Here is a 72,089-nt window from a genome sequence, read left to right on the forward strand (position 1 = left end):
AATCTCAAATCAAGAAATTTTTAGCCCTAAATAATGATGTGCCCAATTACCTGCTCTCTGCTTAGCATACCGCAGTAATAATAATAATAATAATAATAATAATAATAAAGAGAATTCTTCAATGAATCTCCTGGATTTCTTAGTCCAGGCACCCTCAGAGACATATGCTTAGATCCTATGTCTGCTTCTACAGAAACTACAAAGGAACGTGGCTCTGGAAAGGAGGGAGTGTGAGATTCTAGGCCAGAAACGTTCCTGATAGACTTTGAAAATGATTTGGAAGTTCTTGCTGACTATCCCCCTCCTATGCAGCTGCCCCGAGTTAGACGTGAAGACTAAAGTGGAATCCTGTAGCAGCCTGTCCTCCACCAGCCTGCTCCTCTGTCTTCCACTCTACCCTGGGCTGCAACCCCAAGCAGAGCAGCCAGCGGCAGCATCACTCCATTGGTGGAGGGCTCCTCTGTGAACCCACAGGACGGTCCCTGCCTCCCAGTGGGTGAAGGTGCACCCTCCACCTGCTGAGTGGTGTGACCTCCACACCCGCTGGGATGCATGGTGGCTTGGGCCTCACTGTCTCCACTTTGCCCAGCAACAATCTTGCCTTTCTGCCCCCAACTCAGACACCCACTACCTACCTCTGTGGCTTCACAGAGGAGATGTCCTGTTAGGTTGTGGTGTCTTGTCCCCAGCACATGTTTTGGGTTTTTTTCACGGTTTTTGTTTTGTTTTGTTTTGAGACAGAGTCTCCCTCGGTGGCCCAGGCTGAAGTGCAGTGGCGCCATCTCGGCTCACTACAACATCTGCCTCCTGGGTTCAAGCGATTCACCTCCCTCAGCCTCCCAAGTAGCTGGGATGACAGGCGTCTACCACCATGCCCAGCTAACTTTTGTATTCTTAGCAGAGAAGGGGTTTCAGCATGTTGGCCAGGCTGGTCTCGAACTCCTGGCTTCAAGTGATCCGCCCACCTCGGCCTCCCAAAGTGCTGAGATTACAGGCATGAGCCACTGTGCCCAGCACACATGGTATTAAAGCCATGGACCCTACCAGGTCCTCAGCTTCAGAACAGAACATGACTGTGACTTGTTAGACCCAGGAATGGGAAGGAGGAAAAAGATTCTTCAGGGCCACCAAGTTCTTTTGCTGAACTTCTTGAAAGACTATCAGAGGCATAAAATTGATTATCTTCACCCACACCCAGCAACCACACACACGCACTCCTGACTTAGGGAAAATTATATGCTGTCAAAGAACCAGTGATAGCAAATGCTTTTCCTCACCAGTGAGTTCAGAAAATCCTGCATTTATTTGGCCCAAAGACCGCATCTCAGATAAAGTCTGAACATGATAACTGCAGACCAACAGCAGCCCTATCCCAAGGCTCAATCAATGCCACTCTCAAGCCAGCAGAACAGACAGGACTCAGACAGGGTCAGAACACAACAGTGTAACATCACTGAGGAAGTAAACAAGTCACCAAAGAAACACCAGAGAAATTCATGGACAATATTCCAGGCATTACCATGTGAGGGCTAGCGTGTTAAAAGACAGCATTTTGTCTTGGTGTGTTTTTTAAAATTCTTATTGAAAAATTCGAAAATGAGGAAACAAAATGTGGTATTTTATATATATAAAATATATATAATGTGGTATTATATATAATATATAATATATATTACATTTATATATTTATATATGATATATCATATATATTTATATATATATGATGATTCATGGCCACTATAATTCATGCCAATTTTTATGCAAAATATACTCATACCCTTCTCCCAAGACCCCCAAGTCTCATCCTACTACAACATTGGGTACAGCCACTTGAGTGTCATTCCGAAGACCTATGACTAAAGAGTCAAGTTGTCTGCTCCTCTCATACCCAACATATAATGGGGAACTTCATACAATATAGCATATATATATAAATCATCATATATATATGATATATCATATATATTTTATATATGATATATGATATATATATGATATATCATATATATTTATATATGATATATGATATATATATTGATTATCCTATATATTTATACTATGATATATGATATATATATGATATAGAATATATCTTTATATATGATATATGATATATATATGATATATCATATATATTATATATGATATATGATATATATGATATATCATATATATTTATATATGATATATGATATATATATGATATATCATATATATTTATATATGATATATGATATATATATGATATATCATATATATTTATATATGATATATCATATATGATATCATATATATTATATATGATATATCATATATAATGTGGTATTATATATTATATATATCTTTAATGGAATATTATTTAGTCATAAAAAACGAATGAAGTGCTAGCACACACTACAACATGGATGAACCTTTAAACATTATGTTAAGGGAAAGAAGCCAGACACAACATACAACGTATGATTCCATTTATCCACAGTACCCAAGTCAGTCATGACAGGAACTGTATTAGAAGTTGTAAGGGACTAGAAGTCCAGGGAAATGGGTATCATGACTTTGGGGCTTCTCTTTGGGATGATGAAACATTCTGAAATTAGATGGTGAAGATGGTTGCCAACTTTGTGAATATGCTAACAACTACTGAACTATACACCTTTTAAAAGTTGATATTATGATATGTAAATTATATCTCTATGGTAATAAAATAAATGAGGGGCAGTGGCAGACAGAAACAGAAATGACTTCCCTTATCCAATATGCCTTCACACCAGCCTTCGTGTCGAGCCACTTTTATGCAGCAATCTCTTTTGAGACAAAGGCCACTAGGATTTGGATGGTTACCCAATGTTACAATGAAACCTTCTAGAGGAACTGGTTTACTCAGTTTCCTGGCTAGCTGACATGTCTCTCTTTGAGTTTTAGTTTTAATGAACCTGCTAATTCCAGTGGAACTAAGAGGCCTCTAGAAAGAACTGCCAACTTGGTCAAGACCTTAGTAGTTTGAATAACGTTGGCCTGGAAACCGTGCACATTTATCTATTTTGTAACAAAACCCTAACTCAATGAAATGTGTTTGTCCTTAACTAGTCTCAGGGGATTTACATTTTGCCATCTATACGGCGGGGTTTCCTTGCCAACTTGAGCTGGATTTGCAGGCAAGCAGATTTCCCAACTTAGGTACTCTAGCTTTGTGTTCCCTTATACACTTTTCCAATGACCTGATGACGGCAAGCCCCCTGGCTCAGATCCCCAAATTTCCACATTAGTAAATGTTGAGAAAGAAATTATATTTCTTAATTGCTTAGAAACCAAAGACATACAGGGGAAATGGCATCATGTCCTACACTCGTGGATCTTGAAGACATAAAGTAGACCTAATAAAATAAGAATATGAACAGACAACAGAGATTTCATTTCCCCTAATCGTCAGGCATTTCAGTGGCCCGGTGCTCCTTGTGAGCCACTCTGTGGTGGTAAGTCAAAGAAAAAAACACACTTCCCAAGGCGACAACGGACTCTCTATCAGAATGCACCTAGTTTCCTCGTTTTCCCTCGTTTATTCCTAGTTTTCCGTTATTATTTACAAAGATGTTTGCCAGTTCTGGTCTTTAATGATCTATGCATACATTCCTTTCTGGGTTCTGACCTCTCTCCCTTCGGTCTCACCTCTGCATCCTGCCTAATTGCGGCTTATCCTTCAGCTTTGCCCTGTTGATTCTCGATGTGAATTCCTGGAGAGGCTAATCCTCAACTCTCTCATCCCTCAAAGGAAATAAACAAATGAATTCCTTCCACATTCTGCTGACCATAATCACTGAAGGATGTGCACAGTGAGGGCTAATTGCTTGCTGGCTGACTGGTTGGTTGGTTGGTTGGTCTCTATCTCAGCAATCTCTGATTAATTCATTGTTCCCTATTCTAAATTCTAGGACCTGGAAAAAATGCCTGCCACATAGGAGAAATTTAACAACTATATGCTAAATAAATGAATGAGGGTTAACAGAACTTTGTGGCTTAAATTTGAGACACAAAACTATGTTGTAGGCTCTAGGGATCCTTAAATGTAAGAACTGGGTTTTTTGTTTGGTTGGTTTGGTTTTTGTCCCATCTCTACCATTATGGTGTGCCTGAGCACAGAGCTAGGAGACAGGACACTTGGGCTTGAATCCTGGCTACCACGGGTGTTTTGATGACCTCAGATAGGGGATGCATCCTCTCAGATGGACAGTCAGCTACATAGAGGAAGAAACTGACAAGGGACTCAAGGATTCCAACTTGAATTTCAGCCTAAATGACAGTGCAGTGAGTATCTCCTGGATTCCCAGTTTCTGGGACCATGTGTGCTCCCCATGCTTCTTAGAAATCGTCTGCTGATGAATTTGGCTTCTCCACTGGAGTATGAGCCCCTGATGATGAAGGCTGAGTCTTGTTTACCTCCATGTCTACATATAGTAGGCACACAATGAAGAGCTGCAGACAAGCTCAACTTCAAATATCATTTGAAGGAGAGTAAAGTCTGAGTCAGATCTTTAGTATCAGTTGTTTCCTGTTAAAAATAACATATTTTATTTGACAAAACTGTTTCAAGATTGTCTGCCAGGATAAAAGTGAAGTCAAGTTCCTTGCTGCTCCCAGTGTAAGAATAACATGAGTAAAATTCACAGTATAACCTGCTAGGACTCTCAGAAATCTCCTGGTTCTTTCCTGAAGGTTCATGATGCCATAGTAAAGACTATGAGCAACCAATTCTACGGAATTCTGTTACAAAACTAAAAGTAAACAGGGAAATGCTGTGTAATTTTTTAAAGGCACTAAAAGTACACCAGATAAATAGTCTTTGTTGGCAGTAGGAATAAAAACTTCCAATACTCCTGTAAAATTATAAGCAAAATTAGTTAGCTTCATATTTTTTTTTTCTTTTGCAGAGCAATTTTATTGGTATTATTGAATAACATGTGATATGGTTTGGCTCTGTGTCTCCACCTAAATCTCATCTCTAATTGTAATTCCCATGTGTCAAGGGAGGGACATACCTAGTAAGAGGTGCTTGGATCATGGGGGAGGTTTCCCACGTGCTGTTCTCATGTTATTGAGTGAGTTTTCACAGTTTAAAAGTGGCAGTTTTCCCTGCACGCTCTCTCTCTCCTGCCACCGTGTAAGACTTGCCTTGCTTCCTCTTCATCTTCCGCCATGATTGTAAGTTTCCTGAGGCTTCCCCAGTCATGCAGAACTGTGAGTCAATTAAGCCTCCTTTCTTTATGAATTGCCCAGTCTCAGGTAGTATATTTATAGCAGTGTGAACATGGATGAATACATCATGCCATGATGATAATTACCATTTTTAAGTGCTTATGCCTGTTCAGAGCTTTTTTACTCATATTACCTCAGTGGAACTCTCCCATTCCTCAATAAGGTAGCCACTGGTATCACCTCTATTTGACAGGCGATGACATCTGTACACGGAGCTGCTAAGTGTGAGGATTGAAATTTAACTCAGGCTGTCTTATTCTAGCACCCCCACCTCCACATGAACCTCTCACCATTGCCACAATAATCAAAGCACAGCTGTCAGAGATGGCAACCCAGGGCAAGATGACTTTTTTATTATACATTTTGTATATTGAACCTTTAGAGCATTAAACAGAGTAAATGCCAGAGCCCAACTTACAAGGTCTATGAAAAGGTCAAAGTCTCCTTTTACTTCATCACCACTGGAGAAAAACCTGAACAAGAAAGGTAACCAAAGTCCAATGATGTCTTCTTTCAGAAGACCAAAGTTTGAATTCCTCTGTCGTGAGGCTTTGATGGAGATCTGCTTAATTTTTTTCTGGGGATTTACAACAAATATATTTTTTATAATTCTTCATTCTCTGTTTTTGTCATGGTTTTAAGGGATAATTACTATTTTTTATAAACTTAACGAGTTACACAACAGTGATCTCTACTTCAAATTTTTGTACACTGCTTTCATTGGTAACAGTATGGGTTCATGCTCCAACCCCAGCTCTGCCACTTACAGAACTGGAGGACCTGGGCCAATCTATTTAACTTCTCCTTGCCTCAGTGTTCTCTGTAAAATGGGAATAACAATAGAACTTCTGGTATTAGGGTCTTGTAAGGATTAAAGAAATCCATATTTGCAAATTGCTTAGAAGAGTGCCTGGCATACAATAAGTGGCTCTGAAGGTGTTTGTTGGATAAAAACAACTTTTGAGGTGATTTGGGGCTGGAGGAAGCACAAGCAAGCAAAAGTGCTGAGCTGAGAAGACTCAGGCCACACACTTCCCCTTGGTGGTGCACATTACAGACGCTGCCAGAAAGAAGCTCAGACAATAGGGTGAAAAGACTGGGCTTGAAGTAAGGTTTTGCCGGGGAGAATCAGATTAGCGCTGCATTTCAGAAAATCTGATCTGGCAGGGACGGATTGGAGAAACAAAAAAACTGGAGGTAGAAAAGAATAGCCAGGAGTTAGAGGCACAACCCATCTGTGAATCAAAGAAACCCAAAAGCAGATGGGGTTGGAATGAGGGTGAAAGAGAGAGAAGGGAATGGGAGGGTCGGGGAAGGCACTGGAGTTACTCTCAGACTGAGAACTGGGCAGCAAGGGCTCAAGGCTTCTGCGAGAAACAGGTAAAAGGGGAGCTCATTTGAAAGCAAGGTTGAGTTCAAATGCTTTGAATAGTTTATGTCAAAGGCAAGGGTGGGGGTTCAGGTGGAGATGGATACTGTACAGTTGAAAACATGGACTAGGGATCAGCAGTCAGAGGGATTAAACTGGGGATTTGGAAGTCGTTTGCCTAGAAATGAAAGTTGACATCTTAGAATGGATGCTGTTGGCTTAGATTTAGGAGAGACTAGATGAGAGAAGAGGGTTAAGGGAAGAGCCTGAGAGAACAACAACATTTAGGGGTTGGGAAGGAGAAAAAGAGCCAGTGGAAGCAAGAAAGATGAAGCGAAAGAGCCTCAGGGTGGAGCTTTCTGGAAATAGAGAGTTGCCACTGAGTCAGACTGTGCAGAAACTGCAGAGGCTAATAGATTAAGAAATCCATCAGACTGGGCAGTAATGTGGTTCCTAGTAACACTCAGTAAGCAACGTCAAGTCATTCAAGGAGAGGGGGTGAGTAGATGATAAGAAAGTAGAGAAATCCATGGTTCCCAAACTGCAGTGGTTCCTGAATGACAGAGCATAGTTCTCATAGCTTTTTACAGGCAGGCACACTCCCACAGCCATCTCATTGGCCATGATTTAATCATAGACCACAAATAAGTGTAAGCAGGACTAGAAGATGCAGCCTTTATCCCAGATAATGATGCACTCAGCTAAGCACTGAGAATTCTGCACCTAGGAAGGAAAATGGACATCTGGTAGACCTCAGTTTCCTCTGCCTCATGTTGGACAGATTATTTATGAAGAAATCCAAAAGCCAGGCATGGTGGTTCACACCTGTAATCCCAACACTTTGGAAGGCTGAGGCGGGCGGATCATTTGAAGTCAGGAGTTCAAGACCAGCCTGGCCAACAAGGTGAAACCCCATCTCTACTAAAAACACACACAAAAAATTAGCTGGGCGTGGTGGCACATGGCTGTAATCCCAGCTACTCAGGAGGCTGAGGCAGGAGAATCACTTGAGCCCGGAAGGCAGAGGTTACAGTGAGCTGAGATCTCACCACTGTACTCCAGCTCTGGTGACAGAACAAGACTCAATCTCAAAAAAAGAAAGAAAGAAAGAAAAGAAAAGAAAAAGAAATCTAACCCTGAATGGGCAGGAAGGCTATAAATTGCAGGATGCAAAATCAAAAGTCAGTCTTCTGTTTTCTTTTTGCCTTTTTATTGTTTTGTCTTTTCCTCATAATTTGGGATCTGTCTAAATATATAGATAGGTGAGACCACAGAGAAACACAGCAGGGGTGCTATTGAGAAAGATTCCTAAAGAGATGGGAAGGAGAAACTCCAATCCCAATTCCATACATGCAAGGGTTTTTTAAGTCTTGAGAACAGATAAAGTAAAAGTATTGCTTTGATAGATGAGTCAGAAATTTAAAGTTTTTTTGCATGCAGAATAATATATCATATCATATTTGTTTCCTGACCCTTCTATCATAAAGTACCACAAACTAGAGGCTTAAACAACAGAAATGTATTGTCTCACAGTTCTAGAGGCTAGAAGTCTGAGATTCAGGTGTTGGATCTGCCGGATAGTGTGGCTCACACCTGTAACTCCAGCACTTTGGGAGGCCAAGGCAAACAGAAGGCTTGAGCTTAGGAGTTCAAGACCAACCTGGGTAACATAGAGAGACCCCGTCTCTACAAAAAATACAAAAATTAGCCAGGAATGTTGGGGAGCACCACTACTCAGGAGGCTGAGGTGGAAGGATCCCTTGAGCCTGGGAGCCGGAGGTTGCAGTGAGACATGATGGCACCACTGCACTCCAGCTTGGGTGACAGAGCGAGATGTCATCTCAAAAAAAAAAAAAAAAGGCGTTGGATCCTTCCAAGGGAAAATCTGTTTCCCGTGCTCTCCCGATATCTTCTGTCCTTGGCCTCCCTAGACTTGTAGGTGGCTGTCCTCTCTCAGTGTCTTCACATCATCTCCTTCTACAGGTGTCTCTGTGTCCATATTTTCCCGTTCTATAAAAACGCCCGTAATATTCAACTAGAGGCACTCTAATGGCCTCATCTTAACCATCTGCAAAGATTCAGCTTTTAAGTAAGGTCACATTGGTGAGCATGGAGAGTTAGGACTTCAGCATTTTGGGGGACACAATTCAACCCCTTAATTTAAGAACGGTTATCACGACAATGTTTCTATTTAAAAACAAATTCCATTGTTATATAATTTCCTACCTAATGCTATAAAATGCCCAAGCAATTTCATTCACTGGGGTTCTCTACAAAAATTTAAAATGTAATTAATACTTCTATACTTCTGTCAAACATTTTATATATTTACTTTGGAAAGTTTATTTATCCATATACATCTGAACACAAATTGGCAACCAATTTTACTAAAGCCAATTTTACATAAGGACACAGAAATTATGTTAAAATTCAAGGTCAACATTCAAATTCTGAATCTTCATTAAGAGTAATTATGAAAACAAATGTTATGTATCACATGGAAAGCTGCATAGGACTGTATGGAGCAGTTTTATTCCTCATCACCCAATGGCCCAACGGTGGAATCAGCCCAGGCATCCTTAACCATGGTACCTCCCTACTGGGGACTGCTGTTCAGAAATGAAAAGGAACCAAGAACTAATACAACTAGTTGAATGAATCTTCAGAAAATTATGCTGGGTGAAAAAATCTAATTCCCAAAGATGACATATAATATGATTCTTTTTTTTAACGTTTCTGAAATGACAAAGTTTTAGAAATGGAAGACAGATTACAGTACCCAGAAGTTAGGGATGGGGGAGGTGGGGTGAGAGGGAAGAGGCTGTGGAATTGTTCAGTGTCTTGACTCTGGTAGTGAATATAAGAACCTACACAGGAGAAAAGTGGATAGAACTTACACATGCACAGACACACATATGCACACACATACACACCTGAACACATATGCACGCACATGTGTGCACACACACGTACACGCATGCACACACACACATGCAAATACATATGCATACATGCACACACACTACTTGCACTACTGAGGAAATCTGAATAAAATCGGTGGACTGTGTCAATGCCTGTATCCTGGCTGTAATAGTTCTACCATACTTTTGCAAAATATCACCGGGGGGGGAAATTTGGCAAGGGGGTACATGAAGTCTCTCTGTATTACTTCTTGCAACTGCACGTGAATCTACAATTATCTACATGAAAAAAATTATCTAAATGAAAAATCAATTATCTGAATAACTATTTTTGTAATGAAAAATAGTCATCTCGAGCCTTGGCTTTACGTATTGTTAAACCTATTTATTTTGAAAATAATTTTTATACTTTTTAACTACAGAGCTGTGGTGAAATGCAATACAAATATTATAAATATTGTTTTTTAACACATCAATTAGTCACCATAAAGACAAAAAGCAGAGTTAAAAGGAAAAGTCAAAGAGGAAATGCTATTCTAGGAAACTAAAATAGCAAAACAACATCCAGATAGATTAGAAAGATGACTAAAGAGAATCCACTCAGATAGGTAGAAAGATAGATAGATAGATAGATAGATAGATAGATAGATAGATAGACAGACACATAGATTAGATAAATATTAGGTACTCCGGTCCTTGGTTGAAAACTAAGATAGATTCAAAGCCATTTATTGTGGGTTCATAAATCTCCCCTTTATAATAAAAACTCTACCCCATTATTCAATTGATTTCTTCATTATTTCTAGAAGAGTTTTAAAGTAAGGCTAAAGAAAAAAATAGTTAAATTATGTTGAAAACCCACAGAAACCTTATTTATAAATTACATTCCAAATAGAAATTCCTTTCCATTTATGCCTCTGAACAATTATCATATTAAATGCAAACTTTGCTCACCTCTCTCTGTATCTAAATTGTCAGATTGTCTCAATCAGGTTCAACCTGACCACCCCTGCTTAAGACTGCCCTTAGCACATCACCCATATCTGGCTTTGTTGTTTTGTTTTCTTGTTTTCTACAATATTTATGACATTCTACCATACTGTATTAGGTACTTATTATGTCTATAGTCTATTATCTGTCTTCCTCTTCCAGAATATAAGTTTAATAAGGCAGAGGTTTTTATGAAGGGGTGGGGAAGGCATATATTAACGTACCTGGAACATAGTGGGTACATAATCAATATGTATTTGTTGAATGAATGAATTTTAGGCATTCTATGGTCTAATTTTCAGTGCAAACTTTTTAGGTAGGGACTAAAAAAGAAAATAAAACTGTGTATAACTTCTTGTTGTTGTTACCATTGTTGCATAGACATTGTTTTTATGGCATAAACACTCAGACTGAGGCAAGAACAAAGGAGTCGACCTTGCCATCCCTGTAATAAAGTTCCTAAGCACCTATAATGGGAAAAATATTGTGATAAATGTTGAAAAGTATTTTAAAAAACAATCAAGACATGGTCATGTTCTTGGTAGTCTACAGTCCAGAAAGATTGCCAAAACACATCCACGAATACCAACCCCCCAGCTATAAAATGATCGATACCATAAGAGAGATATAGGCAAATTCTACCAAAAAAAAAAAAAAAAAAAAAAGAGCTGACTCCTGAGTGGACGGCATCTGGGACTGGAATTTGAGGATGGAATAGCACTTCAGTGTATGGAGATAAAGCATTTTCTGGGTGGGAACCTTGTGGAGAAGCTGCAGCCTCAGAGCCCATATGGGCAGCTTTGATTGACTTAGGAAGCAGACGTATGACGCAAAAAGGGGAGAGGTAATACTGGGTCCAGATGAGAGGGTCTGGGGGCTAAGTCAGGAATAGCGTACGTGGTGAAGAGCCAGCCAAGACGGTATGCAGTTAACTAGAAAACATGGAATTACACAATAGTGCTCATTGTAACCTATGAACCACAGTGCCAAGGTTCAGCAATGGAGGGCATGTGCCATTAGGGCCCAGAGCAGTGGTGCTGGTTGTCATGCTCAGAAGCAAGGCAAGGTCTCCAAGCTATCTTCTCCAAGCAGAACTGTCTCCAGGTGTTTTATCAGCTCTTCACCTGCCCTCATCAGACAAGGATATCCATGATGGTCTGTGTCCTGGAGACCCTACATACTTCCTGGATGTATTGGGGTTAGAGGTGATGGGTATTGAGGGTGGGAAACAGAGTTACGTATTCACAACGGAGTTACATATTCACCTGAGATGTGTATTCACCTGAGACGTGTTTGCTGTAACTAACTGCACTTGGGTCTCATCACAGTTCACCACCTCTGTTTATTTCCCGATAGGGTTCAAGGCTTAGGCTCGGTCTGCAAAGTAGAATCTACCTGACTGTTCAGATGATGAGTAGCTGGGGCAAAACCTTGTCTTCTGGATACTTTACCAAGTTTCCATCCAGCTTCTCTACGAATCCCAACATAGCACACAAGCGAATATGTGTTTCCAACCACAGGGATGGGTTGTGTTGACTGCCCACCCTTTCCAGCCACCTGTCCCTCATCCCGTGTCCCTCATCCTACACCAGGGCAAGCTCTTGTGAAACAGCACACCAAGGTCAGGGGGCATGGCAGAGCCGTGCGCAGGACTGGTGGGAGCACCCCCTTCCAGGCACAGGGCCTAAACAATGACGTCAGCCACTTCGCCCCCATCCTCCTTTTGACTGTGTGCGATGCGAAAACTTAACAATTTTCTGCTTTGAATTGTAAATGCAACAAATAAAACATTTATATTAGGTTTGTATTCCAGAGTATTAGTTTATTGTGTCATCTTTTTGTCAACATTTTAAGTAAATTTCAGTAACACATTTTTCCTTTTTTATAAATAATCATGGCTGATTGCTTTTTTTTTTTTTTTTCTGACACAGTTTTGACTCTTGTCACCCAGGGTGGAGTGCAATGGCACAGCCTTGGCTCACTGCAACCTCTGCCTCCTGGGTTCAAGCGATTCTCCTGGCTCAGCCTCCCTAGTAGCTGGGATTACAAGCACGCACCACCACACCCAGTTAATTTTATAATTTTAGTAGAGACAGGGTTTCACCACATTGGCCAGGCTGGTCTTGAACTCCTGACCTCAGGTGATCCACCTGCCTCGGCCTCCCAAAGTGCTGAGATTACAGGTGTGAACCACCGCACCTGGCCCTGATTGCTTTTTATACATAAAAACAGAAAATTTTAAAAATTAGATCAACATAGAGAAAGAGCTTTAATTTGGAAAGAATTTCAAAATTGTTCCAATAACTCCATGTATAACATGGAAACCCGATTTATACCATAACAATGTATTTATTTGTTTGTTTTGGGGATTTTGGAAGGAAAGAGGCTTTTTCCATAACCATATGTCATATCATTGTCATCATCCACTGAACTAAACACTTACCATACGATAGTTATTTCAAGTATTCCTCATAGATGTCCAGGACTGATGGTTTATTCATCGCATTTTCCAGCTGATGGAAATGAAGTTTAGACGGGTCAAAGAATGACTACGATTACATAGCTGACAAACCTCAGGTTCATGATTCAAATTCTATGCGTTTTCCCAAACACTGCATTCTTTGCACATAGCCAGTGCTGGTGTGTACACGCATGCACACACACGTGTAGAGCTTGGGAAACTCTGAACACCAAGTGGTTCACTTTGGCGCCTCCCTTTTTCTTCTACAAGTTCCCCCTAACCAGTTATTTCAATCAGAGGGTGCTTCAGGACTCAAACAGGATCTGTCTGACCATGCCTGGCTCAAACACTTCCAATTGCTTCCTAGAATAAGTAGGAAAGCACAGAAAAGGATAAAAAGACAAACACACAGACGGGTGGACCTGTCGATCCACAAACCCCCTGCCAGACTCTGGGAGATGCCGGTGACAGGAAAGGATGACAGACCTGGACTGGGAAACACGATCCACAGCCTTGTGCAGAGGCTGGAATGAAGTGCACAGGCGAAAAGAAAAAACACAGAGTGATAAATAACACAGGTTCTATTGTTTTGAAAGTGAAACTCGTTCCAAAACACAGCAGAGGCATGTGTCCCCCATGTCTCGCCTTCCCCACCGGGTGAGCCCTTCATTTCTCCAAGGTCAGTCTGTTTTTACCCCAATGTTGCCTGAACCTGTCATCTTCCCTCCAATTGCACCATCACTGCCAGTGCTCCCACCGTCACAGTGCTCCCACCATCACAGTGCTCCCACCATCATTGTCCCTCTCTTGGCTTCCTAGAAAGGTTGCCCTGCTTTAATCTTGCACTATTTTAATGAGTTCTGCACTGATATCAAGAATGTCTTCACAAATGCCAATGTGAGTCTCCTCTCCCTGTGCTCCCACACTGATGAGGGACCATCTTGTCCTCCCCCAACTCTGTTCAACTAAATAGACCCTGAATGTATCAGGTTTGTTCTTGGCCCCTCACTCATGAGCTTTCTGCTCCCTTTCTCTGCCTACAATGTTCCCATTCCCTCTGTCCTCCTTCACTGAACTTACTCCTTTTCATCCCTTCAGATGTAGCTCCAGGAAAACCTCCCACCGCCCACAGGCAGTCAGAGTGCTTTCTCCACTGCGGTTCTAAAGACATTCCCCACACCCCATCACAAACACAGTTGAGCTGTGATCAGGTGCTTGTGTCTCCTCTACAGTAAACTCCTGGTGATAGCTTCAGTCATTCCTTCAAAAGACTTTTATGAGCCCCTATCCCACAGCCAGCACTCCCAACATACAGCAGTGAAAGCACAGGCTCTGTGACTTTGATGCTTGCAAATAGGCAATTGTATAAATAAACAAGATAATTGCTGAGAATGATGGACGCTTTACAACTGTAGCTTTTACTTTTCTATCCCCCGAGATCCAACCCCATTGTTGACATTTAAAAAAAAATGCTCAATAAATGTGTTAGATGAATATAAAATGGCAAGTACCATCGTGATGACAGTAATAAAGTTTTGAGTGTAGAAAATGAGTGATAAACAGAAATACAGAGAGGAGCAGAAGAAGGAGATGAAGGATTAAGGAGAAATGTAACAGTGAAGTTTAGAGAAGGTTTCTTCTTGGCTGTTTAAGACAGTGGCAAAAGGATGGAAAAGAGAGGGAAGATGACAGATTCATTAATATACAGATAGGAAAAAAAGCAGTGTTGAGTGCTTTCTTGAAAAGCAAAAGGAATAACTTCTCTGATATGAGCTTAAAACAGGTATGTGAACAGGTAGAAATGAGTTGGTAGAAAAGTAACCTGAAAGTTGAGGGGGGTTGTCTTGATGGTATCTGTTTCTTTTAAAAAGTCAAAATCATGATTGGGTGTTTAGTTTGGAGGGTGGGGAAGGGATAAGTTAGGAGTTGAGGGAAAATGAAAATGGTAAAAGTGTGCAATGACCATTGTAGGGAATGGGAAAGACAGCTTTCTAGAAGCTGAAATAGGACACCCCTCCCCCCACAGCTGCTGCCAGCAGCATCAGTGCAGCCACAACCCAGGGTATAAGCTGTGTGACTTTCCATGGAAGAGCTCTACAAGCTGAGGCGCAGAGAGGAGAACACAGAAGGGTAGAGAGGGGATCACTCAATACCATGAAAAGCTCAAAGTCTGGCAGGTCTTTGGGTCCTGAAAGCAAATAAACCACAACAGGAGTTCATGTCTTCAGAAAATGAACTGTGCTGGTGTCTAATGATGCCTGGGGCTGTGGGGTGTCAGGTGCAAGGTCAGAGCCAAAACTATAATGCAGTTTGGAAGTTTTGCTTCATAAAGTGAAGAAGAGACATTAGTTTCAACTTCACCAAGTCGGGGAAATACAGTATATAAGATCATTTGACCCTGTTTCCAGAACGATTTGGCCTAACCCAGCAGCTTGCAGTTCTCCGATTTATCTCCACTGTATAAAATATTTCCTAATGTTTTATGACATAACTAATCTGCTAGCACTGGGCTTTGCTCACACACCCAGGACCAGGTCATCCACCTGCGTAACAGGGCCCATTCCAGGACACACCCACCATTGCCCCAAATGGTAACCCTCCTATGCACCCACCATCGCCCCAAATGGTAACCCTCCTAACACACCCACCATCGCCCCAAATGGTAACCCTCCTAACACACCCATCATCGCCCCAAATGGTAACCCTCCTAACACACCCATCATCGCCCCAAATGGTAACCCTCCTACGCACCCCAAGAGGAAGTGAGGGATGGGACGCATCTAGGCCAGACCTCAGAAGACATGATTAGAAAGGGAGGCATAACTGGACAGCCAGCACCCTTTTGAAAATGGCACGCAGGAGAAACGACCTTCCCCTTGCCTTCCTTGTATTAGGTTTCACTGGATCAGAATAAATGTTAAGTAGCTCTCTGTGGCCCAGCAAATACAAAGCCTGGAGCATTGTCTGTGTTGGCTTCAGTCACCGCCTCCCTTGGAAAACCGAGTGCGAGGCAGAGACATTGCTCCTGTGTGAAAAGCAACTTGGCCCACAGTCAAGTCTAAGTTTGTAATTGGAGCAGGAAGGGGTGGGTGTGTTTTCAGCAGAGGCAGGTCAACTAGGGAAAAGGTGATGTTTACTCTGGGGCTGGGGAAAGCAGATTTGCTGCATTGAAAGAGCTGAAATAGCAGCAAATGCCACAGAGCCCGTGCAAGCGACTCCGGCAAAGAAAGAAAGCTCTACTGGGTTTAGGCGAAAGGGGAAACTTAGGCAACCGTTTGGAATAAAAAAAGAATAAAATCCAGAGCCCACTAAGCCTGTGTCAACAGGCGAAAATCAGGTGAAGGGCTGAGAAAATGAACTGGGTATTGGCAGCCCCAAGCCCACCATGGGATGGCCACCTAAGGCTGGACCCGGCCTCTGTGCAGGTTAGAAATGAGAAAACTCCAATGCAGCTTGGAACAAGGCTCATATGCCCAGCAGGGGAGAGGGTGCCAGAAGGAGGGGGAGAGAGGGAGAAAGGAAGGAAGAGGCTATGTGGATTTCTACAAATCCAGATGCTAGTGTAGAAGGGATCATTGTGCTTTCTCCGTTGATTTGCTTATGCTTCTGGAATTTGCATTCACTGCATAATTGCAACCGGAATGCTATGGCGCTCTTCATTAAAAATCTCTTGGAGCAAGTTGAGCCTTTATTGGAGGCCAAATATAAATGTCCTTGGACCAAAGGTACAGGGGTAAATCTGGACTTTTGTATGTGCAGTGTAATGTTGTGGCTGACATTTTGGGGTGTGACCACATGGTCAAAATGAACCAAAGCATTGAAACATTATTTGGGACAATCGGATCAATGGAAAGAGCTGCTCTTCATCCCACAGGAGAAAACAAAGTCAGTCTAAGTAAAACCTACTCCTCCTTATTTTCTGTAGCACATTTCTGTTCATAAGTTGTCCTGGAATAAAGACCTCAAATCATATTTTTGATTGTCCCACAGAGCCAGATGTCTAAGCAAGGGTTCTTAAAATTACTTAGGGAATGAAACATCAGAAAGTTATGAAACGTGATAAAATATCAATGTTTATCTCTATTTTTAGAACTAGGGTTATTTCAGCAATTAAAAGTATGTCAACATTAAAACCATGCAATTCAAATTCACAACTATGAGCACAGCTGTCCATGAAAATCCAGCTGTCAAGCCACCTCAGGTATCTATTTCCAAGGTATTTGGTTGAGAGTTTGGTACTTGTTCACTCTGTTTCTTATCAATTTAAGTGCTTTCCAGCAGATAAGCAGTAGAATTTCCAAAGATTTAAGAAAAAGATATTGGGGAACTTTTTAAATTGAACAAAGCCTATCCCTTTTCTCAGCCTTATATGTGTACCTGGAAAAGATCATTATCTCACTTTAATGGTAAAACCCCAGGTTCAGTCTCCAGAGTACACGTTTTCCACAGGAATCGAGTTGGAGAACCATTGTCCTGTGATGTTTTTCACTTCCCATGTTCTGTCTTAGACTATATTAGAAATGTATTTTTAGAATACAGATTTTCTGCTACAAGAATGAAGCCACTCGTATTTTTCTCTTTGCTCTGATTTCATGATCTATTTTTATATTATTCTATGTACATTTTGTAAGACACCAAAGATACCCTTTTGAAGAGGTATAAATAAGTTACTTAAATATAACACAAACAAAAACAAACACTGACTCACTCTAAACTAAATTCTGGAGTCTAGAAATTTAGCATTTAAAACTTCTATTTAGTCATTTATGTAATCATTCATTCAGCGAATAATTAAAGCAAGCTAATTCTACTCCAGACATTGGTTCAGTCCTGGTTATAAGCACATACCAAGGATGCTGGACATAGTAACTCACACCTATACTTTCAGCATTTTGGGGGGCTCAGGTGGGAGGATCACTTAAGCCCAGGAGTTCAAGATCAACCTGAGCAACACAGTGAGACCCAACACAAAATTTAAAAATTGGAGCAAGGCACAGTGGCTCACGCCTGTAATCCCAGCACTTTGGGAAGCTGGGGCGGACAGATCACCTGAGGTCAGAACTTTGAGACCAGCCTGGACAATGTGATGAAACCCTGTCTCTACTAAAAATACAAAAATCAGCTGGGTATGGTGGCATGCACCTGTAATCCCAGCTACTTGGGAGGCTGAGGCAGGAGAATCGCTTAATGGAGGTGCAGTGAGCTGAGATTGCACCATTGCACTCCAGCCTGGGCAACGAGAGCAAAACTCTGTCTCAAAAAAAGAAAAAATTAAAAAATCAACCAAGCATTGTGGTGTATGCCTGCCATCCCAGCTACTCGGGAGGCTGAGGTGGGAGGACCACTTAAGCCCAAGAGGTGGAGTCTGCAGCAAGCCGTAATGGCACCACTACACTCCAGCCTGAACAACCAGGGTGAGACCCTGATTCAAAAAACAAGAACAAAAATAAAACAGGTGCCTGGTCACACAGAACTTACATTCTGGAAGGGATAAACAGAAGATAAACAATTCAATATGCATTTAGTAAAATAAAATGTCAGATGCTAGTGTTATTGAAAACTGGGAGGGTCAAGGGGATAGAGAGAAAAATCCTTCTTAGAGTGGTGAGGGATGGCCTTGCAGATAAAGTGACATTTAAACGGGAAACTGAAAGAAAAATTCAGGGCAAGCCACACAGCTATCTGGGACAAGAGCATTCCAGGAAGAGGGACCAGCAGGTCCACCGGCTCTGGGCAGGGTTTACTCTTTAACCCTCCTAGAACTGATTGGTCCACAAAGCCTGTGTACCCTTTACACATTTAAATAGCCTCCAAATGACTTCTTTTATGAGATAAGCACAAAGTCAAAGTCCTTTGGATTGAACGTTTCTGTCTTTTCAGAATTCCAGTATCACCTCTACCAGAAACTCCTGTTGGCTTGATTTCAGATGCAAGTTTCAAAGCATTCTCTTTATGGTTTCCACTAATTGGGCTCTTATTTACTTTCCCTGCACCAGGGACAAAGAAAGATGAGCTTCTGTGATGAAAATTCACTGTGACTTCGGGCAGAAGGCCTGCTTTGAGAATGTACCTAATTCCTGCCAAAGCTCATCTCTGTATTTCCTGAAAATTGTTGGAGGGTTTCTCATTTGACCGAGAATTCTTTGAAGTCAACAGCCAGGAAAAACAAGTAAGCAAACAAGGGCAGCCTCCCAGGGTCACCCACACTTGGTGAACAGTAGCCAGGAGGGGAGCACGCAGGCCGCGTTCTCCTCCTCAAAGGCCTGGGTTTCCATGGTGCTAGGTCTGCAGAGGGCAGTGTTCAAAATCAGGCCACTGCATGGTGAAACTAGCACTGCAAAACCCCAAATGCTATGGGTGTTGGCTTTACAAAGGATTTATACTATGTCGTGGGCATAGTGGTTCTACCTGATCACTTTTCGGAATAACTAAAGGATGCTTTCCATCTCTCACTATAAATTGCTGAGGGAGATCTCACATCACCTCTCTCCAGGCCTCAGCTGCTGTTTCTCCTAAAAATATGGCAGTGGGAGGGGAGGGCTGAGCACTCTGAAGTTTTACTTATATCAGGACACAAACATTTGCCTCAAAATGATGACTTTCTCCTCCTGTAAAATAACAAAATTAATAAAAGCTCAGTGGCCATTACCAGATAGTGACTTTTTCATAGAAATGCAGAGAACATGATCATAATCCTTGTCCAGTTGTGATAACTCCAACATTTATATTAAATTAAGTGGTTGAGGTCTGCAGAGGCTTTGCTTGCCATATTCAACTGTATAACAATATATTTTATTTCATAGTCATGCCCCCAGAAACCCCTGTCTGGAAAATGCTATTGGACAGAGGACATAATACGCAAATATATCTTATCCGTCATAAAACCAAAGCTAAGGCTGGAAGCAAAAGGGACATTTGTTTGCAGTTCAGCTCTTCCCTTCAGACTCCGCGTTTCCCAGCTCATGTTCCTCTGAGTGCAGCGTCTGCATCTCACCATCGAGGGAAAACCTCCAAGCAACAGTGTCGTTAACTGTTTAACTTCATTGCTTTTCGAAAAGTTTAAAAATCATTGAAAATATCTTAGAAGTCACAGGTAAGAAGTAGAATGAGCTTCCATAGCATCTAATGTTTTAATTCTTTAAAAACTATCTGAGGTGAGTGTGGCAAAATGCTAAGATTAGCGAAGCTGAGAGGTGAGGACTTGAGTGTTCCTTATATTAGTCTGTCTTCTCGTGTGCATATATTTCACAATAAATACCCAATAGTAATAGGTATTTAATAATGAAATGCGTTAGTGAAGACATCCCTGGATGTCGTGACTTCATTTAATTGATAGAGCTGAATATATCTGCATATTTTTTCATGTACAGTATTTGCAATTAATGTTTAGACTTCCTCCCGCCTCTCTCCGGAAGTTTCCAAAAGGCAGGCAACGTAAATGCTTTACATTATGGTATCTATTTTTTGTTAATTGATGCCTTCTTGGGGCAAGACTTTTCTTCCCGCTATCCTGAGACTCAGCAGCTGCATGTGGGCATGTAACCCAGCCAAGGCCATCAGCTGGTGCGGTCCCCATTTTCAGCGGGCAAGGGCTGCCTGTAGCCTGGGGTCCATGGGATAAGGCCCTTAGCTGATTGCACACAGACTCACCAGGGCTTAGACACGAAGGAGATGGATGCTGAATATTTCACCTGAGTGTCATCTGCTTTCTATTCTTTTTGTTTGAACTGCCCTAGAAATCCCTCCTCAAGAAAATTCATCAAACGAAACCAAAGCAGGATATTTCTGTTGTCTCTTCTGCTTAGTACTGTCCTTTACAAAGTGTTAGTTGCCTCAACATTACATATGAGTCTACTTTAGGGCTGTGAAGTATATTACTCAACATTGATTTTCCCTTCCTTCAGCACTGGCGACCCTGGATCACTGGCCACTGTTTGGATAAACCTGTGCTGGCTTCTTCTAAACCTGTTAGCACAACGTGGTAGCCCCAGTGCTTACGGCATCCCAGACTGCATCCAGGTCAGAGGAGGCGCATGCCTCCGCCATGCACGGGCACACTCCTCCAGGAAGAACCCGAGTTCACCTGGGGCTGCCCTCATCCCATAAAAACAGAGGCACTGCCGGCCGGGCGCGGTGGCTCAGGCCTGTAATCCCAGCACTTTGGGAGGCCGAGGCAGGCGGATCATGAGGTCAGGAGATCGAGACCATCCTGGCTAAAACGTGAAGCCCCGTCTCTACTAAAAATACAAAAAATCAGCCGGGCGTGGTGGCGGGCACCTGTCGTCCCAGCTACCAGGGAGGCTGCGACAGGAGAATGGCAGGAACCCGGGAGGCGGAGTTTGCAGTGAGCCGAGATGGCGACACTGCACTCTAGCCTGGGCGACAGAGGGAGGCTCCCTCTCAAAACAAAAACAAACAAACAACAAATGGAGGCACTGCCATTAGGACAGGGTCAGAGAGAGCCACACACTCGACATGCGGCCTCTTGGAGGACAGAGATGTGCTCTGCTGGAAGAAGGAAAGTGTTAGGAGAGGTCAGTCGCCTTGCCTGGCCACACCAGTCCAGTATATCTTACATCGCAATTTCTTTACTTTTCAAACACACTTTAGCCTAGCACAGAACTGTATGTCTCTCTTTGCGGTAGGGAGGGGAAAATGTAAAGATGAGATCAAAATCAAGCATTCCAAGACTGTGAGGAAGAGTTGGAAATTTGTACTTTTCACCCTTCACTTCTCCTAAAGTCATTCTCACCTTTCCCTCAGCTCACAGGTAAAAGGAGGGTACCTGACAATCCCCGCAAGGGGCGGTTCAGCAGATACAAATGAGGACTGAACAAAATATTAGAACCATTCAAAGAAAAGGTGACTGCAAGTTGGAAATCATAAACATCACGTGTTCATACGTGACCTACTCATGTACCAGTATTTGCTTTAAGGATAAAGGCTTTTCTTAAAAATGGATCAGTTGGGCCGGGCGTGGTGGCTCACGCCTGTAATCCCAGCACTTAGGGAGGCCAAGGTGGGTGGATCACTAGAGGTCAGGAGTTCAAGACCAGCCTGGCCAACGTGGTGAAACCCCATCTCTACTAAAAATACAAAAATTAGCCGGGTGTGATGGTGCACAGCTGTAATCCCAGCCACTTGGGAAGCTGAGGCAGGAGAATCACTCAAACGCAGGGGTGGAGGTTGCAGTAAGCCGAGATCATGCCACTGCACTCCAGCGTGGGCAACAGAAGTGAATCAGTCGATTAGAGTTCAGCACTTATTATTATTATTATTTTGCAAAAATAACACTGAAAGTGTCTATTCTTAAATTCTACTTGAGATGTCTTTCAATAACTTAAGAAGCCATTGGAAAGCAATCTGAAGGCAAACTTTTTCTAGTTTTTGTTTGCCAATTTTTTACCATTGTCACACCTAAGTATAACTTAACAGAAAAAAGTTTGTGACTTCACTATACTCTTTCCAAAGTTTTAACTTTATAAAAAGCAGCTTAATTTTCCCCTAGTAGTTCTTTATTATTATGTACGTATCCCATATATGTTTATATATGTGCAAGTAGATAATACAAATTCACAAAACACTCTAAAGGATGTACCTTGTGATTTTCCATTCTAGCCCAATGAAGTTGACTCAGTTCTATTCTTTTAAAGGCAGGTCATGACCCATTAAATAGATTTAACGACCTGCAAATAGTCAGGCTCCCCAGCATGAAAAGCACTGCTTTAGTAGCTGTCTATAAGCACCAAGTAGTGAGGGCAGAGAGGAGAACCCCTGAGCACCTCCCCATACCACCCACTGCATCTCAGTGTAATGTTCCAATAGCTCAGAGGATACATAGCAAACGCTTGAAGTATCGACACTACTGAAATCAGTGATGTGATCTCTGAACTCATAGTTACAGTTGCCTTTGTTTTGTGAAAGCATACAAATCTCTTGTTTTCCATCAAGACAGGAAAAGAGCACATAGACTTCCGTGTCTGCGCCTCCCTGTGCTCGGGGTTCACTCCATTCTTCCACATATTATTTTGCCTCTAAGTTCAGAGGTTGGCAAACTGCAGTCCATGGACCAAGTCTGACCGATGCCTGTTTTTGTCAAATTGCTTCGGAACACAGCCACACTGGCTTTGTGTACACGTTGTCTGTGGTTGTTTTCAAGCTGCAGTGGCAGAGTGGTTTGATTGGAGAAGGTCTGCCACACAAAGCCCAAGACATTCATGAACTGGCCGAAAAGATGGCTCAACCCCCACTAAGTCATCTCTAAGTCTGGGAAAATGGCAACCCTTTGATAACTCAGAAGCTCTTTCCTCATATTAAATCATTTGCTCATACACTTGTTTACTGGGATAATAAGAAGGTGGTATTATTTCCATTGCCATTTATGCATCAGAGCACATAAATGATCAAGTCAGACTTAGAGATAGGACATATCTTATGGGTTTGAAATGAACCCTTTCCACTGTCTTAGTTTACTTTGTTTTTGTTTAACATAGTAACAGAGGAAAGAAACTTTGGGGCCCTGCAACTATGTTCATATTTTGTCATCCCATATTTATTTCCAAAGATATATATCATATGTGCATCACACTTCATACTGTAGTTATGTTTCTATTAAAATACTTTCAATTGCTTACCTTCAAGTAAAATTTGTGGTCTCAAAAAAGTCAGAGCTTCAAGAGACCCATGTGACATTAAATAGAGCTATATTTCACCTCAAAGTGTCATACTGCTGTTTGAAAACATGGAAGAAGAAATGGACATCACCAGGAATTATGAGGAACACCTCATACCCACTGAGGGTGTTTGGGGACAGCAGCTACCTGGGCTGGGCTAAAGGGAACGGTCTGCCTGGGGTACAGGAAATTTCTGTTAAAGATAATTCATACACGATAAGTAAGCCAAGCAAAATTGGCCTGCTTTTATCCCAACAAGAGGACCATTCCAAACAGTTAGTGATGAAACAGTCCTACACACACACACACACACACACACAATCATTTGTTAATGAAAGTTCTAAATAATTGCTCTTTTGATTGTTGAGTTTTCATTACATGTATTTGGTTGTGTGTGTGCGTGCACGTGTGTGTGTGTATGTGCGTGTGTGATGGCTTGAAATGCATCCCCCAAAAAGCTATGTTCAAGTCCTAACCCCTGGTACCTGTGAATGTGACCTTATCTGGAAGTGGGGGGTCTTTGCAGAAGCAATCAAGTTAAGATGAAATCATACTGAAGTATGGTGGGTCCTTCATCCAATGTGACTGGTGTCCTGATAAGGAGAGAGGAAGAGAAACAGCAACACAAGGGAACGTGAAAGATGCGAACATGGAGCAGAGAACAGGCAATGTGTCTGAGAGCCAAGCAGCACCCCGATGGCCCCAGCCACCACCAGAAGCTGGAGAGAGGCAGGGGGCTGATTCCTTCTCCCAGCCCCCAAAGGAACCAGCCCTGCAGCCTTCCAGCCTCGAGAACCATGAGGAACCCATGTCTGTTCTTTTCAGCCACAGTTTGCGGTCATTTGTGACAGCAGTCTGATGAAACTTATACACCTATGCAAGCTTCAATCAATCCATTTTTATTTTTATCCCTTAATAAACATCATACTCTATAGGAAAGTTATTCCAGAAAACTCCAAGTTATTCAGCTGACCCTGGCACACAGGCACCCAGCCCCCCACCTTCATGTGGAGGGAAGGAGCCGGATGGAGTAAACTATTCAGTCAGACTTGTTCTAGGTGCTTCTCCAACTCTGGAGATAATACCTATTCTCACCCTTAAACCTTAGATTCTAAATTAAACGTGACAGGACGGTGCCTGTCAAGACAAAGCAACACAACTTGACTTATTTTGATTAAGTCATCAGATAGGACCATTTGGAAGTTTTTCTTGTGCTTAAAATCTAAGACAGTGCAACAGGGGACAAACTGCACAACATAATATTTTTGTTTAGTAAATGCAAATGTTAGTTCATAAAACAGGTTACTGAATCTGAAAAAAAATTTAAACATAGAAATGTATAATTGTAACTGATTTCTATCTGTTTTAGTATTAAAGAATAAATCAAGAAAATCATTACTATTATTGACTATTACATGATCATCACTAAAAGTAATTTTGTTATGGGCCAGAGAGGAGTGTGGAAAATCATTTGTACTGCATGTCACATGTTCTGACTACACCTTAGTGGGAGCAGCCAGGCTGTGAGCACCCTCTCACCAGCTCCCATGAAGGGGTCTGCTCTCTCTTAGTTATTCAACTAACTATGTGTTATATGCTAACACATAGCAATCAAGTTAAGATGAAATCTTAACTAGGCTTTGAGATTACAGAGATTACAAAAACATGCCTGCACATAGTCCTGTTAAGCAGCCTGTACTGTGTGGGAATGACCAACATGTAACTGATTATTCCAGCTGTGGCTCCCAAACCTGGCTGGACCTCAGAGTCAGCTACAAATCTTTTTTAAAAAATACAAGCGTCCACTCTCAAAAATGGTTTCACAGACTTTATATCAAGGTAAACATGACCTTACCACATGACTCAACAATTCCGCTCCTGGGTATTTAACCCAGAGAAAGGAAAATATGTCTTCACACAAAAACTTGTACATGAATGTTTATTGCAGCTCTGTTCATAATTGTCTCAAACTGGAAACAACTAAAATGCCCCTCCAAAGGTGAGTGAATAGTCAGCTGTGGCTCCTCCGCACCATGGAGTACAAGCCAACAAGGGACAAACAAGATACAACAACTTGGATGGATTTTACAGGCATTACGGGGAGCTAATAAAGCTGACCTCAGTAGGTGAAGGCCGTATGATTGCACTGGTATGACAGCATTGGAAAGATATATCTGCAGTGATGCAGGATAGAATAGTGGGTGCTGGCATCGGGATGCAGGAGGATGAGCCTGTAAAGGGATAGCCCCAGAGAGTTTTGGGGATGAGGGAATTGTTTGTAACCTGATTGTGGTAGAGATCACACAAATCTATATATGAGTCAAAATTGATAGAACTAAGAACACAAGAAAAAAGTCAACTGTACTGAATGGTTGAAGGGCCCATGCGGTAGTGCATAAAGACCCAAGAAGCAGGTGGCAGGGCTGTGAAGACCTGGAAAGAGGTAGCAAATGCATCCTGGAGGCAATAGGGAAACCAAAAATTTTTCCTCATGAGAGAGACATGATTAGATCTGGGTTTTAGTAGGATCATTCTGTTGACAGATTGAAGATGGATTGGAGGCAGTTACATGGAAGAGAAGGAAGTCAATTAGTATTCCACTGCAAGAAAGATCAATTAAGGGCAACACATAATGAATTCAGCTCTGTACATAGTGAGTTAGAGACACTCACAGGGCATTGAAGCAAAGATGTCCATAGGGGTGGAAGATAGGAGCCTGAAGCTCCGGAAAAATACCCAAGTTAATAGTAACAGTAAGTATGATAGTTGAATGCATGTGTACAGATGAAGTTGTCTTAGATGAACTGTATGTAGGGTCAGGGAGGAACAAAGCAGTTTGGGATTAGAATCAAGGGTAATTGCATTATCTAAAAAAAAAAAAAAAAAAAAAAAAAAAAAAAAAAAAAACAGAAGAAACTGAAAATGTGTAGTCACAAAGGACAGGACATGAACAAGGAGAAAGCAGTGCTTCAGAACTAAAGGAACAAAGAAGAAAGGAGTCGAGGGTTTCCACCCCTAGTGCATGAGTCTGGATGCTATCATTTAACTGCACAGAATAAGCAACTAGGCTGTACACAGAATCACAAAGCCACAGGATTTGGCCACCGAAAGAGATCTATGTGGTCACCCAGTCCAAACCCTCATTCAATAGCTAAGGAAACTGAGGCCAAGGAAGACGAGCTGGCTTATTTGAGATAACACAGCTAATGCATGGTAAGGCTGTGGCAGGCATCCAAACTGCCAGATTGTTGGAATAAAACAATTGAATTCTTCAACAAGTCTTCCATATGAAAATTTAAATTTTAATTAACACATTTTCCCCACCAGTTTCCCTTACATCCACTTATGAGAGAAAACCATCTTCTATCCCAACACAGAAAAGTAAGAACCAGGATGACTGGATTCATTCCATTTATCTACCTGTTACATAAATCAGTAGATGCCAATCTACCTGGTAAATTCATTTATTTTCCTTTTCCTGTCCAGTAGGAGAATACAAACATAGCTTTTGAACTAGCCATATAACTCCCCAAATTTGGATCCTAGATAAATTTATCAGATACTTGTGACGGAAATTCTATTTTTCCTCAGCCTTGACTTTTCTGTTTTCTATTGCAAAAGATTTCCACTTGCTCCTCACCAGACTTTGGAGAGACTGTGATGCCCACAGGATTTCCTACAAAAGGGGCCACTTATCCAAACTTTCTAACGGCTTAAAAACTAGAATATATAACTTTTTAAAAGTCTTATACATGTTTCAAAAATGTACAATGAATTCATTGTAAGACCAACATTATTCTTTCTAGAAGGGTTAAATGTCATGCATTTCAGCTCCAAATTTTTGGCTCATTCAATTCTTTCTGAGTAAATCTCAGTTAATAAAAAAAAAAACACACATAATGCAAACATGCCAAAATTGCTTTCTGATTTAGAGATTTCTTAAGAATTTTATTTTGCTTAGTAAATTTGGATGGAAATTCGTCTCCAAAAATATAGCAAGAGGATAAACTAGTCTAGAACTAAAGCTATAGACATTTAAATGAGTGTGATGCTGTTAAAAATCTTTCTTGGATAAGAGAAGGAGTGTGACAAGCAAACAAAAACGGCAGATCAATAACATGGGAACAAGAGAAAGATCCGGCAAGTTCTAAAATAGCCACTGGAATGGGCAGGAGGGTTCACGAGTGAACTTGGGTCCTGGTGGAAATGGTGTGTTAGCAGGACATTCATATGTGGGTAGATGTCAGAGGCATAGAAGAGAAGTTCATTTCAGGATAAGAGAAGAATGGGCTGTGAAAATAAAAGGTATATTTTGGAAAGCTCAGTAACACAGAGCTTATAAATAAATGGAAGATGAGGCAGGATAGGGTGCAGACTTGTGTGGTGCTGCCAGAATTTGGATATGTCTCTAAATGCACTGAGAGTGTCTGAGGTTCTAGAAGAGCAGTATGATTCTACCTCAGCTTCTGGAAAGGGGTTCCAGCAACAGTGTCTTTGGAAAGAGACCATCACAAAAAGATCCAAGTGAAGGAAAATGGGGCCTGAGGCAGAGCCATGTGAGTGAGGAGAGAAGGAAAAGAAAGCAGAGAGAAGGATTTGGGAGATATTTCAGAGGGAGAAGCAAGAGGCCATGGTATGGGGGAAGGGTCAGACGGGTCTCACGCCAGGGACTGACGTTCCTACCTGGCAGCTGGGACAGTTGCAGTATCAGCAGCTGAAATGTGAAGTACAGGAGAAAAGGCAGCAGGGAAGGAAGGCCCATCAGATTAGGGTACGGTGAGTTCCAGTGACTGCGCAGATGTTCAGAAAGCCTTTGGAAACTCAGGCCTTGCCATTCATAGAATGATATCAAGATGTAGGTCTATCACTAGAAATCAGCAGTGTGCAGGTTTGAAATTATCAGAGTGTAGGAGGTTCGTCTAGACATTTGCTTTAAGGCTTTGGCAGTGGAAGAAAAACCCAAAATACACTCAGGAGGAGAATATGGCATAGGGAGACATTATTTTTTAATAACTAATTACAATCCCTGGCAAGAGTTTTGCTGGTAATTTTACTTCTTACTGTGGTTGATACCCATGGATGTACTATGCACATAAAAGAGAGAACATCGAATAACTTGTCTCTGTGAGATACTAAAAGAGGAAATATGAAAAATATTCTATCTCATCTAAAATATCGTATCTCAGAAAGGCATTGTATTAAAGTATAAAACTGTCAACAATTTGTAAACATTCCACCAAGTGACTGCTAGGCAAAGCCTTACTTTGTGTTGATATGACATCTTTTATTTCTTGAATCCTATTGCAATAATTTAAAAGATTTCTCTTGTATCTTTTTCATGTTGCTCCCATTTTCCAATAAGTATGTGCCAAGTTTTTACTCTTCAAGGTCACCAAACCCTGGCTTAGCCATCATAATCAAACAAACTGCATTTTTACAAATGTGTCAGTCATCTGATAAAATGAGCAATTCTGCAATGTTTTGTGTTTTTTTAAATTTTTGTTTGAAAACTGAACTCATTTTAGAGGGCCTCTGTTTCCTGTGGTTCTAAGTTAGTCATCCTTATCCCAGAAAAGAGTAATTTTTCAGTGTCTATTCTCACTAACTCTAGAATATACTGTATGATTAGCTAACTTTGAACCTCAAGTACTTATATTAAAAATGCAGAAACCGTGATGGTTTGAATAGTTTTGTTTTGTGATTTAGAATTCAAGTAGAGCTGAATAATAACTGACAACATAAAATGTGGAATCCACAGAAGTCAGTATGGTTCAAAGTCCACCATTCTAATTCAAATACAATGTTAAGAATTAAAACTGATGTCCAGCTCAATATAGAACCTCAAGCAACTTCAAATGGCTGACGGAAGAGTTGGTTCCAATTTTTCTATTCCTCAAGTTTCCTTTTTTTTTTTTTTTTTGAGAAAAACAATACATACAAATGAAAACATAACATTACCGGAAAACAGAAAAATGAAAATAGCCGTGGAATAGAAATGTTGAAAACTTCTTCCCCAGCAAGCCTGAAAAAGCCCTGAGAGCAAAGTCAAGGATGCAAAGACCTTGCCATGAGTCAAACATCAGGGCGAGAGCTGGAACGGCTCACTATAGCCCCTACCACCGATCCCTTAAATAGAGTCGAAAAATGACGGTCGGAGGAAATGTTTCTCCCAAAGACAAAGCCCAAAGACTAGTTTTTAAAGAAAAATGAAGTTCTCGGTTAACTTACAGGGCCTAAAAGAAGCAAAGCAGATCTTCAGGTAGTCAGCAAGGAAGAGAAAACAGGAGAATTAAAGCCGTCAACCGCACACACAGGGCCCGGGGTGCCCCGGCAAGTCCACAGGGGGCGCTGTGGAGTCTCTTCATGTTTGAGAGAAACACAACCTCTTGGACATGCATCAGCCCCTCCGTGAAAGGTTGGCTCTCGCGAGGCCACCGATCCAAGGCTCAAGGGCGCTACTTTCCTTTCCGCGAGGCCCTGGCTGGACAGTCAGCAGGTGCTCTGATAAAAAGCAGGCCACGTACGAAAACCAGCACGGAACAGCAAACCCAGTAGGGCTCTCCAATCTCGTGGCAAGGTAGGCAAGGCTGTGCTGTCCCCAGCAGGCACATGCAGCGCTGGTAAGTGATGGGAATTTCGGAGCAAAAGAAAAGATGGGTTATTTTTGTTTTGTTTTGTTTTTGTTTTTGTTTTTTGTTTTGTTGTTTGTTTTTTCTTTAAAGGTATATGTATCGGTTTTTCAAACAGCTACCAAGTTGTTAGGGCATGCATAATTATGTTGGTCGGCCCTAACTACTTATACACAGAACTTTTAAGAAGTTGCTTTGGCCTAGGGCCACTGTGAAAAAAATTACTGAAACAATGATAGAGCCTTGAACTAAGAAAGTGAGGAAGTTTCTGTGCTGTAGTTATCGGCTCTCAGGAAAGAAAAACCCTCCCGGTTTGGCAGCTGGCCCAGGAGGGGCGTGGGCAGGAGGCGGTCCCCAGGCTGCCGGATGGTTCTTCCTGCTGTTGGGGCCTCATCCACACACAGGCCTGTAGTTAGCCTGGCAGGGAGGAGGCTGAGCAGGAAACACATGTGCCTGGCTGCAGAGGAAACCCACAAGCAATCAACCCCATCTTCATTCATAAAAAAGAACCAAACCAAGTGCCACCCAATACAGGAGGCAAATACCAGCGTGGAGCATAATGATGAACAAATAAAACAGCTCACCTGAGAGGAAACAGAAATAATAATAATAAAAAAATCCAATTTGATACTGAGAGATTAGAGAGGAAATTGCACCCATAAAATTAGAATTAGCTACAATTAGAAGAAGTGGGAGGTACGAAGGGTAAGGAACAGGGAATAAGAAGATAACAGCCCTTACGAAAAAGGAAGAGGTATGGTAAATAAAATTTAACTGACAAAATGAAAATTAAATGGAGCTGCCAAGCTGGCTGTCCAGAAGAGGGCCTGTTCCACCGTGGAGACCAGGCAGCTAGAGGGTCGAGCCAAAGAAACCTCCCAGATCTAAAAGGAAAAATCAACAGACAGATGAATGAATGGAAACCTAAAAGTCTTGCAAGATATATTCAGGAGGGTCAAACTAATAAGAGACTTTTAAATATTGAGAACAAAAATATTAGAAAGAAATACCGGGAGAAATGATTGAAGCCTCTTTTCTGAAGCTGGAGTTCCTTATACAGTGGCCACTAAGGGCTGTGTCCACCCACAGTTCCTTATACAGTGCTCCCCTAAGGGCTGTGTCCACCCACAGTTCCTTATACAGTGGCCACTAAGGGCTGTGTGTCCACCCGCAGTTCCTTATACAGTGGCCACTAAGGGCTGTGTCCACCCACAGTTCCTTATACAGTGCTCCCCTAAGGGCTGTGTCCACCCACAGTTCCTTATACAGTGGCCACTAAGGGCTGTGTGTCTACCCACAGTTCCTTATACAGTGGCCACTAAGGGCTGTGTCCACCCACAGTTCCTTATACAGTGGCCACTAAGGGCTGTGTGTCCACCCACAGTTCCTTATACAGTGGTCCCCTAAGGGCTGTGTGTCCACCCACAGTTCCTTATACAGTGCTCCCCTAAGGGCTGTGTCCACCCACAGTTCCTTATACAGTGGTCCACTAAGGGCTGTGTCCACCCACAGGTCCCCTGATAAAACTTGCAGACCCCAAAATAAAAGGAAAACTCTAAAAGCTCCCACAACAAAACACAGAAGGGGACAACATGCTGTGCAGGAACCAGTGGCCATCATCAGAAGCTAAGAAGACGCAAAAAGGTTGTGAAAAGGATGCAACAGATCTTGGCCTTGGGTCACTCTTCGAGTAGTGGGAGTTTTGGGGACAGATGGCATTTCCCTCGCTACAGGTTTATTTGCTCACCTTGTTTCAAAGAGAATAAAATATGCATAATTATAATACCATGTGCTGACGTGGAGGGACAGCCATCACGTGAAAAACAAGTTGCAAAACAAATGGATAATAGGACCCTACTGAGCTTAAATACACACACACACGCACAACTAGACAAACAGGCAGATAGATAGATGATTGATTGATTGATAGATAGATAGATAGATAGATAGATAGATAGATAGATAGATAGAGGAATTTAAAAATATCTAGAATACGTAGCAGACAGCTGAAACTGGGGAGTAGAGGAGGTGAAGATGTTTGCTTTTAATCTTCACAACTTGATACTCTCATTTTTTAACAAAGGGTATAAATTAGACCTGCCCCCATGATTCAATTACCTCCCACCGGCTCCCTCCCACAACACGTGGGAATTCAAGATGAGATTTAGGTGGGGACACAGCCAAACCATATCACCAATGGTAACTCTACGTAATTTTTTTAACAGCACTATGAGGTGTGGGAATCCAAGGCATGAGACAAGAAGGCTGGACAGTGTTCCTGGATCACACAGATGAGTACTGGTGAAGTCTACCGAGGGTTCCTTGTCTAAGGGGCTGCTCTCACCACTGCGCCCCTCCCCAGTGCCCTGAATTCTAATGCTGAATATTTGTATGTTCTCTGCTTTTCTCTTAGCCTTGCCAATGGTCTGTCATCAGTAGTATTTAATATCAAAGAATAAAGGTTTGAACTACTATATTTGTTACAGTTTTTCAGGTTCTAGGTCATTAATTTCTACTATATCTTTGTTTTCTTACTCATGCTTTTGTTGGGGCTTTTTAAATTGTTTATTTTTTGCTTCTTCAGTAAAATGGATATTTCGTTTGCAACTTTCTTCTAGATAAAAACCTGGAAAACTTACAAAGTTTTCTCCTAGCACAATGTGGGTTACATCTCATATATTATGGCATCTTCTAAACAATCTGTTTATTCAGTTTTAATTTTCTCTATCATTTTCTTTGAGTTAACAGCTCATGGATTATTCAGGGAGTATTTTTAATTTCTACATGGTTTTTAGATTCGGCGTTAAACTTTTTATTACTTAAATTCTATTGCTTATTGTCAGAAAATATGGCTTATGAGAATGCCTTGTATTGAGCTCTTTTTTGACAAAGAAGCTATAATCAATGTTTAACTATACTATGGACATTTGAAGACAACATTTTCTTTAAAGAAATACTGAGTAAATAAAATATATTAATTACATTATTCAGTTCTCTGTAAAGTTTATGTACTTAACATAAAAAGCAGGGATATTGTTAAGTAGCCTATTAAGACTGTGCTTTGCCAGTTTCTTATTGCATTTATAACAACTTTTATTTTATATCTTTTGATGCTGTTATTTGGTTTTTAAACATCCCTGGCTATTACGTTCTTATAATAAATTATACTTTAAAAAATTAATATAAAGTAGCCCGCTTTGTCCCTCATTCCTTATTTTCTCTCAAGTTCTACTTTATATGATATAAATATTACACTTTGGGGTTCATTTTATTTTTGTCTCATATTTCTTTAAGAATTTACTCATCTATTTTCTATGTCATTTTGCTTCATACACATGTATGTGTATATAAAATTTAATATGACAATATTTTTTGTGAAGGAAGTTTGATCCATTTATATTTATTGTATATTATCATGAGTGATCTTCTTGATAAGAGTTCTGAAACACACACACATATTGCTTTTGGCTTCATTCACTGCTATTAACACAGGTATATGACATCTTAAAAAATAAATCACCCTGATCTAACTGAAGGCTTCAAATTGTTCATTTATACATTTGTTCCAGGAATATTTGTAAAGTCTCTATTACATCATGGCATTGTACTAGCCACTGAAAACCCTCTGGTGAAAAAGATATATATGAGTTTTGCCATCATGAATGAAACTTACCTTCTAAAATTACTAACAGCAGGACAACAATGCAATCTGTGTGCTTTCTATCCAAGGGCACTGTTCTCCCTGCTTTACTTACTTTAACTTATTAAATTTTCACAACTAAATGACTTTCTACCAATGAGCAAATTGAGAACCAGAGTTTTAAAAACATACCTATTGTTATCTACTTTGCATGTGGTGGATGCAAGTTGCTAATGTAGATCTGAACACAGAGCCAGTCACTATGAACATGCTACCCACCAACACGTGCTGTCTCTCTCTTCAGGCTCCAAGCTTTCCATAAGGCTCCCAGGTTGCCAAACCATCAATCCCAACCACTTTGAAGACCCATCCTAATGCTTCCCTGCTGTTCACAACTACACCATGTTCTATTTTGCTTCAGGCTGTGTTCCTGGGAACCACTAGCCATTCCTCGTGCTCACTGGGTCTGACTTCTGTTGGGTTCCAGGTGCAGGCACCCTTTGCCACAGAGATGACCTCTGGAATGTTCTCAGCCTCCTTCCATGCCCTCCACGCACCTTTGAGAATGTCTTGATGCTTTCCATGTCACAGTGACAAGGACACTAAGCTCAGGTCCTCACTCTTCCTATTTAAGCTGTGCAGCCACCAGCACTGTGAGAAGACCACCCTGAAGTGTTGGAGCAGGGGCATCCTACAAGGCCATATTTGCACACTGCCCCGCTGCCCTTGACAGGTGACCCTCCATCTTTCTGGATTTTTGCCATGCACTCCCACCCTCACCCCACATCCTGCCCATCAACCTTGAGGAGAAGGTCCCACACAGGGCATGGACAGGACCTGGCACTGTGCTGCTTTACACTCTGCTTTGCCTTCCCTGCCCCACAGTACAGCAGAAACTGACAGGCCATCCCTCTTCTCTTTCTGTTCCACTGCACCTTCCAGACACAAAACTCCATGATCAAATCCACTTTGCCTAGCTTTGAATATGACAAAAAGGGAGCTCCCCAAACTCGGAAATATTTTTCTTTCTCTAAAAGCTTGGCCTTTGGGCCTTGTGTGTTTCTGTGAACTCAGATAGCTTCATTAGCATGCAGAACCTGCCTGTCCTTTCCCATATGAGTAAACCCGCTGTCTGCATCCTGGCAGGTCACCCTGTTCCCTGCAGGGCAGGAGGCTGCCCAGGTGGTAGGAGAAGCCCATATACCAGGAAATGCAAAGCATAAAATTACATCAATGTATCTCAAAAATGTTTGCCCTATTTCATAACAACTCGAGAGGTACATGGCACAGTGACATCACAAAAGAGGAGAATATTTGCCTACTTTGAGACTGAAAAAAAAAAAGATTTCTTAAGGAAGTAATGCTCAAGGTGAGTTTTGAAGGACCATGGGAAGAACCTGGTGGAAGAGGAAGTGAATTTTTTTTCGGGCAAAAGGAATGGTATCTGCAAACAGCCACAGGCCCCAGGAGCATCTGTGTTTAAACAACGGAAGAAAGCCCACGGGACTGCAGAACAGAGACAGAACAAGGGGCATAAGGAGATGCCAGGCAGTGGGCTTTGGCAGGGCAGGGACAGCTTGTGTTTGTCAGGCATGGCTGTGTCTCCCTGCTCCAAAGGGAAGGAGAGGAAAAATAGGAGGGGCCGGCAGCGGATACTGTTGCGGCAGCTCTGGCACAGAGCACATAAGATTACAAAATCTGATGCCTGCTGGGGTTGGTTTCATGCCCTTTTCAGCTGACGCACTCATGATCCACAGGCTGAAGAAGGCAAGGGTCGTGAGCTCTGGGTGCAGCTCTGCCTGAGGACCGAACCCCAGGGAACCTCCTGCTCCCTTCCTGCACTACCCCATCTTCTCCCAAGCTGCCCCACCCTCAACTGTGGAATTTAATTCTCCCAGAAGGCTGGGCGCAGTGGCTCAAACCTGTAATCCCAGCACTTTGGGAGGCTGAGGCTGGTGGGTCACAAGGTCAAGAGATCGAGACCATTCTGGCCAACACGGTGAAACCTCGTCTCTACTAAAAATACAAAAATTAGTTGGGCACAGTGGCGGGCACCTGTAGTCCCAGCTACTCAGGAGGCTGAGGCAGGATAATCTATTGAACCCGGGAGATGGAAGTTACAGCGAGCTGACATCATGCCACTGCACTCTAGCCTGGGTGACAGAGTAAGACACCATCTCAAAAATCAAAAAAAAAAAAAAAAAAAAAATTCTCCCAGCCATGCTCAGAGCCAAAGCAAGCAAAATGAGGGTCCTCCACAGAGCGATTCTCCTGTGCCCTTGTTAGCTGTCCACCAACACTGCCTCCAGTTGTCCCAGGGCTGAAATGCACTTGAGAACATGTCCTCAAATCCGGTGGAAAAGTCTACATTATTTTCGGAAAACAGAGCATCAGACAGAGCTCCCAACCCCACCACTTCCTGTCCTTTGCCTTGAGGACATCCCTCAGGGTAGGGAAGCCTGTGGACCAGGAGTGGGCAGCCCAGCCCCTTCGATTTCACAACTGCCTGGTTTCCTCTCTGGTGGAAATGCACAGGTGGTGACAAAACTGGACGAATTTCATCTTCTTCACTCTTGTTTCAGAGCTGTGAGTTCGAGTCAGTTACGGTGTGTGACTTACTAACCCACGTGTGCTTCTGATCTTCACACACGCTGAGCACACTAGAGGCCCTCCTGTGGACCGGGCCCCACTTTGACAGTGGGGCAGGTGCACAGTTCCTCCAAAGGACCTCACAGTTGTGCCTTGTCCTCTGAGAAAAGGTGTCAGCCAGTTCCACTGGAGGGCCGGCACTGTCGGAAATGCTACCTTAGCAGCTGGACCGAGGTCTCACCAGAGAAGACGTCAGTGTCAATTCAATTTCAAGGCATTTTTATAAAATTTAATCAAAGGTCATCATTAGAAAAAAAATTGTGATTAAGAAATGAATAAAATTCAAGTCATATTGTTACCTCTGTTTTAAACAAAACAATATTTTTTTTACATATAAATTTTTGTTTTAAAACATTTAATCCCAAGAAAGTCTTTCACGATAAGTGAGTTTTTAGCAAACCAGGAGAGTCATCAGTGGATATGAGTTCTGTGATGAAGGGTTTCACAAAGTGCCCTAGATTGTTGACGATATTTTAATCATCTGTCCTTGGAATACGATAGACATAAAATCAAGAAGTGTACTGAACCTTGAATGAAACAGCAGGATGAATTCTGAGTCCCAGAAAACACCTAAGAACTAAGAATGCGTTTTTAATGCTCATGAAAAACAAACGGCGATATAGAATGTGGGACTAAAGAATGATCCCTTGAAGCCAGAAGTGAGCGTTCTGCAGGTGAAACCCAAGTGCAGCCCCTCCCCAAGGCTCCTTTCTGTGTTGAGAGTGCCTCCCTCCCCAGGGACAGCACTTTGTTTTCTTTCAGCTTTTCTGACATCATATGATGCAACCTGATGCCAAGCGACAGGCATCTTGTCACAGGAGAAATTCACAGAGAGGAGGCGGGCACGCTGCAGCTGGTGCGGAAATTCTCAAGAGAGGCCTGGGAGTGGAGCTGAGCCGATGCAGAGGAAGGTGGAGAACCTCTTGAGAAGTTCACGGACACACAGTGTGGTTCAGAAGAAAAGTCAGGTTCCAGTGACTGAAGAAAAAAGCGAGACATTATTGCAGGCAAGGATCCCCACGTTGGGATACAAAGGCAATGCTGATTTCAGGATGTCTGTGTAAGTCCATGTGTCATGGGAAGGGAGGCTGGAGTTGGACATGAATGGGAACATCTGCTGAGGACAAGGACATGTGGGATCACATCTTCAGAGTCCCGTTGTCTTCAGAGCCCCGCCCCTCTCTAGGCTGGAGGCAGGGAGGACAGGATGAGAGTGTCTCCTCCCTTCCTGTTTCCCAGGGAGCATGACCAGTTTGGTGACTGTCACAGCAGGTGAGCAGCAAACTCCCAGGCCAGCAGGGAGGGGCGACTGTGAGCAGAATGACAGGCACACAGTAGGTGTGCACTTTAGAGCAGGCGCCTCTCCTTGAGGTTACCCCAGCTCATGCGCCCGCAGATAGCTTGGTGAGAATGATGTGCCTGACCCTCCCACAGCCTATGGAGCCCAGGTGGGGAAAGTCACTCTCCAGATCTTACATAAAGGACGCAGCACCTCACACACTGTTGTTACAGAGCAGGTAATAAATATTCATGATATGCAAATGAATAGTTATTTAAAATGTTTACCTTATCTATGTATGAATGAATGAACTGAACAAAGAGCAAAATACAGACAAGTAAGGTGTCACAAAGCTGGCTCTGTGTAGCCAGCCTGTTATCAAATTCATTTGTACAGTGCTAAGAGAAAACATATCCCACCAGCCATGTGCCAGGCACTGACATGGGAGCTTCCCATGTATGAAGGCGCAGAGCAATCGGCACAACCCTCTGCTTCATGGAAGAGGAAACCAAAGCCCCAAGAGCCTGGGCCAGGAGGCTGAGGCCCAGCGGGGACGGCTTTGGGCCATCGCACTCTGTTTCAAGGTCCGCCGTCCGTCACTGAGGCTGTCAGAATCCCTGTCTTTTCTTGGTTGTCATATTTGCTTCTCACCTCATCATGTCTATTTTCCATGTGGTTCAAGCTTTGAGGTTACGTGGCTAATAGGTGAACCCAAATAAACCATTTTATGGCTTGTTTATTGCTCTCTGTACAGCACTACTAAGATGGGTGTTAAACCCAATTTCCTCCTCGTGAAAGAACATCTAAGTTTGGAAACTTCCCACTTTGCTGTTGATTATAAGGGTCAAAAAACACAAACTCCATGACAGTGCTTCAGGTGCTTTCTGGCAGCTCTAAACACAAAGAGCACTATCATTTGAGGCTTTCAGGATTTTATGTTAGTTGAGACAGAGTTAGTAAAATAATTTTAAATTTTCTTCTAAAGAATTGTCAAATAAGATTGTAAGGATATTCAAAAACAAATTTTATATACATACTACTAATAAGAACATCCAGGTATTTCCAAATATCTAAACACTCAAAATTGTATGTAATCAGCAAGTGTCATAGTATACCTTTATCATGACTGGTAAAACCTTTGGAAGCTGAGTAAGTAATTGAAAAAAATTATTAGTTCCTGAAAGACCGTGAAATCTAGTTCATAAGTTGGAAATGAAATCTAGCTATTAATTCAAGATCCTCTAGATAAATCATACCCTGGGTATCTTAAAAGAATCAAAGATTTTCAGTACTTGTTTCCAGATACTCAAGGTATAATATTATAAGCCAAGAAAAGAGGTAGACTGAGGCTTTCATTTATCTACTCATTAATCATTTATTGAGCATCTACACTGGGTCAGATATTATGTTAGGTACTGTGGATACAAAGATGAATGAAGCAAACTTCCTGTCTACAAATCATAGTAACCGGAGAGAATAATTTTAGCAGGGGAGAAGTGGAATTGTAAGTGGGGAAGGCAGATTTGAATAACAGCGTGGTAAATCTCAAATATTAGACGAAAGGCTTTATCCTGTAATTATTTGGAAGATAGGGAATTCTTTGGAAAATAAAATTAACATAAAAGAAATAATTAAAAACATACTACCAGCTCTGGAAGTAGCTTTAGAGCAGGGGTCCGCAACCTCCAGGGCATGGAATGGTACCGGTCTGTGGCCTGTTAGGAACTGGCTGCACAGCAGAAGATGAGCCAGAAGGCACGGGGAGCATTACCAACTGAGCTCCGCCTCCTGTCAGATCAGCACTTGCATTAGATTCAGCAACATTGGAGCGCAAACACTATTGTGAGCTGTGCATGGAGGGATCTAGGTTGCACGCTCCTTATGAGAATCTAATGCCTGGTGATCTGTCACTGTCTCCCATCATCCCCAGATGGGATGTCTAGTGGCAGGGAAACGAGTTCAGGGCTCCACTGATTCTACATGATGGTGAGTTGTAGAATTATTTCATTCTATATTATGATGTAATAATAGTAAAAATAAAGCACATGCTTGAATCATCCCAAAACCATCTCCCCACCCCCAGTGGTCCGTGGAAAAGTTGTCTCCCACAAAACCAGTCCCTGGTGCCAAAAAGGTTAGAGACTACTGCTTTACAGAATATCCAGCCTCTACTCTCATCCCCTCTGGACTGGAGCCACTTCATACCTAGAAAGGTGATTTATTTGTTGTGTTCTCTGCAGTGCGTGGTAGAAAATAATCGCTCAATATATGTTTAATAAATAAATGAAAGAAACGGGAAAGTATAAACCCAAGTAACTGATTTAATGACTGACCTGAGGTCACCCTGAAGTGGCCAGACCCCAGGTTCCCTGTTCGGCTATGACCAGAACCCATTCTTACCTCATTCATTGTTAAACATAAACTAGATGTTTTATCCACACAGAGATAGCTATCTAGAGATATGAACTTCCAGAGAGTTGACTGTATTTTTTGTTTACATGTGGATATCTGATGTCTTGAAAAGATACACATTTAGTCATTAAGTTTAAAATTAAAACGTAGGCCTAAAATTTTTTGGTGCCATACTTCTGATAATAATATTATACGGGTCCACAAGCTATATTACATATTAGAAGGAACCAATAAAGCCCCAGCCCTACAGATTTCTCCCTCCCTCTCTCTCTCTCTCCCTCTCTCTCCCTCTCTCTCTCCCTCTCTCTCCCTCCCTCTCTCTCTCTCTCTCTCTCTCTCTCACACACACACACACACACACACACAGCTCACCAATAAAGCCCCAGCCCTACAGATTTCTCTCTCTCTCTCTCTCTCTCACACACACACACACACACACACACACACACACAGCTCACCAAGATTATTGATTCTCCAGTCTTCCAAACCCTCTGTTTCTCTACTATAGCTCTAGGTGAAACAAGATTGGCCTGAGTTTACATCTGCTGAAATGGGTGATCACTCCATGGCTTCTCATTAGACCATGGCCTCTTCATTTGTATATTTTTCAATTGCCCATTAAAAAATGTTTTTAAATTGAGAGCCAAAACAGAATATCCATTAACAAATAAATGTATCGTTCAGTCAGCTTATTTAGCAGCAGTCAGAAGAAAACTCCTTCGGAATTGAGCAGGTCAGGCATCTATAGAATTGTTTCTTAGCAGACGGCTGAGCTGTCCGGGAGCACCAAATGTAGGCACCTGCCCAAGGTAACTTAGGAGGTTTTCCCCTTAGAAGAGAGAGAGAGAAGGGTTTGGGGAACGTCTCTGCAGTCCCTTATATCTTTTTTTGTTTATTGTTTATTGTTTTTTTGAGACGGAGTCTCGCTCTGTCGCCCAGGCTGGAGTGCAGTGGCGCGATCTCGGCTCACTGCAAGCTCCGCCTCCCGGGTTCCCGCCATTCTCCTGCCTCAGCCTCCCGAGTAGCTGGGACTACAGGCGCCGCTACCTCGCCCGGCTAGTTTTTTGTATTTTTTAGTAGAGACGGGGTTTCGCCGTGTTAGCCAGGATGGTCTCGATCTCCTGACCTCGTGATCCGCCCGTCTCGGCCTCCCTGCAGTCCCTTGTATCTTATCGCGTAACTTTCTGCTGAACGGAGAGCTGCCTCCGTGTTTCAGGGAGAATGTCATTTTTTACACCCAAAACTTAAAAACAACATTATTATTCAGAAAAGGTTAAAAGAATTTCCAGAGTTGTAAGTGAAAACTAAGTTATTAAGAATCATTCATCAAATTTTGCCAACTCAAGATTACTGATTTTATTTTTGCATGTGTGCCAAAATAGATGTTTACCCATGGGTGCAGATCACAACCAATTTGCAAGAGCAAGTGGGAAGAAAGCTGACTACTCCTTCCCTCTGCTGCACTTCCTAAGTTTGACCATTGAAATCTGAAGATAGAAGTCACAGGTGCGTGTGTGAATATAAAATATACCTTCCTCAATTAAATACACAAGACAAAGCCACTTTAGGAAGCATATTCTCAGATTGTTGGCTGCAGTCTTTGACCAACCCAAATAAAAATTAGACAGTTGTAACCATAAGAGCTGAAGAAACTGAAAACAGAGCATATTTCCTGAAATTGTGAACATAGTTAAGTGTCTTCACTTTTTCAGAAAAACTGAAATGGGATGAGGAGACAAAACCCCTCATTACCTAAAGCTCTTTTTTTTTTTTTTTTTTTTTTTAATGAGCTGAAGGCTCTCTCTGTCGCCCAGGCTGGAGTACAGTGGTACAATCTGGGCTCACTGCAACCTCTGCCTCCCGAGTTCAAGTGATTCTCCTACCTCAGCCTCCTGAGTAGCTGGGATTACAGGTGAGCACCACCACACCCGGCTAATTTTTGTATTTTAGTAGAGAAGGGGTTTCACCACGTTGTCCAGGATGGTCTTGATCTCCTGACATCATGATCTGTCTGCCTCGGCCTCCCAAAATGCTGGGATTACAGACCTGAGCCACTGCACCTGGCCCTGAAGCTCTTATATACACATTTCTAGCTGCACATCCAATGTCTAATATCATCTGATCACAGAATAAACTCAAGAAATGTTTGCTTTTGAACATATAAATCATTGTTGTTATAACTGTAATCATATGAGAATAAATGGAAGATACTGGCATAACCTATATACATATTTACATATGTAGGTATGTGTCATCTATACATTGTTCATACAGATTTGAGCAGAAGAAAACCTTAATGAACAAACCCTGACACATGGTTGCTTTATTTTTAAGTGTGTCCAAATGTCTAAGAAAATATGGAATAGAACTTGTAATAGGGTTTTAAGATCGATGCATAAAATACGTCACTATGTTTATGAAAGCACAGTCTGCCTGAGTTGTAACAAGTACAGAGTTCTGGAAATATGAATTCTTCCTTTCACACACTATTAAGATGTCCTGCAGGAGTTGAACGGTTTTAATGTTTCTGTTCTGTATGAAATAAGCCACATTCACACAGCTGCAATCTCTAGCTAACACAGGTGAGTAACACGTTGTAGGCTGAAATGATTGTGATGTGATGCTTTAAAGTGAGGAAGTGCAGTCCGGAGTCACTGGCTCTCAGAATTGGAGGGAAATTCATGTAACGGGAAAGCTCATAGAGGATCTTGCTAAAGACTGAGTTAAATGGCCTGGAACTCAACTGACAAGCAGGTTAAAAAATCACAACCTTCCTTCCTTCTCTAGCTCCTTTAAGTAAAGTATTTTCTATCTTGGAGGCCTCTTTTGAAATGCAATACTCCTGGGAGTGGTCACACCTCAAATTATCAGCTAACACTTTCTGAGGGATTAGCAGACAGCTGGCAAAGAAAAAGACGTGGGATTTAGCAAAATGCCTGAGGGCTGGAGGGGAGACACTGCCTGGAGAAAGGTTAACTAGTCAACAGTCTGTCGATTTGCTGATAGACAAATTTCACATACTCCAGAGCATTTGGTCTACAGTGGCGACTCCCAACCTCTGGATTCTGTAACACCACCACAAAGACTACAGTTTCCCAGATTATCTTGCAAGCAACTTAAGTCTGCATGGAATACAAACAAAATAAACCCACTATTGGCCTATGTATAATTGAAAATTATTAACTTTACTTAGAACATATTCAAATTATTTCTGAGGATTGCTTATATATATGAGATCAGATTTTTTAAACTATAAATGCATTTTAGGAAGGTAAAGGACACAGTAAAAATATAGCAAGTCTAAATAAATCTACACAGTGAAAACTCATCAGATTCTTCTAGATTGCAACTAAGATACACTACAAAAAACCCCAGATGGGCCGGCACGGTGGTTCATGCCTGTAATCCCCATATTTTGGGAGGCCGAGGAGGGCAGATCACAAGGTCAGGAGTTCGAGACCAGCCTGTCCAACATGGTGAACCCCTGTCTCTACTAAAAATACAAAAATTAGTCGGGTGTGGTGGTGGGCACCTGTAATCCCAGCTACTCAGGAGGCTGAGGCAGGAGAATCTCTTGAACCCAGGAGGTTGCAGTGAGCCGAGATGGTGCCACTGCACTCCAGCCTGGGTGACGGTGTGAGGCTCCTTCTAAAAAAAATAAAAATAAAAACAAACAAACAAAAAAACAGATGCTCCTTGACCTAGGATTTTTTGACTTAACAGTGGCATAAAAGCAACGCACATCCAGTGGAAACTGTATTTCCAGAGCTGAAATAACCATTCCGTGTTTCATTTTCAAGAGCCTGTTCAGTAACTTATATGAGATACTCAACTCATTATTATAAAACAGGCTTTGTGTGAGGTGGTTTTGCCCAACTGTAGGCTAATGTAAGTATTCCAAACACATTTAAGGTAGGCTAGGCTAAGCTGTGACGTTTGGTAGATTAGGCGTATTCAATGCATTTTTGACTTATAGTTTTAGTTTACAATGGGTTTATAGGAATGTGTATTAGTCCATTCTCATACTGCTATAAAGAAATACCTGAGACTGCATAATTTATCAACAAAAGAGGTTGAATTGACTCACAGTTCCATAGGCTCTCCAGGAAGCACGGCTGAGGAGGACTCAGGAAACCGACAATCATGTGCAGGCAAAGGGGAAGCAGGTACATGGCGGGAGGAGGAGGAATAGAGTGAAGCAGGAGGTGCCACACACTTTTAAACAACCAGAACTCACTATCACGAGAACAGCAAGGGGGAGATCCACCTCCATGATCCAATCACCTCCCACCAGGCCTCTCTTCCAACAATGGGGATTGCAATAAGATTTTGTCAGGGACACAAATCCAAACCATGCCAGATGTAACTGTATCATAAGTTGAGGGCCATTGGTATATAGCTGATATAATAAAAAAAGAGAATTTCTCTTCAGTTTTAGGAATCTTCCCCCCACCCCCCCGCCCCGAGCCTATTTTTAATTGTTCTTACTACTCTGGATATAGTATGTTACAGTCTTCGAGTATTTATGCTTTATCTTCAAATATCAATTTACATTGATTAATTTAGGGCAGAAGCCTGTTATAGTGCTTTCTTGGAACCATATTACATAGAAGAAATAATTTTTTTTACTTTGGTTTGTTTTATGTTTTTCTGGTACATTTTCCTACGGGCTTCCTGGAGGCAACAAAGCTAAACAAGCTCTTTAAAGTTTAATTGACCTCTTCGGATCTGTGACTGTGTGGGTAGGCCCTAATGGCCTCAAGTATTACCAAAAGTGGCTGAGCACAGGTTTTGTAAGTGCACATTTTGTGAATATTGCCTCCACTTCTCCATTTATGATCATGGGGAACGTGTATACCGCAGACAGAAGGTATCTCCCAACTCCATTTTTTTCATTGATTTGTATCTTCTTTTGCCATGAAACTTTTCACTATCGCCAGTAACAAAGGGCCAGACACAGGTGAATTCACATTCATTACCTTATTTTTAACTTCAGGCAGCCATATTCGTGACCACGTGAAGGGTCAGAGCTATTAGCATTCTTAAATGAATATTAGATTTATTCTGAAAGCGATCATTAAGAGGAAATGCATTTGTTCCTTAGTGCTTTAATTCGGCAAACACATTTGAGTTTCTCTTGTGCCCCAGGTACTATACTAGGCTCTGGGTGTCAAATGATAAGGACAAACACAGCTGTTGCCTCTGAAGATCTAGCATAAGGCAACAATTAGTAAACCTGGTCTAATTTGTGAAATAGCAGCATGTGAATTCTGTTGAAAAACACTGAACTCATGCCCAGGAGATTCGGTTTATCATCCCAGCGTTGACATTGACTGGTTACGTGACCTTGAACAAGTCACTGTGTCTCCCTCACCTCTAGGTTTTTCCCAAAAAACGTGACATTTGACCACAACGAGATGATTCTTTTCTGTTCCAAAGCTGTATGATTCCATGGTCATAGTCAAGCCCATCGATGGGGAAAACTAGAATAGCACTTATCAGATGGGTACCATGCGTGCCATCATTTAACATCACCTCGTCCTCTGCGGGGTGTTATCTCGCAGGACTCCATGGCTTCCTGCCTCTCTACCATCTCCTCTCTCTGTGGAAGCACGGGTCTGCTCTCAGTTTTGAATCTCAATTGTTGAGAAAGCGTAATTGTTGACATGGACAGACCAATGACTAAAACAAGCCACATTTTCACACACAAAAAAAGGGAGGATAGATCTCAACTTCTCATCATGGATAAAAATTTCAAAATATCAAGTCAGGTGAAGGACATGTGTAGCGAGCACTGGTGTGACCTCCGGACTCAGCATTTATTTTACCTCGTTAGTATAAGAATGTCACAAGATTGACAGGAACAGCAGTTCAATCAATCGGCTTCAATCAAGGCTACCGAAAATGAGAGCCAATCTCTTGCCATTAGATTTTGGACTTCAAACAATTTTAGGAAGAAGTTCTATTCGCTAGCTGTATAAATACTAGAAATTTATTGCCTGAAATCTTTGTATGAAAGATTTTTCCCTGAAATCTTTGTATGAAAATGTTTGTGTGTAAGATTAGCACATCTTTTTAAAAAGCAATACATATCAAACAATAAGAAAACAGAAGTTGAGAAACTCACAAAGACCACAGTTTAATCTGGAATGGATCCACTGGAAAAGTATATTGTTAACACAGGTTCATCAAAACATACACACTAACTTGTAGCATCTGAGTTTCAAAGCCCCTCCCTCATTCTGCCCCCACTGGCAAACAATTTCTAGGTCTGCCAAGAGAAAAAGATCTTCAATTGCCTCAGTGAGAGGATGGGGGCAGAAAGGAGCCTCAAATCTTCCATGTCCACATAAACCCTTAGTCATCCTCCACATGTGAAATCCCTGCTATCAGCCCTGACCCACATGGCAGGAGCCAGGCTCATTCTGAAGCAACACTTGGTGGTGTTGTAAGGAGTGACCTGTTCATATAAAAGCCTGCTTCATAGCACCAGGCTAGCTTTTGTTCAGGGGCAAAATCCTCTGTTGCCAGAAACAACAACAGTATTTGCTCCACAGGTCAATGTAATACCTCACTAATGAGATTACCTTCTTCATTTTAACAGATTTTTCTGCTATGTGGAGACCAAGAATATGAGAATGCCTACTTAATTTAATGTCCTCTGAATATTATACTGATGTAAAAAAAAAAAATACTGTTGTTTCAATGTTGCTCTTAACATTTGAGGCAGAGGGACAGTTTATAATGGGACATGTAGGACTCACATCCAGTGAATAGGGAGGACGTTTTCAGCCTGGGGAGAAATAAGACAAAGTGATGGTTAAAGGTGCTGGCTCCAGAGTCACAGGTGTGGGTTTGAACCCTGGGTTTCTCATCTACTTGCTGTCTGGTCTTGGGCAAGTTTCTTAATCTTTAAATCTTAGTAGTGCTGGTAATATTAAGGTTTGGGTGAGATTTAAGCAAGATTCTGCACTAAAAGCATTTTGCACCACACCTTGCACATAGCAAAAGCCTACATTTCCATATATATACTATTCCTATGTATATTACGTTACCAGGGCTGCCACAACAAAGTACCCTAGACTTGGTGGTTTAAATAATGGAAATTGATTATCTCACGGTTCTGTGGGCCAGAAGTCCAGGATAAAGGTGGTGGCAGGGCTGACTTCTTCTGACAGCTGTGAGGGAGGCTCTGCTCCAGGCCACTCCCCTGACTGTAGATGCCTATCTTCTCCCTGAGTCTCTCCACATCATCTTTACTCTATGCATGTGTCTATGTGCAACTCTCCCCTATTTATAAGGATAGCAACCATATTGAATTCGAGTGCACCCTAGTGACCTTGATTACCTCTCTAAAGACCCTATCCCCCAAATATAATCATATTCTGTGATGCTGGGGGTTTAGAATTTCATCACATAAATTTGGAAGGGACATAATTCAATCCATAATGCTGTTGATATAGGTAATAACTATTGTTAGTATCATGTTTAGAGCAGAGGTCATTCATTCCAGGAAACTGCATGTCTTTGAAATGGGAAATTCTTTCCTAGTGCCTCAAATGTAATAAATGACTTGAAGTGGGTAAGAGGCTACAAGAATGAACAAGTGAGTGAATGGTGGGCAGGATATAAGGAGCTTAAGGATTTACCTCCAACAGGGATGGGCCAAGTGACCAATGCAGTGCCAAGCATCCGCAGGAGGTAAACAGCGAATGTGTAAACGGAACCCTCTCAAGAGCCTGCAGTTCTAAGACCACAGCAATAGGAGGACCGGGCAAGAACATCTGTTCCAAAAGGAAGACCAGGAAGAAAGCTTCAGCAAGGCAGGCTCATGTGCACCTGCAGTCATGCCCATCTTGCCCACCTGCTGTCTGCGACTAGGCCAACTCCTAAACCTCTCTGAAGCTTAAGACCTGCCACAGTGAGATGTGCCAGAGCTGGAGTGGAGACTCACTGAGATCATCTAGAAGAGGCACCTGCCTCAAAGCCTGGAGGTGATACACACAAACCTTAGGATTTTTCCTTCCTGCAATTCTGGCCCCTTCTGGCCCCTTCACAATGACCCAGCCAGCCTAGGGATCATGCCATGGCAAGTCCTAGAGGAAGTGGGACCTGGCTGAAGTGGGTATAAGCATGTAGAGACCAAAGTTGGCAGAAGATGACCCCGGCTATCCATCCCTATATTCTGAGAACCTCCTGGAGGAAGCCATCCTACAAGGTGACCCAGAGGAAAGGAGCCTATTTTTAATGAGGTTACACTGTAACCAAATCAATAGCAGGGAGGGAGAAACAAGCTTCGGAGGGAGTATAGGCATGATGGATGGTTGTGAATACTTTGAAATATTTTTGGTCTTGTTTTATTTGCTTTTACTACAAGAAAAAAATATCTGCTTTATTTAGAAAGCCATTTAGAAGGCCTTAATGGCTAATAAATATATAATAAGTAATATTATGACTTCTTAGGAAAGTCACAATATTATATGTTTATTAACCAACGTATAACTCAAAAATGAGACATAAGAATGTCCTTTTATAAAATAAACAGGACACACAAAAAATCTAACTCAAAATATCTAATTCAAGCTACTGATTGAAAGCCTGATTATAAGTGGCCGGTGGGCAACTTCTACTTCCTGCTACAAAATATGTTGTTTCCTTTGTGAAAGAGTATTGGAAATTCTTCCAGGCAACAGCAAACTCAGTAAGCAGATGAAGGACTCTGACTGATTAATATAAATGAGAGTCTAGAACAGGAGAACTCTGGAAAGTGAGCGCGTAAAGAAGCCCTGAAAAAGCAAAAGTAGCAGGGCTTGCCTATTGATTCAGGAAAACAGCCTCCATTGTTCCTGCAACTTGATTCGCAGTTGATGGTGAGTTACGGAAAGGGCAAAAGGACAAAATCCTTTGATAAATATAGTTCTGTAGGGCATGGGAAGCAATCAAAAGGTGCTGTGAGACTGAACACAAATCATGCTTTTTTTCAGGGATAATTATTTTGAATCAACAACTAAGTATTTCCAGTGCACTTCTGCAAGACAAATATTTTCTTGGGATGAAAAAATAAATAATGTTTTGCAAAGAAATCCAGACCATATCCAAAAAGACTGAAACGTGTGTGTGTATACACATATATATGCCTATCTATACACATCATGTATATGTACATATGTACTTCTGGTGTATGTACATATACCACGTGTATACCATGTATCACATATATGCAACATATACCACGCAAGCTAGTAATAATTATTTGTACCAAATCGATCTCTTAATACTGTGATGCTGTGTTCACACAGTCACCGTTTAGAGATATATTATCACAGTGTCAATTACCAGGACTACAGACTATTCTTATAGATTGCTAAAGTTTAGTTTTGTACTTAGAAATCAGAGCTGATCTCTCATACACAGCAGGAATTAAATATTTAACAGTTCTCCATAGAACTTCATAAAAAAAGAGTAAAACAGAGGAATTATGCTTTTGTAGAAGAAGAAAATTAGTGCTTTGTGTAATATTTATAGGGACTGTTGATGGAGTCTCAAAGCAAGAATTATTTTTTAGGGTAAGGAGGTGAATTGGCAATACCTATGTTACTGGAAGGTCCTTAACTCCTTGGTGGTATTCTGTTTAGGACCTTTGGTGAAGGGTCAGTCATGGGATTTTGAAGGGTGCATTGATCTCATCAGGAAACATTCTGCTGCCATTGTAACACTTGCTCACTGTGATTCTCTCTAGAAGAGTGGAGACCTTTTAGAATACGGAATGACTCCAACCAGGGTCAGACTTTAACATCCAAACAACCACAATACACAACTACTTCACAGTTCTCAGAGATCAGCCCTGCCATTGGAAATGCACAGTAAACCAAGAGTAGGGTTGACATTCTCTGTGAAATGGCATCAGGCATGACTCTGGATCAATTTTACAGATGGATAGTCTTGATCTCCTTCCACTAGTTGGCTAAAGGATTGAATTTTTTACTATCTGTAGGAGATAGTCTATGATCTTGGTCCAAATATCTGAATAAACTTTAAAAACCACAGTGCAATCACTTGGACACAATCTCAGATCCATCCATCCATTCATCCATCCACCCATCCATCCATCATTCGCGACTGACTCAATATCCTGCTGGGAGCTGGGGAAAAAAGAGACATGAAGTACCCCTGCCTCTGAGCAGCTTTCGGTGCAGATGTCAAGCCAGGGACAATATACAAAACAGAATAGAGTTCATTCAAGTATCCTATGTTCTGTTATTTAGTTTTCAAATATGAACCCTGGATGGAACCAGGCTTTGTTCCCCCAGGTTATCAGCTAAAGTGAAGAGCTCAGCCAAGTGACAAGGTGTTGCCGCAGTGCTAACTTGATTTTGTGGATTTCAGAAACGCAGAAGAAAGAAGGTTGGAAAGAATGGGTTAGCGCTCCCTGAAGAGTGGGGCTCAAAGTTTTGGTCTCAGCTGAACTTTGAGGGAGACATAGGGTCTAGGCTGGCAAAGCCAGGGAGAAGGATAGGCTTTTAGATGCCCGTCCCACCCAAAACCACGAAATAATCTCCCGTCTCCTGATTAGTATTTGTCAGCCTCATTTACCCTTAAGATTTGTGCAAATGAAAAACATTAAATGCAGTTCCTGGATCAGTAATTAAAGATAATTATTTCAGTGGAAGAGATTTTTGTTTTCATAATCTCCTCTTTGTCTGCATAGAGCCGGCTCTTGGTTACATCTGCCACTGATAGCCTTTGCTCTGTTTACTTTAAAGAATAAGCCACTGTTTGATTTGGTTTCTTGTTTTCAATATGTAAACCCTGGTCTCTTGATTCCCCATTCCAGGAAGGAAAAAATAAAAGAACAAGGCTCTTTAAATATCAGAGCCATGATGACTTAACAGATACACGCAGGCTCAATATTTTATATAACAGCCACTTAGGAAAATGCGTAAGGATTTCCCAGCTGGCAGCCTTGATTTGGCAGGTGTACCTCAATTGAACCAATCACTTTTCATTTGGCTGTCAATTTGTTTGGTTTTTCTGGCTACATTGCACCAGAGTCTGTGTGTATTTCAAAAGGTCGTTCACCTATTCCACGGCTCAAAGGGATCATTCTGTTCACTTGAAGGGTCACTGTAATCATATATTAAGACATAGCTAAGGAAGATGAGCTAGAATTTTAGGTGGGGTAAAACTAACAGGAAAATCCAGGAGTATAAACCACAAAACACACATAAAACAGAAGATAAAAACAGAAAACATAATTCCTCAATTTAAAAAAAAGGAACCAAAAAGAAAAAAATCTACAGCAAATCACACTGTAGGAGTCTCACTATACACTAAAATTAACAATCACAGCTGCTGTAAATACTTTATTTTTTTATTCATATTCTGCACTGGCAGCATATTCTAGTTGCCTGTTTGATATCATTAATCCAAAGCAAAAAAGTAGGGATTTATGTACATTTCATGTTATGCTGAGATTGTAAGGGAGCCACTAACTGAACTTCAGGTCTTCCTTTACTGGAAGGAAGACCTGAAGATGAACGGCTTCATGAAAAAATCGTAAATGAGTAATTCCCCCACATCCATAAGTTGGCCTACTTCTGTGAACAAAAAAACAAGGTTGTAGTCCCATAGTCTATTTTTTAATCCAGAAAAAGTCATTCTTGCAGCAAGAATGAGGGAAACTATGTTCAAAAAATACCAGGTTTTCCAGATATAGGGAATATGTTTGACCAAAACATCGCTTGGCCTAAAATACTGCTATATTCAAATAAAAGGAGTTGCTGTTACTTAATTTTATTATATTAAAATATTTATACTTACATGGGATTTTTATAATGATGCTGCTGTGGTTTTCACAGATGTTTGGCTTGTAAAAATGCTAAAGATTACAATCTATAGGCCACCAACTACTTGTGTTTACGGAGGCTACAGGACAGAGCACAGAACAGGCAGGAAGCCAAAACGCGAATTACCTCCAGCACTCACTGCCATGGGACTCAAACCTGAGTCCTTTCTGGGACTGCTTTTCCTTGAACGTAAAAACGGGGGTGATATCACCTTCCACAGGATCTCCTAACCGTACAGAGAGCTTAGCACACTGTCTGGCACTCGGAGGCCTTGCTGGATCCTGATCCGCCCCCTCCAGTCAGCGACTGAGACCCCACACTGGTCCAACGGCAAACACAGTGCTGACGGCTGTGCGCCCGGACCCCGCCAGCAGGTGTGCTGGGGTAGGGAATGGAAGTCAGCCATCTTGATCTCTATGTGTATCCACTGATGGACACCCTGGCTGTCTTTCACTAGGCTCACCCCAAAATGGTGAAAGAGAAACCAGCTCTCACCTCTAGAGCCAACATGGAGGGGTGGGTATGAGTGCAGATGTGGTGGGGGGCTTGCTGCCAATCTGACTTTTCCTGTTACTGACATGCTCAGAGGAAAGTGGGCCCTGTTCACAAACATGGCGTCCATTCTCAGGACTCGTCCCAAGCAGAACCTCAAATAAAAACCAGAACAAACTACACTAATTTGCTGAACCCCAAACGGAGCCAAATTCAAAGCTCTTATGAAACTACAAACAGAACCACAGTTTCAAAAACACCAGGAAAATAGTCTCAACAAGACATTACCTACATGAAGGATGTCTGAAACCTATTTTAGTGTAAAAATGCCGTAAGTTTACTCTCTTACTTTCTAAAATTACTGAATTAGTTATTAAAATAACAACCTAAGTAATCTGACTGTAAATTGAGCCATATTTTATTTACCCTAAGATCTCTCAATCAAATGGAGATATAACCAGGGTTATCAATTTAGTTATTTCTACTGCATCTATTCCTGTAACATATTAAATCTCCGTGTCTGTGAGAGAAGTACATTGATTTTTCCACAGGAGAATTTTTTTCCAGCTCCAAGAACAGCTGAGGGCTGCAAAACTGAGCAGATGGCCACATGGAAGAATCTGCTTGGTTGATAAGATAGTTTAAAAGAAAAATCACCTGACTGCACATCCCAAATACCTGTCAAAGTAGGTCATGAACACTGTTTGATTGGAACAAACTAAAATATTTAATGGATTGAATCTTCCAGAGTTCATGATAACTGCCTCACCAAAGGTCTGGGCTTAAGCTTTGACGTTTCCTTTAATTATAAAGCCCAGATTGTAAGGAAACAGCCCTGCCAGTGTGTTTGTAGGTCCAGTCAGTGACTGCTGCCTCCACAATGGTCTTTATCATTGTCACTTGTTTGACCTGACTACAACTGAGTAAAGCATCGTAATTACAAAATGCAGAGTGCGGGACAGTAATCACCTAAAGATATGGTTCAAGCACTTTACCAACCTCTGAACCTGAATATGCCTAACAAATTTTGTAAACCTTACAAAAAGCGAAGCCAGGTGTTTATCAGAAAAAAGACATGTGTCGTACTGAAGAAAGAACATGTTCTGGACCTGAGAAAACAGCCATGCAGAAGGGAATGTCTTTTCTCCACAGTGATGTGTGGCCGCAGCCTTGAACAGCAAATCTGCAGATTAATGCAGATAGTAAAATAGATCACATCCTCCTGCCTGCAGGTATAATATTTTATTCATATAAGAGCTATGTGAGCCTTGATTTATATGAACTTTCATTAGTAGGCAAAATTCAATCATGAGGTTTCCTTTTTTCCCCTCTAGGTTTCCTTAAATTCAACACACAGTCAAATGGTGATTGGCTTCCCCTCTCCCTAGGTAATATCCCATCCCCTAGCCCCCCAAAAAAGGGAGAAAAAGAGGAAAATGAAAAATAAGCACGTTAGAAAGGTGGCCAGACAAAATGGTTTGCATGAACAACATAACTTCTGATTTGCTGTCCCCCTGGGACAGCCTAATGCAGCCTCATTCAGATGTGCATTTTCAACATTATTCAACAGAGCCCACTCCGGTCAAAGTAGAGTCTTTTCCTTCACAAGTACAGAGATACAACACTAGGTTTACGGGAGGGCTATTTTCAATCTTCTTGGAGCGGTAATGTGTTTCCATTGCGGTTCCATCTATTTGTTATCTATAATACCTTCCAAATAGCCCCAAATTTCAAAGAAGCTCTAGTTGGTTCCAAATGGAAATGAGATTACATATTTATTATTATTTTATTCTCAAATGTTAGATTTAATTAGGTTGGGAGCATTCATTCATCTGCCCACTGGGTTTGTTTACTTCATTAAGGGACAATAGCAGAATTGAAGGGAACTCATAAAACCACGTAGGGCGCCCCAAACTGCAATTGTTTTTAGCTTTTATAAACCATTAAAATGAAAGTCAAGCACATAAATATATCTGCTATGAAAGGAAGTGGTATTGCTAAGTTCCCTGATAGATGATGATAGGACTTCTTGGAATTCGAAGTCCAGTGATTTAATCTTCAGGCTCTCCCGAGTCACGTGCTTGCCAACAACATTGGACCAGGAATCTCCAGAGGTGAGAAAGCCCTGGCCAACCCCAAACGCAGCTCCTGCTTGGTGAAAGCAGAGACAGGGTGAGGACAGGGACACAGACAGGCAGAGCCCTGATGCACTCCAGCTGAGCTGCTCACTTGCTACTCCCAAAGAAAACAGGAGGATCTACCTCTCTTTATGCAATGTCTAAAATTAATTTGGTGCTTAAAATCAGAGGTGGATCAAGCGGTGGATTACCTGAGGTTGCCTTTGGACTAACAAAGGCATCTCTTCAGTGTGGTGAATTGCTCTGATGGCCCTGGGCCCGGAGTGGTGATTTGAGAAAATCACCCATGGCAACAATTAGGCAATGAGTCTCCATTGACTGCCAAAATCTCACTGAATATTGGAGGGAAAGAGAATTTATATGTAATCCAATTTAGAGCAACAACAACAACAACAGCAACAATTTAGTGTTCCCCAGTTCTTTGTGGGAATACTTCAATCCAGGTCCAAAGAGAGCTGCAAGAACAGTGCAGGTTACACCTAAAGTCTGCATTCACAGGCTGGGCTGGAGTTGCAACTCCGCTGGCCCTCCTGCTCTGCCACACCTTGTACTGCTGTGTGATTTTCGAGGAGGCATTTATCTTGCACAGCCTTAGTTTCCTCATCTGTAAAATTGAATAGCTACCTTCTAGGCTTTGGGAGAATTCACTGAAAAAAGAATCTTGCCTAGGGCATCATAAGCTCAGTAAATAATAGTTATAATCATTATCATTATCCTCCAGGTAGCTGTGATATGTGGGAGCCCAGAACCAAGTAGCAAAGGAGATAGAGGTAGTTAACTCATCCCTTCTCCAATAAAACTGACTGCCCTAATTACTCGAATAGAAGCTCCACTGTAGGAACACTCGGTCTTGGAGCTCAAGGAAAGACCTATAAGGGAGAATGATAGAGCTGTAATTATCAGCAGAAAGAGGAAGGAAGTTCTAATCTCACAGATCCCTTGGAGACTTGTGAACACCCGAAGCTTGGAGAAGGCTTCAACAGGGAACAAACGATGAAAGCCACACAAAAATGAACTTAGCAGTGGCTCACGCCTGTAATCCCAGCACTTTGGGAGGCTGAGGCGGGCGGATCACGAGGTCAGGAGATCGAGACCATTCAGGCTAACACGGTGAAACCCTGTCTCTACTAAAAATACAAAAAATTAGCCCGGCGTGGTGGCGGGTGCCTGTAGTCCCAGCTACTCGAGAGGCTGAGGCAGGAGAATGGCGTGAACCCGGGAGGTGAGCTTGCAGTGAGTCGAGATCGAGCCACTGCACTCCAGCCTGGGCAACAGAGCAAGACTCCATGTTAAAAAAAAAAAAAAAAAATGAACTTAGCAGCAGGAAGGAGCATTCCATGTGGCCCTGCACCTCTCACCGAAGGGCTGCAGATATGTGAAGGGTGTTTCTGAAATATATGCATCATTTTCCAATGGAAAAACCTCCATATTCGCATGAGTGGATGGAGAGGTCATAGTCACTGGTTGAGGAGGCAGAGATGAGTGAGGACAAGTGATAGGGTGAGCATCCTCAATCTGGCTCCACCCTATCTGGTGCCAGACACCTAATGAACCACCTTTACTGGGGGAGACAGGGTCAAGGATGAAGCAATTTCCTCTTCATATCTAGCTATCATTTATTCTACATAGTTGGTGTGGCAGGCAATATGCTGGCTATTTTAAGCAGGTGATATTTCTAATTCCCACAATGGTCCTGAAAGGTAAGTATTATAGAATCACTTATCTGGATAAATAACATGAGGTTCAGAGAGATTAAGTAACCGGCCTAGATCAATAGGTGGGTAGGCAGACAAGTAGGTAGGTAGGTAGATAGATATATAGATTGGAATATATTTTTAAAAATGCACTCTATTTGCCCTACGTTCCTTCCTTTACATAGGATTCTGAATGTGGGGCAGGCAGGAGAGCTGTCAGTCACAAAGGGAGCCTGCCCACCACAAAGCAAGTCATGTGACCCAAGCCAGAGAATCAGGTTACCCCACAGGGAGCATCAGTGATTGGCCCAGGGGTAAGCAGGTAGCTCATGTAGAGCCAGAGTCATAGTTTTGAAGTTTTTATGGAAGTTGGAAAGATCTTTTTTGGAAATTACCAACTCCAGAGAGGATGTTAGTCTGGGAGTACCAGGAGCTTTCTGTGTCACTGGGGAAAGGGAGACTTGATTCTCCAGATATCATTGACCATCTGGGTCCTGTGGTGCCTGATGCTACGGGTCAGTGGTTCTCAAAGTGGAGCCCCCAAAGCAGCAGCAGCAGCCTCATGGCCTTGCTGGAAATTCGAATTCTCACCCCCACCCCCCAGACTCACTGCATTAGAAACTCTGGAAGACGGAGCTGACTCAGTGAGATCTGTTCCCAAGCTCTCTAGATGGGCCTCATACTTCATTCGAAAAGCACTGTTCGAGGTCGACCCACGGAACTGTTAATTTCATGAGCCAATAGATACCCCTTTTCTTGCCTAAACTTTGATTATAATAAAAGAAAAATACAGCAAGCTAGTTTTGAGTTTTTTTGATAAAAAATTTACAATTATTTTTTAACCACAAGTAAACTTAATTATTTTACCATTAAAATCTCTTCAACACAGAAATTCCTTTGAGGTTGTTTTTAGTTTTGTTCTGTGTTTATTTGCATGTGAAACAAGACACCCCTGGATGCTTGCAAGAAACAGGCAATTTGAAGTGAAATAGGCAGATGTACAATCTGACCCCATAAGTGACCCACTACGGAACAGACAGCTGGACATATGGACATATGCAGCTGCCTGTCATTTATACACGAGAGTTAAACAGTTGGCAAAAAGAGTCTGGGCCACAGAGGAGTGAGTTGGCTAGAGGTGTGGATCTAACCATTGGATAACACTGTACTTAAAACAACACAAAACTCTTATCCAAGAAGAGGAAATGATTGAATACGAAGTATTTGAAGAAAGATTTGAAAGACTGAAAATGAAACACTTCCTTACATTCACTAAGTGAGCTGAGAAAGAATGACCCTGAAGGGTGATGCGGAGGACCAGAGAATAAAGAAGACAGGGAGTGGAGGGAGAGAGCCCACCTACGTGGCAGCCGGCTTTGCAGAGGCTCCTGAAGACACAAGGTTGGAGGCCCTGGATTCAAAAAGTTCCTTGAATCTGCCAGTCAAGAGGGTTAGCGGTTTCAGCAGAGGGTGGAGCCAAGAGAAAGCTGGAGAGTGAATAAGAGACGCTAGGATCAATTGTCCTGGGGCGGGGCGGGGTGGCAGGGAGAGCGACCAGGACTGTGTTTGCCTGTGGACCAGGGCTGCTGAGTGTAGACAGCAGCTGGAGCAGGGGTCGTCGCAGGAGACGGGGGTTGCTGTGTGCCTACAAATGGAGTGAAAAAGCGAATGTAAAGAAATGGAGAAGTTAGAAGATGTGGCATAACCTGTGAATCATTATCCCTGACAAAGTGGGGAGGCTCATGGGTGCAGGGGTATGTGTGTGTGTGTGTGTGTGTGTGTGTGTGTGTGTGTGTGTGTGAGACAGAGAGACAGAGAGAGAGAGAGAGAGAGAGAGAGATCGCATGGCTGTGGACAGAAGACAGAAGTGGGCTGGAACTCCTAACTTCCAGGAAATTCCTGGGTTCTTTGCTTCTTCTACCCATAGGTCTGCATTATGTTTTTCTAGGGTCACTCATCTATTCATCCAACAAATATTGAACAAGCACCTGTTACATGCCAGATATTACATACATGTGGCTGTGCACATAACTGTGAGGCTGTGCGCTACAGCTGCAGGGTGAGGATTGGGGCTTCAGCTCCAACCTTGTGCAATGTGGGATCTTCTCCATCGTCATATCAAGCCACCCCACGTATGTATTTAATGTAAGTTGGAACACTGTGCTTGCTACAAAAGTCAGCTTCAAAAGAAGCCCAGCCGTGGATCACCACCTCCCTACAAGCCGCAGTCCTAATCTCCTCCTATGTCAAAATCAGGGGCTGCCGCTGCCCCGGGGGGTTTAGAGATGAAGACCCAGACTCTGACTGAGGAGTCTTCCAGTGAAGGGAACGCAGCAAAAGCTCAGCCACCGAGCTGAGTGGACCACGCAGAGGGAGGTGGATGCAGGGCGCTCCAACGTGGACCTGAGAGGTGCACACTGCAATGCAAATCCTCCACAATAGTCCACAGGATGTACTGGGAGAAACTGGAAGGCCACAGGAGAAACGTTTGCCCAGGGAAACACAGGCATTTCATGTGCCTGGAGCAAGGGATGAAGAATTCTTCAGACTTCAAGTGCCAAGTTGGTGTTTGGACTTTCTTCTAAAGGCCATGGGTGAGCCCTTGGGAATGTGGAGACCACTATGGCCTCCATGGTAGCTGGAGAAGGAAACTGTGCCAGAAGCTGGGAAGTCAAAGTTAACCCTCCAGGCTAAATGCAAGTGATGCCTGGGGCTGCACATAGGGCCGTGCCAGAGGAAATAGGACAGAGACTGGTTTTAGTATAGAAATCCTAACTGGGCTCAGAGTAGGTGTGGGAAAACCCCTGAAAATGTGTGCTGATCTTGATATGTGCAGATATTATTTTCTTCCTGGGGTAAATTTTAATTCTCAAAGGAGAATTCCTCTTCCCTACTTGAAAGATGCTTGAGTGTCTAACGGCCAGGAGCTGGTGCTGGTGGGATACCAAGCGGTAGGAGGAACATAGCATCGTCCTCAAGCCTCTGACTTCTAGACAGGGTAGCTAAGAGGACTACTTGTCAGATATGTTGCTTTTGAGGTATCGGTAAGGAGAGGGAGGCAGGAAACGCAGGCCCACACACTCACAGTGGACGCATCTTTAGAAAGCTGCACATCCTCTGAGTTAATTGTTCAAGCACTGAATGGAGCTGTTTCTGCTCAAGCTAGGGAAAGACTTGTCAGCTGTTTCTTCACTTCCCTGACCTTGGAGAATCCACTGTCTCCACCAGACACTGATCCTTGGCACAGCAAGTATTTGATACACTTTGCTCAGGAATTTAGACCTCAACCCAGGAAATGAGCTACAGTCTCACCCCAGGCAAGTGCAGAACATTTTCCTAACCGGAGAGACGGCCTGTGTCACACATTCCAAAGGTAGCCAGCAGCTAAGAAAGCCGCAACAAAGGAAATCAAACAGCTCTTTCTCTCCTAAACGCTGCTTTCAGGCAGGTTCCAAACAAAAATGGAGGGTACGCTGCAAATTAAAAACAACAGCCTGCCAGTCAAAGGCAGTGTTTTTAAGCACAGAAAGAGCAATACCACTGCAGGGGGCAGATAAAAGAGCTTTTGAGCATCTCGGAAGCTGCTCACACACAAAAGCACCTCTGTGCCTTCAAACAGGATCTCCTAGAAGTTTCCCAAGGTTTCATAACCCAAATGCCGCTGGTAGTGATGTGGTTTGGAAATTAACCTTGCTTTTCTCCCCACTGCTGTTTTACATATTAATTAAAGTGTTTTCCTCAGATCAGGAACGCCTGCAGGCTGGCTGGGTTCTGCAGAAGGTGCCTCATTTTCCTGCTGCTTCCTGCCCCAGCCCCGCTTGTGCATAGTTCAATGATTAAAACCTTCCCAAGTCAGCTGTAGACGCCTCCCCTCCCCTAACTGCCATCGTGATATAGAACATACACTTTAATGCGCCTTTTAGAAAGTAATCGCTTCCCCACCCCCCAAGAAAGATGGGTCGTGCAGAGCTAATTTCGGGAAGCCATTTGGAAGAAATTGTTGAGAAGGCATCCAAGTATTTGGGTCCAACTCTGCTTACCTCATTCATGGACCTATTTCTTTCTTTCTTTCTTTCTTTCTTTCTTTCTTTTTTCTTCTTTTCCAGTGCTTGGAAAAGGTGTGCAGACAATTCACATATTATAACTACGTTGACTCGGGCCGGGCGCAGTGGCTCATGCCTGTAATCCCAGCACTCTGGGAGGCTGAGGCAGGCAGATTACTTGAGGTCAGCAGTTCCAGACCAGCCTGGCCAGCATGGCGAAACCCTGTCTCTACTGAAGTACAAAAATTCGCCTGGCAAGGTGGTGTGTGCTTGTAATCCCAGCTACTTGGGAGGCTGAAGCAGGAGAATCGCTTGAACCCAGGAGGCGGAAGTTGCAGTGAGGCGAGAACAGGACAACGCACTCCAGCCTGGGTGACAGAGCAAGACTCCGTCTCAAATAAGTAAATAAAATAAAAATAAATAAATAAATACATTGATTTGCTTTGCTTTCATTCATATATTTTGGGGATACAAGGGAGCTTAAAGTCTGAAAACCAAAACAGAGCTGGCCACTGAAGGTGTGGATTTCCTCAACAAGTTGTGGACTCCAGCAGCCTGTCACTCTTGGACTCCATGTCCCAATTTGAATGTTTCCATGTCACTTAAAAAACGGAAGATTCGGCCAGGCGCCGTGGCTCGAGCCTGTAATCCCAGCACTTTGGGAGGCCGAGACGGGCGGATCACGAGGTCAGGAGATCGAGACCATCCTGGCTAACACAGTGAAACCCCATCTCTACTAAAAAAAATACAAAAAATTAGCTGGGCGAGGTGGCGGGCGCCTGTAGTCCCAGCTACGCAGGAGGCTGAGGCAGGAGAATGGCGTAAACTCGGGAGGCGGAGCTTGCAGTGAGCTGAGATCCGACCACTGCACTCCAGCCTCGGGGACAGAGTGAGACTCCGTCCCAAAGAAAAAAAAAAAAAAAAAAACACGGAAGATTCATAGTGATGTTGAAGACATAAAAGATATACCAGGATTAATTTTCTAGTCAGGTACATCAACTTTATGTGTCTGTGACTCCAGACAATAAAAGTAAGTCATTGTTACTTCCTTAGGTGCTGGACAGTTTAGCCCAACATACCACTTTCCATTTTGAATTATAATTTGGACTGTGTCCATGAGATTCTTGGAGTACATTAAATCAACACATTTGTTTGTAATTATTGAGAACATTTTGTTACCTATAAGATCAAGTGTAAAGCGATTTAAACTATAAAACGCAAACTGTAGGGACAATTGGTAATCAGCAGTGAAAGTAAATAAAGTCTAAATAGCAAAGAGCAGATTATTCTCAAATTTAGGTAATAGAGTTCTTACATGTGGAAGTAGATACAAGTATTAATACACTCAGTTGATGTATTGAAAATAAAATGAAGCTACTCTCTCTATTTTTCTACTTACCATTTGCTTATGAAATCCAAAGGGGTGAATAAGAGCCAGGATTCGTTGTTATGAGTATAGGGGTATCCTGGGAAGGTGGCCACCATCCCACATGTCGGTGGTGTCATCAGAAATTCCATGATTGTCGGCTTTTTCTTTGGACACCTGTCTGTAGGGTCCCTCTGCACACTGACTTGGTGTCCTTTAGGATGCAGAAAACCCAGATTAAACTAGTTTAATGAATAAGGAAACCCAGTGGCTCTTAGGACTGTAAGCCCTGCGGTGGGGCCTGCTTCATGGCTGGAGGAGCTAAGTATTCTCTGGTTCATTAAAGTCCCCGGTTCCTTCTGTCTTTCTGCTTGCTGTCACCCACAGCATCGGCTTCGTCCCCGGCTCACTGCCAGTAGTAATCTAGCTGCCCGAGAACTTCTGAAATCCACAGCAAGGTGTTTCCAGAGGACTTCTCAGTAGGGCTGGAACCCTTCCCCCCAGCCCCAGCAAGGGTCTCCCATGTCACTGCACTCCCCTAGATAACAAGAAGAGGCCTGAGCTGGCCCTCCGGGAGCACCAGGCGCAGACAACCTCCTGACACGGGAGCCAGTGTTCTCAGAGCAGCATTTGTTGAGCTGAGCTAACCAAGTTCTCTAACAGAGGACCCGGCCGTGTGGAGCCGCAAATGTCTGTCATTAGAATAGCTCAAGGATGGGCCGGGCGCGGTGGCTCAAGCCTGTAATCCCAGCACTTTGGGAGGCCGAGATGGGCGGATCACGAGGTCAGGAGATCGAGACCATCCTGGCTAACACGGTGAAACCCCGTCTCTGTTAAAAAAAAAATACAAAAAACCAGCCGGGCGAGGTGGCGGGCACCTGTAGTCCCAGCTACGCGGGAGGCTGAGGCAGGAGAATGGCGTAAACCCGGGAGGCGGAGTTTGCAGTGAGCTGAGATCCGGCCACTGCACTCCAGCCTGGGCGACAGAGCCAGACTCCGTCTCAAAAAAAAAAGAATAGCTCAAGGACAGGACAAAAGACTGACAATCGGTCCAGAATGGCATCCCAGGATTTCTGCTCTGACGAGAAAACAGGACTCAACACCATCTGAGGTCTCTTCCAAATCCAAGATTCTGCAATGTTATCTCTATTTAAAAAGAGATATCCTACTTTTTGATGACACAGGATTCACAAAGCATTTACTGAATGCTTACTGTATACCAGGCCCTTTTCTCAAGTCTGCTTAACCAGGAGTGAAGAAGGCTGACATTACCATCCATGTCACATTCTGGTAGGAGAGGCATACAGTGGACACTATGAGTGTGTGAAATAGGTAGTACTTTAAAGAGTGACAACAACATGGAAAAGGAGGCTATGAAATACTGAGGCAATGGCTGGAGTTTTCATTTTAGATAAATAAATAGCCAGAGAAGCGTTGACAGAGGAAGCAGCCAGCCCTGTAAGAAAGGAGACCCCTACCATGGCCCTAAGACAAGGGTTTGAGTGATTTCCTCGGGAGGCATTTCCAGGAGGGGAAGGAGGGAGAGGAAACAACGAGGGAAAAGTACAAGAAGGTGCGCTCACCCCTGACTGCCCGGGGGCAACCCGGCTCCACCTGCCCAGGTTCCTCAGAGCACGTGGGGAGCACGTGAAGAGGGAGGGGGGAGTCGTGGGGGAGCGTGGGCAGCACTTGGGGAGAGCGTGGGCTCCATGGGGAGGGCGTGGCGGAGCTGTCGGGGAGCCGTGGGGGAGAGCATGGGCAGCGCTTGGGGAGCGTATTGAGAGCTGTGGGGAGCGAGGAGGAAGGATGCGGTGGCCACGGCTGCCTGGCACCCCCAGGCCATGGCCAGGAGACCCTCGGGCAGCACAGGTGCTGGAGGCAGCGCCATCCATGCCGTGGACGGGTACCCCCAATTGGCAGTGGCCTCAGGGGTGAGGATGGGGTGACTGAGAGGTGGCGGATGTGGGGACGGTGGTTTCCGAATAGAGGCGAGATCAGAGCAGGAGCTGGGAACCAAACCAGAAGGTTTTCAGGACATGGTTAGACTTTGACGTGGCCTGAGGCTGTGGCACATCTGATCCACTTTCTCACCAACATTGCAGTGGCTTCTTAGTAAGGAACAGGCTGAAAGGGGTAAGGGGGGGGGGGGCCACTTTAAAACCACCATAGCCAATATCCAGGCCAGGCAGGGGCGGTGGGGGCGGCAAGGGGGCCCATGGGGCTGGGCCGGGGCAGAGGGAACCCCAGTCTTGCCGCCGCAGCTGGGAAGAGGGAATTGCCATAGAGCAAGAAACGGGAGGCGCTGGGGCGGTTCTCTGCTGTGGGGCGGGGTGCTCTGTTTGGGATAATGCTGACGCTTTTGGAGCTCATCAATCATCCCGTTGGGTGGCTCCACGAGGCCACTGGATGTACAGCTCTGGGGACAAAAAACTGAGTCATCAGCATATTTACAGCCCTGGAATGGATGAGATGGCTATGGTGACGGGCAGTAACTGCGCCTGAGGCCTCAGCACCTGCAGGGTCCAGTGGGAGGTGAGGGCAGTAAGCGAGCAAGCAACCCTTCTGCCTGGAGCAGTGCGAACAGACGGCCGCTGTCGCTGCTCTCAAAACCAAGTGGATGGCCGCTCGGGGTGGCTCAGGCCTGTAATCCCAGAACTTTGGGAGGCTGAGGCAGGCAGGTCACCTGAGGTCAGGAGTTCGAGACCAGCTTGGCCAACATGGTGACCACCCCCGCCCACTACTAAAAATACAAAAATTAGCCAGGTGTGGTGGCACACACCTGTAATTCCAGCTACTCAGGAGGCTGAGGCAGGAGAATCACTTGAACCCAGGAGGCAGAGGTTTCAGTGAGTAGAGATTGTGCCACTGCACTCCAACCTGAGCCACAGAGTGAGACTTTGTCTTAAAAAAAAAAAAGTGCAGAGGTGCTTTACATCTTTACATAGAGGAGAATGGTGTAAGACGCAGCTATTTGGTCAAACCTATGATTGAAACATTTGCAGAGAGAGAGAGAGAAAGGATGGGAGAAGAAAATACGAACTAAATAACTCTTATTTCTGTTTGCTTACTTGTGTGTTTGCATTTATGAACACCAACATGAAATCTTGAACCTTAAATCTAGTATAAAAATATGGAACAGCCAGCTTCCTAGAGTGAGGGCACCATTCTGTGTTTGCTGCCGGTGGACCTAGTATGGGTTTTGGGGCCAATGTCCTTTTCTGCTAAAACAACTTGGCCTCTTGGAAGGAAAGTTGGACTCTGTTGCCATGACTCAAACTGTTATTTCATTTCTTATGATGTCTCCTCATGTTAATAAAAAGAAATGGATGTGGACAATATGGGTTTAAACATAATTTTGAATGAATGAGGGAATTCAGGTAGAGGGTTTCTCATAATGTAGTATCAATTGGTTAGATCTTCTAAAGAAACATGTAAGGGTTCTCTTAGGAATTGGTTCATTAAATCTAAAGGGCAAAAAAATTAAAACACACTTCTGATATATTTGTCGGAGTTACATATAATCATATATTTCAAGAGCAGATGTGCCAAAGTATACACCACAGAGTGTAGCTGGGTGACCCGAACTGACCACAAAAGTCATGTATCAAAATTCAAAGTTAGTTCCCCACGGGGCTGACTTTTCAGACCTACACACAATTCCACAAACATCACATTGTTGGAGGGATCCAGTACTATTGGCACCGATGCTTTAATCAGAGGGAGGCTCAAACCCACCGGAGTTAAGCTCTCAGAAAGTCTGTGCTCCTTGGTAACTACAAGCAAACCTCTACAGCTGACTCTTTTGGAGTATTTTTTACATGTTTAAAAGGATTATTTCTGAATTCTAAAACCTCCATTACCACCTTATTCTTGTAACTCTAACTTATTACTTTGAGTCAATTTTTAAAACTTGATTCACAAGAGTCAAGATTCAGGGTAGGCCGGACAGTCCCTCATTCCTACCCTCAAAGAGCATACGCTCAAATAGAGAATGAAACACGTGCCCCAAGTCACAGACAAATATTATAAGCAAAAGCCAAAGTGTTTTGGGTCAAACACTTGTTGGGGGGTCAGGGGGTCATGGAGGGGTAACAGTGGAGAAAGACCTTCAAGGATGGTGAAGATTTTCCCAGAAAGCGTTAAGAAGAAAGAGAAAGCAGTTTGTGAGGAGACAGGGAAGCGTAAATGTGAGGGGAGTGAATTTGAGGCCTTCCTGACTCTGGGTGTGACAGCAGAGGGGGACCTGCCCATGAGCTCTCTGAGATGAAGCCGAAGGTTTCACGGCCCACGTGATAAGGGGCTAGAACACTGAAGGGCAGAATCTGGACTTTATTCAGTAAGAATGGGGAAGTACTGAGCGTCCCTGAGTACAGAATTGTGATCCTGCAAGCTGAGCATCGCAATGATTTGTCAGGTGATGCCTCAGAGGTTCTTTGAATGGCACATAAACCAGAGAGAGGAAGTTGAGTCCAGCCGTTTCTGTGGCCCAGCAAGAAGTAACAAGCAATAAGTAAAGTGATATCAGTGGAAATGGCAAGGGAGGGGCGGTTACAGGTGACATTTCAGACAGGAATTGATCGGATGTGGGGAGGGCCCAAGGATGTGGGGAGGGAGCTGCCAGAAATAAGTGACCCTCTCTAAATTTTAGCCCAGTGACAGAGAAAATGGTCAAAAAGTGGAACTGGTTTTCAAGGAAGACACTGATCCATTCTGGACATGTTGAATTTAAGATGCCATTAGGAAAACCAAATTAAGGCACCTTGCAGGCAAATTGCACATGTAACATCCTGGCTTCTGGGATTTGAGAGGTGGCTGCAAAGACAGGAAGCCAGTAAGGGATCTCCAGAGAAGGAGATCACACAGGAAGGAAGTGAGGGATGAGAAGTCATTGTTGAAAAATTGGGGGTCAAGGACATTTAGAGAGCAGAGGGAGAAAGAAGGGGTGGCCAGTGCGCTAGCCAAAGAAAATGTTCAGCCACTCACCCTGCAGGGAAGGCGAGGGACAGGCTGGCTGTGTGCAGGTGTGGAATTGGCCGGACTCAGGGTGAAGCCATGATTCTGCTAGTGTGGTCTTGTAACCTGGAACATCTATCTGAGCGCCCTGTCAATGCTTCCCTGCATTGTAAATGGGAGTTGTTGCAAGGGCGAAATAAGACGTAAGGTGTTTGGTGCAAGGTCTTGTGACAACTAGCACTAAGGAAGGGTGCCTATGACCTTTATTAGGCAGGGAGGAGTCAACAGAATGAGCTGCTGCTACAGGGTGTTGGGAGCTCTAGCAACAGAAAGCATCGAGAAGGTTGTCAACACAGCCCCGTCAGCGGCTGAGGGTGGCAGAGTCCAGATTGCAAAGGAGCAGGGCATAAGTGACAAGGCAAGAAATAGATGGATATTCTGTTTTTTCCTTTCTCTATCTGGACAAAGGTCTTTTTCCTTCCAAGGTGTAGCTGACATTTTCTCTCTCTAGAGCTTCCCTGGGACGGCTCTGTTTTCTGGTGTCTCTATGGGTCTTTGTTCTTTATATGAGGTCCCAATGATGCCATCCAGTCATTTGCTTTCTTACAGGCATGTTTTCCACCAGCCACCCACACTGATTAGCTTGAGAGTGACTCAAGGCAGAAGTGATGGCCTTGTCATAGAACAGCCTCTGATCGAGTGCTTGCTGAACAGCTGGCTAGCTCTGAGCATGAAGCAGAATGCAGGAAGGTGGGGTGTGTGAGGACCAGGGACAGCTTAAAGAAGACAGGAGGGAGAGGAGGGGGACTCCTGCTTGGGGCACCCCATCTCCTGGATATGAGATCACTTGTATGGAGCAGGCCCAGTAGCAGGTGAGTGGGCCGGAGGGGAGGGAGTGAAAAAGTCCATGTATTGAGTCACCTGAGGTGTCATTTAAAGAGACAGGAATAACAACACATCGGTGGGACCTAAACTGAGATTAGAATTACCGATTTGACTTGTAGTGTCACCTGTCACCCAGGGTCAGGAATATCCCTTACCACGAGGTTACCTGGGGCCTGGGATTTGAAATCTGTCAGCCTTTCTGGGCTGGTCTCTTGCCTCAGTTTATGCTCACACAGTTGCCTCGGGATCAGTGTGTACAGAAAGGTACATAAAACTGTGCAAGGGAGATGGGCTGGGAGAATGAGGAAGAGGGGAGGGATGGGAGGTGCCCATCACCTGGACACGGGGCTGAACAACCACACAACCTCATGGCGGACACCAGCCCACCTTGACCTTTGCTCACAAGTCTGTGAGTCGGGATGTGGGGGTGGCGACGGCTTATCCTGCTGGGCTTCCTACGTGTTTGAGACAACCGGACGGACTGGTGCCAGCTCCGTGTGGTCTCTCTTCATCTCACAGATTCGCCTGGGCTTGTTTCCCAGCAGACAGCTTCTGAGGACAGGTTCGGGACCGGCACCTGCCACTTCCTCCACATTCCATTGGGCAGAGTGAGTTGCAAGGCTGGCCAGACTCAGGAGTGGAGAGAAATACCCTCCACTTCCAGATGAGAAGAGCCACAAAGTGACATCACTGCAGGCTTGATGCAGGGCAGGGCCAGACAGCGGAATGCGTGGGCTGTTTTCATAGTCTGTCTACCCCAGGACGCTCCAGGAAGGGGAAAGGGACAAGGAAGAGGGGCACTGTGGCAAAGCAGGGGAACTTCTGCGTTCAAAATCTTGGAGATGGATCACTTTCAGTTCCTGATAAGGCCTGAGGTGTGGCCCTAAGACTTGCGGTTTGATACTGTCATCTGCCACACACAATGTAATTTGGTGAATTGGGTGAAGGATCTTCAGGGTTTCTTACATGATTTATTTTGAATGGTTGTCATTTACTATAAAATTAATTTATTTTATAACAATTTTATCTAATTGGCTGGGCATGGTGACTCAAACCTGTAATCCCAGCACTTTGTGAGAGCAGATTGCTTGAACCCAGGATCTCGAGACCGGCCTGAGCAATATAGCAAGACCTCATCTCTACTAAAAAAAAAAAAAAATCCAAAAAATTACCCAGGCGTGCTGCCACGTACCTGTAGTCCCGGCTACCTGGGAGGCTGAGGTGGAAGGATCGTTTGAGCCCAGGAAGTCAAGGCTGCAGTAAGCTACGATCATGCCACTGCACTCCAGCATGGGCAACAGAGCAAGACCCTGTCTCAAAATAATAATTTTATATTAATTTGTAATAATTTATTTTAAAAGAATTGTGTGAAGGACCTGTGCCTTGGGGCACAGGGGCACTGATACAAGGTAGGTGATCAGTGTAGACATTTGCTGAATTAATCTCATTCAGTCACCTGTGAGATGATTCAGGTAGAAGGGAAGTGGGGGCCCGAGAGGTCAAATGTTTGCGCAGTCCTACACAGGTGAACACACTTTTCTCCTGGATCCTAGTCTACCCTACCTTTTTTTTCCACCTTTTGAAAATTAATGTTTTGTAAGTGATTTAAAAAAAAAAAAAAAAAAAGGAAAATGATCAGGCTGGGCGTGGTGGCTCACGCCTGCAATCCCAGCACTTCAGGAGGCTGAGGCGGGCGGATCACGAGGTCAGGAGTTTGAGATCAGCCTGGCCAACATAGTGAAACCCCTGTCTCTACTAAAAATACAAAAATTAGCCGGGTATGGTGGTGCACACCTGTAGCCCCAGCTACTCGGGAGGCTGAGGCAGGAGAATTGCTTGAACCCAGGAGGCAGAGGTTGCAGTGAGCCGAGATTGCACCACTGCACTCCAGCCTGGGCAACAGAGTGAGAATCTGTCTCAAAAATAATAATAATAATAATAATAAATTAATTAATTAATAAAATAAAGAAAAGAAAATGATTGAAGACACAGTGACATTAAGTTTTGTAATAATTTTTATTTAATCCATGTCTCCCCCTAAAACTATTATGCCTACTGTACTATATTATATGGAATGAAATAGATGATCCTACAACATAAGGGATCAGATTCTATGCCAACTTCTAACACCATGGCTTAGGAAGTCAGACCCAAGTGTGTTGTTCAATTATGTTATCATTAGCCTAATTTATTTCCACCCTGGATTTTTCCATGATCACTAATTTCACACTTCCTCTGGATTCTCAGGATTCGGGAATGGCTTCGGGGAAAGAGAGCCCTTATGTTTTTACTTTCAATCCACTTGTCAGTGTTCCCCTTTGTCAAAAGACAAATGGGAACTGCACCCCTAAACTGCATGATGTTCTTGGCAGAGAAAATCCCCAGACCACAGAGGAGTGGTGTCTGCAGAAGATAGAGCACAAGAAAGCAGCTCAAAGACAAGGTTCCAGAATGAGCTTGCACCATGGGATGCAGCCAGTGGACAGTGACGTGACCAGGAAACATCTGTGGTGGCAAGCGGCATGGCCAGCGAGTCAGAGGCAACTGTGCCGGAATTGAATGTGCAGGCACTCGTGTTATAAAGGAAAAGAGGAAAGTGCAGGCAAAGGCTCTTATTCTCATGTGCTGATTATACCAATTCAAACAGATGACATCTGTGTGGGCATTCAGATGGGCATTTTCCATTCTAATGATTGTGTGAACATGAATCACCTAATCACAATTAGATCTCTATTTTCTCCTTTCCCAATCACACCCTGAGCCCAACAACATCTGAAGGTGAATGGATGTGCAATATTGGCACAAATGGATGTGACACACGGTAGGCCTTTGTGCACCCTGGAAGGGAGGGCAGATTCTGCTCCAAGTGTGCTGGAAGGCACTGGGGAGGGATCTGAACTGGCTGACGCCACACTGTAGTAGGGAGAATGGAGTGGAATGAGGGGAAGGATGCAGGGGGAGGCCACTTAGGAGGCTGCTGTGTAGCCCAAGCAAGAAAGGAAGGCAACTTTTCTATCAGGGGAAGGGATGAGAGGAGGTTGGACTGAGGTCGGGATATGCTCTGAGGTCAAGGCGACAGGGTTGCTGAAGGATGGAGTGTGGGCTATGAGATGGAGGAGTCCTGGTGAGTGCTCGACTGGTTGGCCTGAGTGTGTGGACGGCTGGTGGTGCTGTTGATTGGTGCAGAGAAGGCTGGTGGGAGGGCAGCTTAGGGGTGGGCTGGGTGGGTCCATTCAGGAAAGACCACGCTTTGATCATGTTGGTTTTGAGGCATGTGCAGGCTAGGCCCATGGAGATGCGGAGTGAATTTGAGTGCCATCGGCATACAGATGGACTCAGGTCATGTGAATTTGTGAGATGCCAGCCCAGGTCTTGTTCGGAAGAGGCAGAGGATGTTTGGCTGCAATGGCTAAGTGGGGCTTAGATTTAGCAGGTGGAGCAGACCGTGGCAGGGTGAGACCTTCTGTCTGAGAAGCTAGGCATGGGGCGTCCGCGGCACAGCCCTGGGAGTTACCGCACAGGCAGCGGTGGGTGTGAGGGTGGAAGTCAAAGTTGAGGATGTAGATGAGTGAGTTGAAGTCATGAGGGGGATGAGGGCACCTGAGGAAGGGGTGTCAAGCAAGAGAGCGGTGCACAGGTGAGAACCCTGACCTTTATGAGACGGGAGACAAATCTGCAGATGAAAGGTGCGGTGTCACACAAACTCCAGTCGAGAGGCGATAAATATCTCACATCTTCTGAGCTGCGTCGTCCTTTCTAACCAAGCACAGAAATTCTGTCCGGCAAGCCGTCAGGTACATTTGCAGAAAAGGAGGAGGAAAGTCATCGAGGGCCACACTGGAGTGAGATGGGATCAGCAGGAATGGAAAGAATCAAGACCATGATGTTTACACGACTTCCGGTTACTTCTCCCCAAGCTCCAGAAGACAAATCTTGCATGGACCTCTGGGATGCATGGGTGACTGCGGACAGGCTTAGAGAAGAGGTAGTCATTTGTGGTGAGGCTCCTCCTCTCTTTCAGGGATTTTTACAGGATCCCTCCAGCCAGTGGGTCTGCGCTGGATCCTCCATCAGACACCCCTAGTGCGGAGGGGAGGCCCTCAGCACTCCAGCCTCAGAGCCCAGACGGCGCTGGTTCCCAGCTCCCCTCCTGCCATGTCTGTGAGTCCATCCTCCTGTCCCACCTTGGGGCTTTTAAGCCCTATTACTGTGGCCCCTGGGTAAGGCAGAGTTTGAGGAAGAACAAATAAGGTGAGGGCCACTGACTTTCAGGATTTAGCTCCTCTTTGCACATGAATTTCCTGTCTACTGTCACCCACCCTTTGCTGTTCGAAATGCACGCCACAGCCTAACATCAGCATCACCCAGGAGCTCGTTAGAAATGAGGCTCTCATTCTCC

Source organism: Rhinopithecus roxellana, chromosome 18 (assembly GCF_007565055.1).
Source record: "Rhinopithecus roxellana isolate Shanxi Qingling chromosome 18, ASM756505v1, whole genome shotgun sequence".
Lineage (NCBI taxonomy): Eukaryota > Metazoa > Chordata > Mammalia > Primates > Cercopithecidae > Rhinopithecus > Rhinopithecus roxellana.